We start from the raw sequence: 72,089 nt of genomic DNA, 5'->3' as shown, positions 1-72,089 counted from the left end.
AGGTTGGACTATCATATATCATACTGGACTATCATGAGGTTGGACTATCATATATCATACTGGACTATCAAATATCATACTGGACGGTTATGAGGTTGGACTATCAAATAATGTTTACAGTTTAGAGCAGTGCACTTCTTCAAGAATTTTCTACCTCTCCAGGTGCAAACGCAGGATTTCTAGAGGGGGGTTTCCATATATGTGCTTCCAAAGAAAAGAAAACATTAAACACTATATATTCTTTTATATATAACATCCCCTCTCTTGCTATTGTCGGCCTATTTGTCACTCCTATTGCTATACACTTTGCCCCCACTGATTGCCCTCTCTTATGTTGCTCCAAGCAGACTATGGTGGAATGCCTGTACTTGACTTTGTGGACTTCTAGCGAGCAACAAATCTTTGATATATTCTGGGTCTCTCTTTACTTAATTAGTGCTTGCTATTGCAATATGTACATATCCATCCAGTACTGTATGTTTCTATGGAACCCAGTTCCTCCTATTCCCTTAGATCTTACCACCCTAAATTCAATTCTGTTTTCCCTATTTTCCTCACTGTTCCCAAAATTAAATTACAATTCATCCCCTTTAATATAATCAGTTAATGGGGAACTATGTTCTCAAATGTAGCGCCTGCGGGGAACAGGACAGACGCACACAGATAAACTTACCTTATAAACGATGGTCACCTCTTGTCCGCTTCCGATGTGTCCCAGCCGCTGTCTGATCCCAGCAGATCAGAAACCGACCCTCTGTTACCTCCAACCACTTCCCTCTACGGAAGAAACAGGAATTATGGCTGTGCCTAGTATACCTATATATATAGTATACCTAGTATCTGTATAGTTTGGCTGCAGTTTACTGAGGCAGGATATATTTGTATGGGCAGCACAGTGGCCTAGTGGTTAGCACTTTTGCCTCACAGCACTGGGGTCATGAGTTCGATTCCCAACCATGGCCTTATCTGTGTGGAGTTTGTATGTTCTCCCTGTGTTTGCGTGGGTTTCCTCCGGGTGCTCCGTTTTCTTTCCACACTCCAAAAATATACTGGTAGGTTAATTGGCTGCTATCAAAATTGACCCTAGTCTCTCCCTCGCTGTCTGTCTTCCTCTCCGTCTGTGTGAGTGTGTGTCTATATTAGTGAATTTAGACTGTAAGCTCCAATGGGGCAGGGACTGATGTGAATGAGTTCTCTGTACAGCGCTGCGGAATTAGTGGCGCTATATAAATAAATGTTGATGATGATGCCTACCAGGAAAGGGTTGATCGAGACCATGGCAATGAGCGAAGACACTTTAGTCAAGCTTGCTTGCCGCCACCTCGCATTTTCTCCTGCCAAGGCGCGGGGGACTACGAGCACTTGAGACCAAGATCCGTCCCGCCTCAAGTACCCCACTCACCTCTCGGTGAGGGCCTTACCGAAAGGGGGAATCAAGCGTTATACTCACGGGACACTCCCACTTCCGGTCCTGTTCTCCTGCTGCTCCCCGACACCTGTGGGCGACAGATAACACACAGCCTCCCTCTGCCCTATCAGTGAGGCAAAGATGTACACCCACAAAACTACTTAACTACAACATGCAACCCAACCCTAACAACTCTAACTAGAATAAACAACTGTAACACTAACTGAGTGTGGTGTACTATCGGGAGCTACTCACTGTACTCTACGGGGTAACACCAGCCAGTGTTCACGGTCTATTTCGGAGGGCGGTTCCTAACCTCACCCAGGTCGCACCAAGAAGACTGTCTTCTTGCTATGGGGTCACCCACGGAATCCTAAGGTCCGGCTGCACAGCGCCCGAAAGAGGCTCACTGGAACAGCACACCAACCTGAGAGTCGACTGCCGCACGGAACAGACGATCATCACTGCGATGAACCGCTCGACTGCCTCCACCCAGGTCGGAACATGTGTCCCACCCACGGAACCGCCAGAGAACCTGCATGGAACTCAGGACTGGGACACTCAATTGAGCTGTGCCGCACTGCCAGTGAGATACTCAATCACCCCCTCTGGAAACCAACGTAACCCCAGGGACCTATGGGACGGGAAAACTACGGTGTGTTCTTCCCTAGCTATGTGTAAGCTGGTAACTACACTTATCTCCACAGTACAGGTTAGTACAGGAAAACCACAAGTACCTTTAATGGGGGCCCGACGTCTTCCACCTGGAAATATGCAGCACACCAAAATACGATATACAAAGCAATATTTGCCGCACAGACAGAATAATACACTGTTACAATATATGGCAGGCTAATCACAAGAGTACACAGCTGCTAACTAACCAGCTGGTTACTACAGCACCAACAGGAGCCTTCTGCTCTACTGTTACTTTCCTCCTCTTAGTGTACTCACCTCACACACAGGGCCGCGCCCTACACTACTCAGGGCTCTCACGCCACTGAATACAACCAGGGCCTTATGCTCTACACCATGGGCCTCTCTGCCCAGCTGACTCCAGAGCCTGGTGCTCTGCCTATGGGCCTTAGCCCCCTCTCTACCTTGGGCTCTGAGCCCACTCACTAGGGCCTTGTGCCCTTCTACTTCTGGCCTCTAGGCCACTAACTAGGACCTTGTGCCCTGTCACCTAGGGGCACTAGCCCCTGCCTAACTAGGCCTTGTGGCCTTTCTAACTATGGCCACTAGCCCACTCACTAACTAAACTTCTGGCAAGATGGCGCTGGCCGGCGGTTTATATACTCACTGGTGCAGCGTCATCACTGGGCGCCGCCGCGAGCGCTGATTGGCTCGCCGTGGCGCCAATCTTTCAGAAGGCCAGAGGTGAGCCGCGATTGGCTCACCTATCAGGCCGCTGATTGGCCAATGGAGAAAGATGAGCCCTGAATGTCGGGCGTGACGTCATCGCGCCCCACTTTCAGTGAGGAGCGCCGCAGAGAGGATTCTGGAAGAAGAGAGAAGAGATAAATGAAGAGAATAAAGAAGCCGATAGAAAAGGGAAGTGCGAGAGCATGGCGCAGAGTGAAAGGGGAGCATGGCGAAGAGTGAAGGGGGAGCACAGACAGCATGGTAGAGAGAGAAGGGGGAGCACAGCACAGGCAGCATGGCAGAGAGCGAAAAGGGGCAAAGACAGCATGTTAGAGAGTGAAAGGGGCAAAGGCAGCATGGCAGAGAGTGAAAGGGGCAAAGGCAGCATGGCAGAGAGTGAAGGGGGGCCAAAGCAGCATGGCACACGGTGATAGGGAGCAAAAGCAGCATAAGGAGGCACAGCATGGTGATGAAGAGGCACATTAATGTGTGGGTGATGGCATAGTGGGCTTGAGGCAATGTAATGTGTGTATGGTGGATGGTGGCTAAATAATTGGTGCTATTTTGTTTGTATGGTGAAGTTGGGGAAATTTAATTTTATAGTGGGGACTATTAATTTAAGATGGGATACTTTGGGGGCTATTTATTGAATGTGGGGCTGAGTTTGGGCAGCATGAGGTCTATTTATTAAATGTGAATATGAATTATTTACTGGCAGTGACGGTTGCGGGAAATAGGTATATTTATTATACGTAAATGTGATTAATTTATTGCAGGGGCTGTCTGGGGGCAGGGAAATAGGTTTATCAAATGGGAATACTATTACTTTAATGTTGGGGCTGGAGGAAGGCCTAAGAATTAATTGTGGGTCCTATTGATTTAACGCCAGGGCTGGTTGGAATTTTCTAAATGTGCCCATTATTTTTTCCAAATATGGCCCCCAACATTCCAGGATCCAGACAAGCCGCAACTAAAGAAACCAGCAAACACAGGTGGTAAAAGTGACAAGAACAGGTAGGACAGTCTGTCAAATGTTCTGCAGACTTGGCTAAATGTTCTAGTGCAGACTTGGCTAACCTGTGGCACTCCAGTGGGTCAATGTATCCCCTGGTCAGGTTGTTTAAGCACTGAAGCGGAAATGAGGGCTTCCTTAAGGGACTTGAAGGCAGAAACGGTGTCAGGAGTGCCAAGCTCTACATAAACCTCCCTTTCAGGTCAAAGACATGAGAGGGGCAATGAGAGAAGCAAACCCTTTAATAAAATGGCGGTGGTAGTTGGCAATTCCAATGAATCACTGAGTGGGCTTGAGACCACAGGGTTGCGGGAAATTGAGAATGGACTACAGCTCCATTTGAAGCCCAGTTGCAGAGATGAAGTAACCAAGAAAGGGAACTTGAGGATGCTTAAATAGACATTTCTCTAGCTTGCAGTACAGGTGATGGGTCCAGTGACGAGAAAGAACCTACTTAACATGCTTGCGAGGAGTGAAAAGATCAGAGGAGAAAATAAGAATGTGGTCAATATAGACTACCACGGATTGGTACAGGATATCTCAAAACATTACGTTGACAGATTTTTGAAACACAGCGGGGGCATTGCAGAGACCTGGTATTAGCAGGTACTTGCCATCTTCTCAGTTGTAGAATAAGTAGAGGATAAGAATATAGACCTTAAAGGGCCGATCCAATTCTGCCACGAATAACGCGGCGTTAGCAGCATTACTGTTATTACGGTAAAACTGTGCATAATTACCCTTAATACAGTAATTTCAACGCTGTATTTTTACATCCAGGTTAAAATTACAGTATTAAATGGTATTACTATTAAGGTCGCATTATTCGCAGGAGAATTGAATCGGCCCCTAAGGGTCAAATATGAAGCCACAGGAATGGGGCCTGTAGCCCAAATACTGTTTTGTGACACAATGTATCTATTTTGTTTCAATTGTACCCATCATGTTTGGATTATCATGTCAACAGGTGTGCATGAGTTATTAACGTGGATTGGCATAGCAAAATATGCTTCCACATAAAGAAATTCACTTTTGTGTTGCTGGACAAGATATTTAAATGATCTTTATATTGAAACTCAAAATATACTATGTGGGGATCCAATAGAAATACACACATTATAGAGACAAACACATTTTTGTTTGCACAAATACCAGTGTAATCAAAACATTAAATATACAAATGTGACAAAGATGCATTATTCTCCTCATGTTGTGCACCAGAGAGGTTAGTGTTATTAAGGAGACTATGCTTTCAAGAATGGTTGCTTCTTTGTGCCTTCTATATAGAAAATGTACATGCTACGTTAGTGCACTGATATTATATTAGGGATTGTGGTTTACTTTTTCACAGAAATTGGAAAAAAGAATGCAAATTCTACAGAAAATACATGGCATTATATCTTTCAACGTTACTATGGTTTTTAAATATTAAGGCAACAACAGCACCCTCTACTGGCTATATGAGTAGAATACAATAATTGCTAAACAATAGTCAGAAAATAAGTTTTATTGCAAGAATATTGAAAAGTAGTGTGTGTGTGTTAAAAGATGTTTTAAAGCAACCTGAATTTTAGATTTAGACAAAAATAAGCCAATAATCATTTTTGTTTAAAAGGTTTACTAGTTTCAAGTTTTAACAATATCAAATATAAAACACAGGTTTACTTTTTTAAATTGTACCTGTGACCTAAACACAGTAGAGACATCAATTGTGAGGGCTGAAACAAAATTCACAAACAAATTTTCTAGATTCACCTGCGCTTCCTTCACAGCCAGAAATCTACACCATAGGTTTTTATCCAAATTAAACCAATTTAAACATACAATTTGGTGTAAATGTCACTTATGAAAACTACACCTCTATTATGGATACACAATATAATTATATAACAAATTAATACAACATACATGAACAAGGTGACATTATGTTAAAAGCTAAAATTATGTTCAATGAATAAAACTGCTAAAGTTCTTTAAAAAGCTGTTATCTCTTCTCTTGGTATAAATTTGATTTGTTCCACTTTTTTCCAGTGTGACCAGAAAACACTGGATAAAAGCATTAAAAACAAGACTCAACATCCAATTTCACAAAAGGTTTCCGATCCCTGTACAGATGTACTCTTACCCCGCGAGACGAAACACAGGCATGTAAGCAAAGCATAAGCTCCCGTGACTGTGAGCTTATGCTTACAGTCCCGTGGGTCTCAAGGAATGCTATTTTCTGGGTATTGGATCCTCCACTGCCACCAACGCGTTTCGATTATCAAAATCTTTGTCAAGGTGTGGGGGTAATCTCAACTGTTCCAGGTTTTTAAAAACCTTATGGACCAATCATGGTAGCGATAACTCATATATATGCAGTTAATTAATCAACCTTACAGCATTATGTACATGTCACTCACCGGACTGTGAGTGCTACTTCTAAGGTAGCTAGGAACCGTGTCCGTTCATTATTATGAGGTACTGCGCATGTGCAGTCCCTTTTAACCTTCAGTTCTGTTCCTTTAACTTAATTGGCTGATCAGGCAACACTCCCTATATTAAGCACCTGTGGTCAATACCACGTTGCCTGATCTTGGAGTCTCATTCCTCATGAGTCTCTGAAGGTGTTCCAGTGCCTGCTCGTGTGTTCAGCTGATGCTGATTCCCGTTTGCCGTTTGTGGTTTCCAGACCACTTCTATTCCTCGTGTTCCTAGTGTCTTCAGCAGCTGATTCCTATCCGCTGCCTCCGTATATCTACAGTTACAGATTACTGCAAACTCTCCTGTGTTTCATCGTGACTCCAGCAGCTGATTCCTATCCGCTGCCTCCGTATATCTACAGTTACAGATTACTGCAAACTCTCCTGTGTTTCATCGTGACTCCAGCAGCTGATTCCTATCCGCTGCCTCCGTGTATCTACAGTTACAGATTACTGCAAACTCTCCTGTGTTTCATCGTGACTCCAGCAGCTGACTCCAATCCGCTGTCTCCGTATATCTACAGTTACAGATTACTTCAAACTCTCCTGTTACATCGCTACTGTTCCAGCTGATTCCTGTTAGCTACTTCAGCGTGTCTACAGAGTCCTGCTCGTCTCAGCGCTCTAGTCTGCATTCTACCTGCCGTCAGCTGACCCGCTGCCTTCTGCTTCTACAGTGTGTCCATTTGTGTTAACTTGCCTGTTAGCATCGAGTCTACGCTCCTCGGCTTCCAGCTCTGCTACATCGCTTCAACTCTCCCGTGGTCTCCTGCTGTTCAATTCGATATACTACTGCTTCCTGAGTATTTGTCGTCCTTGCTGGCCTACCTACAGTGCGCTGCACCTACCTGCCGCTTCCATTCTGCAAGGACTTCTCATCTCGTCTGTTCCCTGCCGCTCAGGTATCCCTGCAGCTATCTCTAACAGCCTGCTCATCTGAACCACGGTATGCATACTTCTCATTGACTGTGCTGGTGTATTGCATATCCATCTGGACTAAGTTGTTCTCCTCCGGAGTTTCCATCCTCTGAGACTATTGCTATTATTGACTGTGTTTCCTTTTGCTGGACTATTCTAGTGACTTTGCTTATCTGTGCAGTGCTGTTCATTCATTACTATTATTGTGTGCAGTTCAACGTGGGATCAAGTTCAGTGTACCCGTTTAGACTCTGCATTGCATTTATCTCCTCGTGTCCTTCCTCACATATATATTCAGTGGTACAACTTGCTAGAGGCAAACCACTGATTCCTGTTTCCCTGTGTCACCAGTTGCATATATCCTCTCACATAAGCAGTGGTACAACTTGCTACACGCAAACCACTGACTTCCCCGTTACCTTCACCTGGATTCCATTCCTTCACTACAGACAGCGGTGCAAATTGCTATACGCAGACCGCTGACTTCCACCTCCTTATTACTCCTGGACATTCTTCTCACTATAGCAGTGGTACAACTTGCCGTGCGCAGACCACTGACTACCCTCATGTGTCCTTGTCCATCCAGATCCTCGTGTTCAGTTACCTATTGTTTACCAGTGCTGCTAGTCATAGACTTTCTGAGCATTCTCTAACCATCTGCTGTTTCCAGTTCCATTATCACCCTGCCATCAGAGTATCATATACCAACTCAACTGCTCTGATAAGACCATCAGCGGGTGATACTGGGTAAAGACTCCTAGTGCCCGTGACAGTACATCTAACTGATACATATAACGATTCATTCTTAGATAAACACAACAAACAAGTTCCTTCAGCAAATATACAGAGAACTTCTCTGTTACTAAAACTAATCACATTCAAATTTGACTATATCAATAAACGACTATCTCCAGCCGCTAGTGCATGCCTTTTATTCTGCAATATCGGGAATAATCAACATATCAAATAACATATACAGTGTGTCCAAGGAACGTTTTGACTGAAATATATATTGGGTAACAAATCTTTATTATTAGAAGTGAAAGTCAAGTTTCCAAATAGGGGAGATAAAAATTAAAGTTGATCAAAAATTATCACCACCCCCTATTTTTCTATGCATTCCTGTTCCCAGGATTGAACTGCAGGGGGTAAATGTATCAAGCTGCGATTTTTGCAGCAATATTAAAACGCCGCAAATCACTAAAAATCACCGGTGATTGAGCCACCAAGTCACCATATGTATTAACTAGCGATTTTTAATCTTAAATACCAAAACATTGTTAATCTTGCGCAATTTCCATCAATTTTAGAGACTCAAATCGCCAGTGTTTGGTTGTAAAAACGCCATTTTCAAACCAAAACTCATTTCTGATTGGTTACATACAAACCTCGCATCATTTTGACCTCACTAATATGATAAAAAGCTGCCTACTTCCTTACTTGAGTTGATAGGTGTTTTAAGGGCATTGAGAGAGAGGAGGTGACAGTGGAGGAGATAGTTTAATTTGTGTTAAGAAGTGTATAAAGTGAGATTGGTTTATTTGTTTTTCTTTTATTTGATTTAGCTGCCCTCGTTTGTCTTATTGTCTGTGTGTTTAGTAATATTTTTTTGGACGAGTGTTGTTTTTCGGTGATTTCTTTAGTTACCGTTTTCTTTGTGAGCATATTTGATTTTTGGTTTGTCTTTCCACTGTTTGTTTGTCAGGATGGAAGGAGAGGTGAGCAGGCTAGGGTCAGTGGGGAGGAGGAAAGAGAGCAGGTGAGGAGGAGCAGGAGGAAGAGGCAGGGCCTTCTGTTGGGAAGACAAAGTCCAGCCGCAATGTGCGCTTCAGTTTTGCAGAAAATTGTGCGCTCATTCACAGTTTAGTGCCCGTGTATGAGCGCATTTTGAGGAGCTTAGCTGCAAAGACCATGTTTGCACGTAAGTAGCAGCTGTGGTCACAATTATGTGATGCGGTGGGCCCCATTAAGTGTTCAATTGAGAACTGCCACAAACACATCAGTGACATAAAACGCAGTCAAAGATAAGACGGCAGAGGAGAGAAGAGCAGCTGCAGGGACTGTTGGTGGGCCCGCTCTGGTGATGTCCTACACGTCATATGAGGAAGAGTTAAAGCAGCTCATCCCAATTGAGCTCCTCAAGGGAATTAATGTGTGGGACACCAACCTAAGGCTGGTGAGTAATATATAAATTATTTTATTCCTATATGGTCAAACAATAATCCAGCATTATGTAAATATAAGATTTTCTGCACATTGAAAGTCTTTGTCTGAAATTGGTTATCTAATGTACTAATGATATTTCGTGTTTTTATATAATATATATATATATTATAGAAAACATCCACAAATAATAGAGACATGTCCAATTTTCTAACTCAAAGGGTCCTTTCAAACACAGCCACCAGCATCAGTCGTCAGGACGGAGGATGATGACTCCTTGGAAGGTAAATGCACCTACATTGTCTTTGAATATGGTGTAAGCACAGGTTTTTTTTTCAGGTTTACATAAATCTGGTAAATGCATTTCTTCTGTTAATGATTAGCAATTTATTGTTTTATCACAAGCCCATGAATTAAGTGGCACAATTGGGGACACAGAAGATAGAGGCACCAGACATCCAAGGTGACATTTATATCACACTGGAAACTGTGCCGGACATCACTGAAGTGCCGCAGCATGCGGAGTCTGCACCACAAGCCTCTCCTACAAATCCCCCACCGTGCCATGGACAACAGCCATCTGCCCCTTATTTGGCACAAGCTGTACAGCAATTTAGTGAGGTGTAGGCTAACTTGGTTGTCTTCCATCAGGACTCTCTGATGGGGATCCAAAGGCAGATTACCATAGGGTTTTGCTATTTGCGGAACATTCAGGATACTCAAATGCAATTATGTACCATTATGGAAAGGATTGACAGCTCTTTGGTGCAAGTGAACACTAGAGTCAACAATCTTACTGGGGCAGTCCAAGAGTTGTACTCCAATATAATGGCCATTTGTTGGCAAATAATGGCACAGCTACCGGTGCACCCATCGTCAGGTGGGAAGATGTTTACATGAGTAATTTGGGTAAAGTTATGATATTGTTGTTAACTTTTAATGATGCTTAAATGGTTGTTTAAAAATAAATAAATACACATACCCTTAAAATGAGGTTCTTGGTTTATCAAAAATAGTCCTGTGCTTATGATGTTAATGATGTACAAGACTAGGTAAAAAAATAAATAAATAAATAAAAGGTTACTGGTAAATACAAAACAATTATAATTACTTAAAAACCATGTTCACCTGAGAAATACGTCTGGATGATCCTTTCTATGACCTACCACCCCCCTCTGTATTGGGCACATCAGCTGATGGAATGAGCACACCTGCTTCGTCACTGTCTTCTGCTGATGTTAAGGGTTTTCTTTGGTTTAGGAGCAAAGTATGTAGCAGACAGCACCACACCACTATATCAGCCACCTTATCTGGGGCACACAGAAGCACACCACCACATGTATCAAGGCACCTGAATGTGGACTTCAAAGGCCAAAGGGAAGTTCTATCACCCCTCTATGACAGAGGTGTCATAAACCAGCATTGCCAACCATATCCTGAATCACCTACAATGAAATACAAATACATGTAGGTGATTGCAACATAACATATAAAAAAAAAAAAAAACACGTGGCCTGCGCAGCCTAAGAAGACCCTCAGAGTAATGGGCATTTGGGGACCTGTTTATAGTGCTTATTAGCCTGCATAGACCAATGGCTAAAGTATTTGCTAACCATGCATATAAATGCAGCATGTTGCAGTGCCACATGTATGTACTTTACATGACAACCCCATCTGGAAATATTAAGTGTTGTCACATCATACAAATATAATTATTGCCCCACCGGTGATGAAATAGTAAGCAATTATAATAAAATAAAATACAAAAAAAAACCCTTACATATAATCAATAATTAAATTTGGCCCACTAATTTATTCTTCAAATAAATTGTACCCCGTAAGAAAATTAATAATCATTTCTGTCACTCTACAACCATAAAACATGCTTTATTGAAACTTCCATTGTGTCTCCTGTTATATTAACTTTGCCCTGCAGTGTAACAATGATGTGTTTGCTAATTGAAACTCAGGCAAGTTTGCAAAATCGCAGCTTCATACATTTGGTGATTTGTATAGCTAGTGTGGCAAAAAGTCAGGACTGCAATTTGTAACTATTTTGAAAGATACACTTTACTAGTCGATTTCACATTAACTTGCCATTTAATACATCAATGAGTTTAACCTCTCCTGAGAAAAGTCACTGGAAATGCAAAATCACAGCTTGAAATATTTATTTACCCCCTGGAGTTCAAACACGGGAACAGGAATGCATATAGAACCAGGGGGCATGATACAGTTGATCAAAAATTATCATCTGACTTTCACTTCTAATATTGATAAATATTTGTTACCCAATATACATTTTAGTCAAAACGTTCCTTGGACACACTAGTATATGTTATTTGACATTATGTTGATTATTCCCCATATTGTAAAATAATAAGTAGGCACTAGCGACTTGACATCGTCAATTATTGATATGGTTAAATAAGAATGGGATTAGTTTTAGTAAGAGAAGGTTCTCTATATATTTGCTAAAGGAACTTATTTGTTGTGTTTATCTAAGAATTCATCCTTCTATGTGTCCATGTACATAATGCTGTTAGTAAGGTTGGTTGATTAATTAACTGCATGTATAAGAGTTATCGCTACCATGATTGCTCCATTAGGATTTAAAAACCTGGAACAGTTAAGATTTCCCCCACACCTTGCCAAAGATTTTGACAATCGAAACGCTTTGGTGCCAGTGGTTTCCTGGGGATCAGATACCCAGAAAACCACATTCCGTGAGATTCACAGGACTGAGGATAAGCTTCCGTTGTCCTTCTATTTTACACTGAAGAGAACTGCTTTGCTTACAGGCCTGCGATCCGTCTCATACATCTGTACAGGGATCGAAAACCTTTTGTGAATTCGGATGTTGCGTTTTGTTTTTAATGCTTTTATCCAGTGTTTTCTGGTCACACAAATCAATTTTATACCAAGAGACGGGATAACAGCTCTTTAGCGCTTGTAATCATTGGACATCATTTTAGTTTTTAACATAATGTCACCTTGTTCATGTAGGTTGTATTAATTTGTTACTTCATTATATTGTGTATCCATAATAGAAGTGTAATTTTCATAAGCGCCATTTACACCAATATGTTGTTGAAACCAAATTCAGTCTAGCAACATGCTAGAGACTAGTAACATCACTGAGGCACACTGTGCCTCCTGCCTCAGTGATGTCAATAGTTCTTACTGCATTCTTGTTCATCCCACAAAATACTTCCTCCACTGTTAGAAAAGACAACACATTATATTTGTGCTTCCCTGCAGACTGTCATAATGGAAAAAAAAAATGCAAGACACACAGTTTGCTTTCAATTGTTTAGTAGATGCTGGCTCCAAAACATTCTAATCGGTTTTCATTCTATATCTATTTAGCTATGACCTCTCATATATGATATTCTTGTATTTTACTGCCATCTACTAAGCTAAAGTCATAACAGTTTTATTATTAAATGTACTCATAACGTCGAAAACAAAGAATTATCATTTTAAATCCCACTGATCTCTGGAAAATCCTCAGAGCAAAACTAATCACATGGAGATGTGCAATTCCTTGTTCCTACCCATTGTTTCAAATAAACATTCTTTTTGCCTCTAGTTCTAATCACCTTGTAATCACAGGAATTCTGTTTCATTAGGAAACTGAGCCTACACTGTGACCTACTCCAGTGATGGCTAACCTGTGACACTCCAGGTGTTGCGAAACTACAAATTCCAGCATGCTCTGCCAGCTATCAGCTAGTTATCTACTGGCAAAGCATGCTGGGGTTTGTAGTTTCACAACACCTAGAGTGTCACACGTTAGCCATCACTGACCTAGGCCATTCATATTCACCCAATGATAAACTATTCTAAAACACAGTAGTATTATATCAAGCTTTCATGCAGGGCATATAAAAGTTCATCTCTAGCACACAACTAGTATTAATGTGATCCGGGCTTCCCTGATGTAGCCTGCGTATCGGCCCTTGCAAAATTTAAATTTACATATGGTCCTTTACTTATTTGACATGAGAAATATCCCCCACATACAGTCCAAGGGTGCTTTTTTTTAATCCAAGACCTAATTACTGTAGTAGAACAGTATGAATTATCAGATAACCATTTTGATTGCCACATTTATCCTGTGTTGGGACCATTTTTTAGTGATGGGGCGGGGGGGGGGGGGGGGGGGGTTCTCTCTAGCCCTTAGAGTGTCTTTATTCATGCCAACCTCTCTGGTTGGTGAGAACTTCTCGACATGTCCATTATAATGGACAAGCCTAGCTATATTATTTTAACTTCATAGATTTCTGCAACTATAAAGAAAGTGCTGCCTCAGAATGGACTGTTCTATATGAGGCTGTGGACCAGTTACACCAAAAACATATGGAGTTCCTTAAGTTAAATGTAAATGCAAAATAAAAAAAGTTTGCTTTTGTCCTGGTGATCCACCGAGTGCTCCCACATATGCCAGGCAGGCTGTCATTATTTCTGCCGTGACTGCAGCAAATCTTGCTACTTAAATCTATTAGAGTTCAAATAAGAATTAGGCTTTTGGTGAGAGGAGCCCAAAAACCCTAAAATAAAAAATTAAAAAAAAACAACCCACATCTTAAAAACGATTTTCTATGATGGTTACCCAGTACTAGATCTACAAAATTACCAACTGGAATTATTTTTTTAGCATTATCATCAAAATCCAATTCTTTATACTAAACGTATTGAGCAAAATAAATCTATCCCACAGAATAAGTTTCTTGGCATGTTATCGTTAATAAATATGACAGACTACAGGCTAAAAAGTTTCACAGAATTGAAAAATAAATACTTTATTACTTCGACCTGAAACTTGTTTGCAATCCTATATGGTCTCTAAAACAGAAGCCACTAGGAATTAACCCTTTAGTTTTTACAAAAACTGCATTGAACTGTCCTTGTTCGAATTGAAAGGAACTGAATTGGACCACTTATAAACAATGAAGATGAGAGAAGAGTGGTACTGTTAGAATGTACAGCTCTCCGTAGACTAGTGGCTGAAAACTTCAGCTTCAAGTTTCACCAACATTCAACACGCTGCAGTACATTTAGCGAGTTCAGCTACTCCACGAATTCCGCTCTCTGCTGTATGATCTCCGGTGATGCTTCTCTTTATGACTGTGCCTATTCTTTAGTTCTCTACTTTTACGTTTGTTACTTCCTGAGCTAATGCTACTTCTATGTGGGCTGCGATCTCTAGAGGAATGTTTCTTATGTGACTTCTTTACTTTTTTGTGGTCATCCCCCTCTTTACTCAAGTCCCGTTTGTGTTTTGGCTTAAGTTTGGGTTCTTTGTCCTGAGTGCGAGAGTGCTTACTAATAATCGGCTGCCCAAGAGTACCGTCAAGTTCAGCTTTGCTTTGGAGAGTTTCAACTTCCTTCAGTCGTACATTTGGATCATTACCGGTTGTATTGTGATGCAGCATGGTATTGCCAAGAATGCTGGTTAGTGAGTACAGAGGTCTTCCTGGGTTAATGCTATTAATTTGCTTTAAATTCTGGAACTGGGATTCTTCCAAACAGGCACCATTTAGCACATGAAGAGTTGAATTTGCATAGTGAATGTGAGGCCTGAGTGTCTCATACTCTAATGTTGTCTGCATTGAGGTAGAGGTGACATAGTTCAGTGAAGAGTCACAAGGGAGGTTTTCGCTGTGCATGAGAGGGTAATACGGCTGTGGGTTAGGATCCTCTATGATTTGAGGGGTGGAGCACACGTTCCTGTTGAGAAGACTGTTCAACAACTTTTCTCTCAACTCTCTCTCTTTACGGTGTAGGCTCAATGTACGCTGCTTCTCTTCCTCAACTCGTCTAAGTTCAGCCTCCTGCTGTTTTCTTCTCTCTTCTAATTGGAGGAGGCGAATTCTATCCGCTTCCTTCTCTTCCTGTTCCCTAATCTTCACAGCCTGCAAAACAAAGCCACAGCAAGTCTAGTCAGTCAATCTGAGGTGCTCCGATAGTAAATATAGCAACTGAGGTTAGTAAAGAAAAGTTCACCATGATCTATCACCACATTTATTATTAAAAGACCACTAAACCTAAAGTCAGCCTCTTCTCGGCCTGGAATGGCTGATAACTGAAAATACAACGTGAAATAGTCTCAAATTTTGTAATGTTACTAGCGGCATCTTTAGGGAGGAAGTGTGGCATGTAAGTTTAATTGTACTTTAAAAGTCATTTGTAGAGGACTTTATAAATGGCCGCTTATAATTATTATGAAAGTTGACAAGAATCAACAAAATTACATTTATTTATTTATGAGCCAGCTAACATGGCAGTGAGCCAATGAACATGTGTATCCATGGAGGAATTCACCCCCAAAAAATAAATGCGATTACATTTTGACTATAAATCCTGTGTCAGAAATAAATCACAATCCATCTCTTGAGCCTGGGACAGAGCAGACATCAAATGGCAGGGCTAAAGTTACAGAGGGCTGTTTTCAAGTGAGTGTAGATGTCCCACCAAGCTCCTACCCCCCTCCCCTGTGATTTATCAAAAATGGTGGACGGGGGGGGATGTTAGAAGTTGCAATTCAGCAACTTCTCAAGTACCATAGGTTGTGTAAATCTGACATTTGACACTTTTGGCTTCTAAAAAGTAATATTTTTGTAAATTCTTACAAGTATGAAGACTTTGAGGAATATAACACTCGCACACAAAATTCTTCACAGCCTGGTCTACTACTTCTCTATCCACAAGAAAGGCCTCACTACATTGTTTTAAACACACCTTATGTAAGCTTTGAATAAACTGGCAGGAAGAGAACCAGAATCAGTCTAACTAATGAGCCTCGCTTTCTGACCCACGGTTCTAAGAGATTAGGTTTACAACATTTGACAGTTTCCAGACTTTACTGCTCACCCTGTGAACAATAAGGTTATTAGAGGTCACAGAAATATAAAAGTGCAAGGCTTGGAAAAAGTGGTTACTATTATACTTATATTTGACAATAGCAGGTGCATTATTTCTTAGGACACATGGGGAGTATATTTACTAAACTGCAGGCTTGAAAAAGTGGAGATGTTGCCTATCGCAACCAGATTCTAGCTATCATTTATTTAGCACATTCTACAAAATGACAGCTAGAATCTGATTGGTTGCTATAGGCAACATCGCCACTTCTTCAAACACACAGTTTAGTAAATATACCCCTGGAGTCAGTAGTTTTAGGACAAAAATATTATGCTATTTTATTGTTGCATTATATCTTTGTAAAGTTTATTTTCACTTACTTATGTTATATTCTGCGACATATTATTGCTCGGGAGAGTGGTCGACGCAAAGTCTATGGTGATCAGCGTTTGGTAGCAGTAAATTTGGTGGAAGGAGAAGAAAGAAGCAGACAAGCTGCGGGTTCTTATCAAACAGAGTATGAAAAAGTGTGAATTAAATTAACTGTGTCACATGCGATAACATAGATAGAGGTCTCTTTGCAGGGAAAGACATTTGATGCATGATGTGAATATTTAGCTCTAGACATGTATTATAATATACTGCACTGATAAGGCACATAATGCTATTATTGAAAATTGTAGCTGGAGAACCACTTGGGTCATGTTTCTGCACCTGTGAATACAAGTAAAGACCCTTGTGTGAAAGTGTTCTGCAATGTAATGCACAAGTCAGTCTAGGCACAACCCACCTACATATGAGGATCAATTTACATAAGCAACCAGGACAAAGGGCCCATCTGTTGCTGATCACATTTGATTAAGATTGAGGTATAATCACCAGCTTTGTACATGGCACATTGCAGATTCACAGAATTGTTCTGAAAGCATCAATCAAAATTAACTGTATCTGTGAACCTATTATGTAGAACAAACTATTATCTCACCTTCACTCTGCTTAGAAGCTCCACAATTAATCGGATGGACTGCAAATTCCTCTGAACCAGTAAAAGCTTTCTCTCTTCAAATCGGATTTTCTCCTGTAATCTCTTCTGTTCCTCGGCCTGCAGTTTTTGCAGTTTCTTCTTGTTCTTGCGAGCTTCCCGTTCTCTCTGCTTATCCTCCTTCCGTTTGATCTTTTCTTTGCGCTTTTTCTCTTTCTCAATATCTTCCAGCTCCTTTTGTTTGCTTTAAAAACATATTCCAGGTTACTTAAACATAACTGCTTAATCACATAAAGCATCAGAACTATAATGACTGTTGCTGATGTTGCAAAATGTCACTACATGGCAAGTTCAATGGGGAAACAAACTATTCCTGGAAAGACCTGTAAGGCTACAGTGAAATCTAGCAGGAAATATATAAATGGTGGCCTGTTGGGAAGTGGTTAAAAACAGTAGTACTATTGCTACTTTTTATGGTGCAAATAAGCACACATATAATACGCCAGGAAAATGAAGAAGAACTTTAACACAAGTGAATTAAGTTTATAGGAGACGTCCAACACCTTTACGTTTGCAGGCACAAAAGTACATTTCTAACACCCCTTGGCAGATTTTATTTTAAAATGTTTATTTTTCTATTACTGCATAAAAAGCTAAAAAAACCACAACGATCTAGGAAGACTTTAGCGTCATTAAACCTTGCACCGGTTTCGATTATATCAAGAAAACAAACATGTTTTGAATCCTTAACTTCCCTCTAGCATTATATTTCATGTTTTAAAATGTGTCAGATGAAATAATCTGCTGAAAATCTACCAGCTAATCCGGCTTCAGTAATCTGCCACTAATTTGTCTTTTGCAGTTACATATTTTGCAGCAAATTCTATTCAGTTCAACTCCTTTTCCTAAACCGAGTATACACTTATGCAATCTTACTTCAGATACAATTTCTGTAACGCTTTTACCAACCACTGAAAGTCCCGATGATCATGCAGATTCTTGTGTTCACACCGACACAATTTACCTTTAGATTAGAGATCTTCATCTCTCAATCATCTGCTGAAAAGGTTGCGAGACTGTACACACTACAGACATCTGCCTACGCTGCAGGTCGTGAGTCGTACACACTTCCACATGTGCCCGACATAGTTCCTTCGTTGATCGTGATTTTTAGGAGGTTCAAAAAACCAAATCAACAGATGCAATGTGCTTTGGTACGATAAAACATGATCGTTGGAGCATACACACTCTCGTTTATCGTGTGATTGCATAAGTGTGTACCCAGCTTTATATTCCAGTGTTATGTGCAAGGACCTGAATGTCTATTGACATCACTGCACTAAAAATGTGCAAATTCCTAAAAGGAGTAAACAAAAAACTATTATCTCTTTATTATTGTTTAGTGGAATGCCAGATCACATGAGGACACACTACAATTTTCCCTCACTGGTGAACAAAACTCCAGTGTGCCATTAACAGGCCTAGCTGATCTGTGCTAAACCAAATCAAAATGTGATATTAATCTGAGATAATGTTACCGTTCCTCCTCTTTTTGCTTCTCCTCAGCTTCCTTCTCTTTTCTCTTCTGCTCCTCGCGTCGCTGCTCCAGTTCTTGCAGTTTCTGACGTTCAAGCTGACGCTTCTTAATAGACACCTCACTCAAATGCTTGGTGGTATCAAAAGAGACCTTTAAAATACAAGAATCAAGGCCACAAGTTACTATTTTATCTTTTAGTTATGAACTTTTGCTTGGACTTTTAATGATACTCTAAGTAAGTAAACACCTAGTGATTTAGTGTCTGCGTAAACCTGTGAAGGTTAAATCATTTTTAATTAAATATCCACTAAAAAGGCTTCATATGCGACTGAGGAATCTTTTTGTGAGTAGGCTGCAATGAATAATAGTAATAATTTATTACATTTTAGGGGAACATAGAATAATGCAATCATCTATGGGTCTGCGTGTGGTTGAGCCCAGGCTGGTTTAGTATGTTTTATTACGAACAGGTTGTATCTAATATGATCATTTGGGCTGTATACTATATAATATTTTACCTGCCAACATGCCTAACTCCATCCAAAACAGGTTTTTAAACTCTAGCACAATTGTACTTTTTGGATAACCCCACCTTCCCTAAACAAATATTATATTGTTGGAGTGATATGATAATGTGATGTCAGCATAAAAAAAAGGATGCAAAAAACTAAAAAAAACCATCTATTTTCATGACATTTAAATACTTAAGCTAATGAGGGGATTTGCAGCTAAGGAAAAAATAAAAAAATAAAAAAAGGCAGCATTAAGTGAACCCTAAAAGTTTCTGGAGCAGATATTAAAAAGGATAAATAAACTCAAAACAGAGTTCCATGAGTTAGACATGAATCCAGTATACTACTTTTTCAAGGTCAAGGGTTCCACCTGAAACCCAGGTGCCTGCTGTAATACCGTGATACAAGCCAAGAGGACAGTACACACAGGACCAAGTGGTACACCGGGCCACCCTAGTAGGTAATATACTAGATCGAGGTTTAAACTTTGGGATTCCATCCTGTACTGAAATTTCAGATTTGTGCAAAATTGGTGTTAATGCACATTCTGCACAAAGAAGTACTTCAATGGCATTAACATTCACTCCAATGAGTGAGTTTTTCCCTCAAAACTGACTCCCAGAATTAGGGAATGATGCATGAATTAAGGTTTTTTTTATTTTCTTCCTTGTAGTATTCTATTTAACATGTGCACTTAAATAATTTGTAACTGTATTGTAGCATGTTGGCTAAGCGTCCAGGCAAGTCAATCACTCCAGGATTTAAGGTTGCCCAGTGTAGGTAGTTATTTGAACTGGAAACCATGCTATGTCAGCATTGGGGGAAGGGTAAACATTCAGCAGGGCAACACTTTTGTTAACATCTTCTAATATAATTTGTCCGTTATACTAAACAGCATCAGTGTCAACAGAAAACCATTGCCAAGATACAAGTATTTAACATATACCTATCATGCAAAATTCAATATAATTGCATTATGCAAGTTAATTTATTGGAAATAAATGATGTCCTTCTTGTGGTGCCTTTTGAATAATCTGCTTTATAACGTAAAGGTTACTGTTAATAGAATAGTTTAAGGAGAGGTTTGTGACTAAAAGCTCCTCACATTTAGCAACTTATGAGAGGGATATAAAATTTTATCTAAACTATGTACATTTGTATAATGGACAAAATTGTGTAATGTGCTAAAATTTTACAATTTAAATATAAAAAGATGTTTTAGTGACATAACTCCTTTCAATCTTTTAGGAGAAATTAGCTATTTGGGAGTATTATATTCCAAATACTGTGTTTTTTTCTAAATAAGTACTGCCCATTTAAAACAGTTAAATTACAGCTAAAATACAATATAATTATTAAACCTTTTTACAGCTCCAGAAAGTGATACTGTTATTTATAGATCAGAAATCAGCTCTGCAAATTGCACCCTTAGGGACCCTTGCTTATAAAATCTGATTCATAATCCTATGGGAAATATAATGAAAGAAAATAGTGTAATGGTGTAAACAAGCCAACAGCTTTATGCAACATCTAAAAAAAAAACCTCACCTTTATGTTACAGGCCACAGCTTTTCCATCTTCACCTTTGTGCATTAGCTTCATGCCACGTAGTGCAGTCATGGCCTTCACAAAACCAACATATTCCTTGTATTGCACATAAGCTTCAAAGTTCAAGTGGCCACCAAAACTGAATGTATGGAAGTTCCTACCAGTCATTTCTTCTCTGTATGGATCAAGCATGGGGATGTCCACATTCCTAATCTCCCCATATATACTAAAGACCTTTACAAGGACTTCTTCACTTGGCTTTTCAGAGCCAGAGTCTTTCAAAGCAAACCACTTGCAAGGAAGGCCTTCCAGATGTATTGTGTCTGGTCTCTCTCCAGGGAGATTTTCATTCATATCTTCTGCATCACGGAAAAAACAGTCCCAATCATGTCTAGTGGGAAAATCTATTTTATACTCAGCTGCTCTGACTTTTAAAATATCGGAAAAGCCACTTAGCTTTATACTCTTACCATCCAAAGAAACTATAAAAGCCTTAACCAAACTCTTGTTCTCCACTTCCCCTTCAAAGCGAATGAAGTCCATGGTGCTTTTGGAGATCCGTAAAGTGGAAAACTGATGGTTATTCACCATCCCTTTAAGACGCTCCATTACTTCCCAATTAGAGATGGATTTTCCAGGTTGCTTCAGTTGAGGAAGCGCCACACTGATAATCATCTTTAAGATGGGCTTTAGATATAGTCCATAAAATGGACATAGTTCAACAGCTTCAGATATATCATGCACTATGGTAGCGGCTGCCATAGTATTAAAGGTCCTATTTAAAAATAAAACATAACATGAACTTCAAGAACAGAATTGAATCTGCTACAAGTCATCTTTTCTGTAAAGCCATATGAACCCCATCACAGTCATTAAATACCCACTTAATGTTACACACATATAATTCAATACATTCATGCTTATACATATAACAGCATATTTATAAATTGTGAAGATTATAAGGGGCTGATTCAATTCAGCTACGTTAGTCTAGGAAAAACGCTGCGCTAATAGTATTACCGTTAATAGTAATTTTAATCCAGACTTTTGTTAACATGTTCTAATTTAGTTTGTCGGCTATACTAAATCAGCGTTAAAATTACTGTACTACTGGTAATACTGCGCACTACGACCGTAGTAACAGTAATAGTGAGCAGGCCAAGTTATTCCTGAATTAACACAGTCAAATTGAATTGGACCCTAAGTATTATCAAAGGCATTTCTGAATAACCAACATTATACATTATGGGGTTCATGTTAAGCTAAACGCAAATTGCGTTTCTGGTATATAATACGCTGTTTTACATCTGCGCAAGCACTACTTCTAAAGCAAATGGTCTGTGCTCATGCTCAGATGTCATAAAGAATATTATACATAAGAAACGCAATTCATGTTTAACTTAACATGATTCCCTCTATGAACTAATATGCTAGTGCTCAGAATTATGTTAACCCTACAAATTTCAGACAAAATTAATGTTTAAAATTAACCACTAGTTCCAATTTTGTCTTTTTATACAAACAGCTTAAAACTTGTGTTTGTATAAAGACAAAGTACTTGAAATGATATTGTCTTACTGCCTCGACAGCTTTGTACAGCAAAAATATCTTCACTCTAAAAATACAGCATGTCCTCCAAGAAATCCAGATTTTAACCACATCTTGACCTTACCTTTTAAGGTCTACAATAATAAAGTGCAATCATTTATACAAAATATGAAATCAAAATGTATAAGCCTGACTGCATTATTTAAGGCTGCTTTAGATTACCATTAGTGACAAATTATTGCATGTATATATATATATATTGAACAAATAGGTTTAATCCACAGTACCAATCGCTGTCATCTATCCACCATGATGTTACAACCGTGACATTAGATGCACGGGCTCTCAGAGTCAGAGATAAGGTATTAGGGTAATCCGAATAGGATTTATTATGATAGATGGTGTATCCCTCCCCCCATCTGTGTGTATGAATGAGTAGACCAGATGCCCAGAATACTGTATAGAGAGCCGGTTAAACACCCGGTCCAACCGGACACTGGATCAGAAGAGCTCCTGAGACTCCTCTCTCCTCCCCTCCCGTACATACTGCCGTCACTCACCTCCACAATCAATGTGCTAACGGAGCCACTACCGACACATCCAGCCCGGAAGAGCACCGAGCCGCTAAGCAGTATGGGACGCAGGTGGAGCTATAGCGCCGGGGAATCATTTCCGGTTCAGAAGGCTGCTACCGTCGTCTAGTTGTAGTTTCCATGGTGACAAAAAGAGAGTTGACGTAGAACGTAAAATAAGACTACCATGTTGTTTGAGGGCAAAGCCCAAAGGTGTGATGGTTAAGGTAGTTTTAGTAATAATTATGCAAATTCTTTATAGAGCTAACAAGTGGCCGATCTCCTCCTGTATATTTATAGTACAAATAGACGAGCTATAACCATGACTCATTTTCAACGATGTGGTTGGTATTTGAAAACTCAATTCATGATTTACATTACATAATATCAATGTAATATGAACAGTAAATAAAGAAACATAATTTGTACAAAAATGGGATGTGCAGAAATGGTTGTGGCTTGTTTCATACTTCTCAACTGTCTTGATTTAGCCGTGACAGTCCTGATTGGAGGGCTCTGGCCCACTGCCCTGATTGGGCCGCTTGGTTGTGTCCCACTACCCTAATTGGGCTGCATCTCAGCCGACACTGCGCATGCATTGATCCAGAGTCCCATTGCCTGGCAACGGGACGCTTCTCTCTTCTATATGTCGGCGATCAGGTGCATCTGACTGTCGGACACATATCCTCCAATCAGGGGCTACCTACCCCCATATAAAGCTTCCTCCTCCCCCCATTCTGGTGCCAGAGTATTGGTTCACCAGCTATCCTTTATCCAGGTTCCTGTTCCCGCTATAGTTGTATTGGTTCTGACTCCCGGCTTGCTTCTGACTATTCTCTTATCCTGTGATTTGATTCTACTTGCTCATTTGGATTCTGACCCCAGTCTCGTCTCTGCTACTCCTCTGAACCTTCCTTGTGTACCGCACTATCGTTTGGTATCCGACCCAAACTGCACGACCATTCCTGTTCTTAACCCACTGCACTGGTGACTAACTTGGAGAACTTGCGCACCTCAGGCAGCCAAGTCCATACCTCCTTGCGGGGTTCCTGGTGAATTCCGGGGTGTGTTACACTCTGCGCCTCCCTGTTTAGTTGTGTCAATACCAGTCAGTGGCACCTATTGAGTCATTAATGTGATATTCACCTAGGACCCCCGCAAGGGAAAATGGACTTGGCCGCAAGGGATGCGCAGGTTGCTGTTCTCCAAGACAGTCACAGGCGAGATAGGGGAGAACAACGGGAAGTCAGACAGGCCAGGGTCGTAACCAGCGAGGCAAAAAGTACCGAATCAGGAACCAAAAGAGTAGTCCGGGAAGCAGAAGTAATACCAGAGAAGAGATACAATGCCAAAATCAGAGTCCAAAGGGTGGTCCAGGAACAAGCAGAATGAAATCACGTACACAGGAAGCAGCATGCAGGGACATTTATGCTGGAGTTCTGGTGTGAGCCTAATACTTTGGCACCCTAATGGTGGCAGAGGCTGGTTTATATGGAGGCAGGGAACACCTGATTGGAGTTGAGGGAAGAAAGCAGCTCCTGATAGGGAGATTCTGGTAGTCCGTGACAGCACTGACCGTCAATATTATTGAAAAGCGTCCCTGCTGCTAAGCATCGGACACAACTGCACAAGTGCGCAGAAGCGGCCGGGAACAGGAAGGCTATGTTTCGTTGCTGGGCAACCGGAAGCTTGCAGCCGAAAGAAGTTGGACGGCCGTCCCTGGCAGCAGTGGAACTGCGGTGACAGAACCTAACAGTAAGGCATCCCAGGAGCCTGCCCAGCAGGGGTAGAAAGAATTAAAAGTAATGAAAATAGACACCCCAGTCGCCCCTTGGGGACTATCCTGTAGCTTCAAGACATCTGGTACCCACCCAGGGTGTATCAATGTGGTAATTTAGGTTAATTTAATATAAGAAACTGGTTGGATCTCAGTTGCTCTATGCTGGAGATTGGTGAAAGCGTTTCAACTTCTGCCAGCTTTATTGGAAGGATCATCAGAATACCTTATTGATGCAAGTCATGTACGAACCTCTGATCCTTTGGTACTATCTCCATCGGGAGAAACCCGTGGTTCTGATATCCTGGGGTGCCTACTGGTGTAGGGTGACTGGGTGTCAGTTCTCTACCAAGCTGTTAGAGGGTGACATGTCCAAGAGGCTGGAATCTGCAAGTGGACTTCTCTACCCATGAAGAAGTGTCTGGAATTGACATCACTTGGGAGGTTTGTGCAATGCCTGGACTCTTAATTCATACATCATTCATGAGGATTGTACTGCTATCATTAGTGAAGCTGCATCATTCAGAGAATGTGTACGTAAGAGTACTACTTTAGGGATTTGTGACTCACCTTTCTATTAAGTATGTTTGCATATAGTGTTGTTACTGCTTTGCATTATATAGTTATATTGTTGCAATAAAATTTTCTGTTGTATTTTTCGTATCTACCTTACCTGTGTGATATGTGAACCCAGGTAGTGGGGTATAGTGTTACCTACTGTTCTATTATCCCATACAATGACAGTCATACCTTCCTATTTTGAGTTTCTCCCATGACACACAGTCCCGCACACACAAATTGATTCTCATCTAAGACCATATTTGACTTCCTCTTTATATTGATTCTCCTTCCAGATTGATCATCCAGGTTGATCATCCCCAAGATCATGACCATGGGGATTGTTGAAAGAAAGGAGGTCTAAAGTTTTTACTCATTGCTTGGCTTTTCAGAAGCTCAGTAGTACATATCCCTTTTCCAAACAGGACCTTGACATTCCAGGACCCAAACTAGCAACAACAGAGCTTAAGACACCAGTATCAGTAGGTAGTCGAAGCTGCAGAAAGGTTGTAGAGAGCAATACTGTATGACAACTGACGTAATTGAAGTTGTCATTTTAGGGGCCTGTCCCACTCTGTCCAGACATTGTCCACCTTCATGCTGCTCTCATGAAGAGGAAGCCACATGCAGCTAACAGTGGTTAATCAATGAAAGCTGCCTGCTTTAAATAACAATATAAAATTATTTCCACTCTCTTTCACCACACAACTAGTATGCTCAGTTTCGTCACAGACAGCGACACAGAAATACCAAGGAAAGAACACACCTGCATATCATCAAAAATACCTGTCAACTTTCTGACTCTCCACTCTCGGAGATCCTGCAGAGGAGATGAAGTGGCAAGCACAACGGGCGTAGGCCCCACAAATCATGTCTCAGTCATTGCATCGCAAGGACAGACCGGCCATCCATGGGCTGCAATTTTTTTTATGCTGAATAATCTATTGCGGCTCTCGTTCTGACTGGTATTCTCATTACACTCGATGCACCAGTAGAGGGGCCACTGCTGAGACAGCAGCATTCATTTTGTAAGTTCTCCTCAAAAAAGGTTTTACTATGATTCCACTTCTAAGTTATCTTCATTTTTCTTTGTCTGTCTCTCCCCCTGATCTTGTTTGTGCCAGTCTCTCACCCGTTTACCCTCTATGTCATTTTCAATCCCCTTACCCTCTTCCCCACTCCTCTTTGTGCTCTTTTTTCATCTGTGCCAGTCTCTCTACTCTTCTCCTGTCTATGCTAGCCTCTGTCTCTCTGTGAGTGTCTCTGTTCACAACCCCTGCCTCTCTGTGTATTTGCATATCTCTCCTCTTTGTGTGTGTTGGTTCCTTTTTTTCCCTACTTTGTGTCCAACTCTAATTTTGCCCCCTCCGCTTTGTGTGTCTTTGTCTCTGCATTTGTGGGTGCCTGTCATTTTTTTCTCTATCATTTTCTTTCTTTGTATGTCTCCCTGTCTCCCATTATCCCTTTTATCATATCTATTACCCCACTGTCTTCTACCATTTGCCCCACCACCACCCATTTTTCCCCTGTTCCCCTCACAAAATATTTTTTCTCTTGCCCTCTCCTGCCTCCTTCTCCTACTACTATTCTCCTCTGCACCTCTTATCCTCCTCCTCCTCCTCCCCTGCTGAAGTTTACAGAGAAGTCCCTTTGTGTTAAGGATATTCTGATGTCACAGTGCTAGCCCACACTTAACATAGGAGCAGCAATTCCACTTATTGTTTCATATTAACTGTTAATCACAGTCAGGGGCTGGTGGACAAGGGAGTATCTGTCCCCTGGGCTGGTCCCATAGTGGGCTACCTTGGGCTGGGACACTGGGCTATCTGCATTTTTTTCCCTTTGAAATGTTCCTAATAGGCTGCTGAGCTGGGTCTCGTGCTCCGGGCTAAAATTTGCCAGCCAGCCCCTTATCAAGTGGTATCAGTGCCCTAGGGGGGTTCACAGGGAAATCCTAATGGCTTCTCAAAACAGCTTGAGATTCCACACTTAAATACTTTGCAGAGCCTGAGAAGAGGAGCAGCTGCTGAAAACGAGAGAGCCATAAAGTGTGTGTGTGTGTGTATGTGTGAGAAATTTGGTGAGTGGGACTGAGAGAACTATGGAAGGGGTGGGAGTGAGAGAACCATGAAGATTGTGTGTGAGAGAACTGTAAAGGGGGGAAGTGAGAGAACTGTGGGGTGGGTGAAGTTAAAGAACTGTGGACAAGGTATGGGGAGAACACAAGGAAGAATCAGCAGTGCCTGTACAGTACGTAGTGAAAATGATGGTGATGATAATGAAGGGGTAGGTAAAGCTGGGTACACACTACAGAAATTTCCACCAACTTTTTATGCCGAGCTATTTTACATGCGATCGATGGTCCGATCGCTCGGTCCATGGACTGCATACACACCAGCCTTGTTTAGGACGATAAAGGGAAGAGCAGACGTCCCTTTAGCGACTTTTTACAGCCATATTGTCGTGAGCAATGATTTTAATTTCGTACACACTGCAGCGACATTTGCGGGAAATGTAACGAGATACCAAATACATTAGCATAAAGGGGCAGAGCTTTCGCTATAGTTAACACCCAAAGCTGCATAAAAAGAGAAGGCAACACTGTCTCTTCATTCATTCATATAAAATAGAAGTTTAGCAACATACATAAAATTTAGAAAAACATTAAACTGCTAAAGTGCAATGCAATAATTATTCCCTAATAATAAAACCCCTTCGTATGTAATGGAATGCTCCATTATCGGCGTGCATCACCGCTGATTGGTCCACAGCAGAAACGAACGCCCATGTCTGAGTGTATAAAATGACATAGGAACCTGTTTGGCGCCGAGGAGCGTGAGAAGATGGTGAGTGAGAAAGTGTCAGTGGGTGTTAAGGTTGAGGAGAAGATGTCAGTGGGGGCTGCAGCTATGGAGACGGAGACAGAGTCAGAGATGGTGCTGGAAGGGCAAAAAAATGTTGGAAAAGTTAAGGTGGGGGATGGAGATACTCCAGAAGAGCAAAGAGCAAATCCAATGAGCCCAAGAGAGGTGGAGATGATGGTCAAAGTACTGGACCAGGACGACAACGACATTAAAAAAGGTCAGTAGCACATGTAGTGTACCTGCTAGGAGGACTTTACTTCATTCTAGTGTCACATAAAGCAATGTAAACGCCTAATTTGTAACCTAATTTTTTTATGTCAGAACGAAGAATTAACAGTGAGAAGGCCTGTTTAGATACCACTGATACCACTAATGTTACACCTGTTATCAAACAAGAAAAAATTGAAAAAGAAAAATATACTAAAGAAGTTCTACACGAAGGTATTTCAGTGAACATGTATAGACAACTAAATGCTTTGGGCACATACCTGTGTTATAATAACCAAAATGGCGCCTGCTCTCCAGAATATATGGAGGTTAAGCCCGCTATTATTGCGATTTCGCCACAGGGACCAAAATATAAACTGATCTCGAGCAGCGTGCAAGGTGAGAAAATGAGAGTATTTATGTAAATTACAGATATAGAAGTTAAATGGTAAGCATTTTTTATTTCCTTGTATCGTAGATAAAATAATCAAAGGGAATAGAAACCCAATCGACATCAAGACCTGTTCTGTCACAAACCAGTAGCACCTTTAAAAATACTAAATACTAAAAAAAACACTCTGCAGTACTCTGCGCTCTGATTGGTATGAGCGCGCTCACTTCTCATGCAGATCTTTCAGACAGCTGTGTGTGTAAAATTTTTTGTACCTTTTTCCTGCAATAAAAATGTTGCATGAACACTGTGTGGTTTATTCTGGGTACTTCACAATTATAAGTTAATAAAGGTTAATAAAACTTTAATAGGTTATAAAGGTTAAAGTTTATAAAGAGTAAATATGAATACATTGCCAACATAGACGCAAAGGGTAATAACACACGTGCTTTATACAAGTGTAATGGTCTGCAGCCAGACAGGTGCAATATACATCTATACAAAACACAAGTCAGTGATGTGCGGATTCCGCACCACGTGGGACTGGTACAGACATCACAAATTTACATACACACGCACCCCAGGTCGAGGAAGTATCGGAGGATTGTCGTGGATCGGATGAAAGTTTATACACACTGCACAACGGAAACGAGATTGGAACAAAAATATTAAACGGTACAACCAACCAAATGAGGCGGCAATCGTCCATTTGGGCAGACTTTCGACCATCGTGTCACTGCACACACTGACCCGACTTTTGAATGAGCGGTTGTATGTCGGCTGATTGAGCCAATTATTGGACGAAAACCGTGTAGTGTGTACCCAGCTTTAGCAATAACGATGAAGGAGACAAGTAACTAATTATATGCAGATCATCATCATCATTATTTATTTATATAGCACCAACATATTCCGTGGCACTTTACAATTGGGGATTAGCGCTTTACAATTGGGGAGATGAGGATGATAAGCGGCTTGAGAAGGAGTTTGAGTGGGCAATGATAAATCTGAAGAGGGAGTTAATAGGTTTTTTGTACGGTGAGGGATCACATCAAATGGGCTTGGAAGTGGAGATAGCAGGGGATAGAGAATGGCTATGATGCGATAAAAGGAGTGTAATGTCTTTAATAAGCATGACCGGTAAATAAACGGGGTGTGGACTGTGTTTATAGTTTGATAATAATTATCAGATACCATATAAAAAACATGTAACTTGCTTGGTTCCTACATTTTTTAATCTAGCTTCTGTATTCAATGTATTTGTTGAGTTCTGCTTTATGACACATGAGGGGTAAATGGTGAGAATTTACTAACTTCTATTTAAAGGTCAGTTTAGAATAAAAGTACAATTTTATCCAAGAGAACGATTATGTCACTATGTGTTGATTTCAGCCACAACTCGCAACTCTTGTCTGCTGTCTTGTAAGCTTTGACCATGATAGTAACAGGCTTTTTACCTTCAGGATTCATCATTGAATCGGTGCATGCACTGTTAGTGCTACACACACACTACTGTTTATTGTAGCTTAGAAGAACACTGCATTACAGGTGAGCATTGTTCTTGATGATGACCACTGGTTGCTGTTGCCTGTTGCTATGGAATGCCCTATATATTTATTTAAATGTATTTAAGGTAAGATTTTTGGTTTAAAACATTCCTGAGTAGCCACACTCCTTATGACAGTAGCTCTGCCCTTCAAGTGGTATAGGGGGGGCACACAGTGGATATTATACAGGGCTGTGTATTTGTAAACAGACTCTGCCAACTTACAATATAGAAATGATTCTGGTGACCAAGATACAACACAGAGAGCCTTCTAGTGACAACTATTCAAAACAAAATGCATGCTATTGACCAATGCATATTATATACAGTGCAGAACACATGTCTGTCATGGTTATATGTTGCACACATTAGATAAAGAGTTAAACGTACATTGTTTTGTTAGCGTAAATTGAATAATATTGCTCTGTGGCTGGCCACAAAAAAATCCACAAGTACCTATGCATGGATTAGCATTTGTGGATGCAAAGGCAGAAAGGGAGAGTGGGGCATACTACCGTGGGCCAAGTACAATAGAGGCATGTTTGTTGAATTGTGAGCTGATGCAGACCTTAATGCAGACACAGCTAAGCCTTTTACGGACGTATTATTTGTACAAGCCCAAGGCTTGTGCAAATACACGCTGATAATGATGATGACGATCACAAGCACTAGCTCTGAAGCTGCTGGGTGCTTTCTTTATTAATAGTGCATATATTATAGGATTTTGTGTACACAACAATATTTTTGTTACAGTCATGCTTACACTAGAAGGAAAGTTGTATTTGCTTTATTATATGAAGCCTAATAGCAAATGTCTACTATGTTTTATTGCGCTTACAAGCTGTATTGGTGTATATGTATGTGGGTGTATATGTATTGGAGTGTATATTTATTTGAGTATTTCAGAGGTTCATAGAGTCCTAGGGAAATCCAAATTAAGAAGCTCCCCCCCCCCCCCCGCTCTTTCTTAAAAAAATAAAAAAAAAATAAATATACATTTAAAATGTATTTTACATTGATTTTAATGCTTAACTTAATTAAAATGTACAAATAAAATACTTTATACATATACTAATGTACTAGATTATTGGATATTTCAAATTAGAGGTGCTTTTCTAGCTTTTTTTGCAGCAATCAGTTTGAAAAATCCAACTTTTGTGCCACGTCCCAGATAATAAAGAACATGGCCAGCCCATTTGCTCTTGCCCCATAGTTCAGCGATGATTGTTTTTTATGTTCTTCAGCACACTGAACGTTCGTTCACCAGAAGCAACAGATGCTGGAAAACTGTGAAAAATGTGCTGATATTTTAGTGATATTTTAAAATGTTTTAATGAAAGGTGAAAGGTGAATAGTCAGCACTAGTAACCAAAGTGCTATCATCTGTCGAGTGGACAATTTCCTGACACCACCACCACTTTACTGCAGATAGTAAAGCAGTGGTATGGAATAGCCTCAGTGGTGGGTGGGAGAACCCAGTCTCAATAAAGTTTGGAGACAATGGAGTATATTTACTAAACTGCGGGTTTGAAAAAGTGGAGATGTTGCCTATAGCCAGGTACTGCCCCCCGGGCCGCTCAGTCTTACTGCTGACAGGGCCGGGCGGTAGGCTGGCTGGCCGCCCCCCAGATAAATTATCTCCTGTTTTTACTGGCGGCCGCATCCCGTGACACGGGATGCGGCCGCGTCGTCAATGACGCGGCCGCATTGTGTGTCACTTGATGCGGCCGCCTGTGCGCCCCCCGGGCTGACATCTGCCAGCCCGTGCCTGCCTATAGCAACCAATCAGATTCTAGCTGTCATTTTGTAGAATGTACTAAATAAATGTTAACTAGAAACTGATTGGTTGCTATAGGTAACATCTCTACTTTTTCCAACCCGCAGTTTAGTAAATATACCCCAAGACACTGACATATTAATATTCACAAACTTCAAATACAAACTCAAATCGTTAGTGTGCTGTTTGTCTGCTCTATTCTGTATCTATCTGTATCTATTCTAGCAGGATTTGCTAAAATAAATAAATATAAATAATAATGCTTAAAACAAAGTAATCTTTTGGTTGAAGTTTCAAACACACATTATGAATATAGCTAAAAGAATAAACTAACTAAAAGAATAAGACACTGATGTATGCAAAATAGGTCAAATGACAAAGTAAGTATCTGAGCCTTTAAGCCATCTAGTGATACACACCTCTAGATAGAAAGCAGCTTATAAGGGCTGATTTAGCAATTGCATTTTACACCAATATGAGCTCCACAGAAGATATTGACTATCCACAGCAACTCCTTGAGTATAAAGATGGATTTTTAGTGTCAAAGGTAAGAATGTAATGGTATATTTGCACACAGAGGCCAACTTTAACTCATTTCTACATCTTTTAAGTATTTTTCCCTGGAAAATATAATCCTTGGCTATGTTTTTAGTTCCTGTATATTGAGAGATACATGCTTGTGTTTCTCAACACGCAAACAAATTACTTCTTTCATAACATATCCTGTTCTGGACAGATGAAATTATGGTATATATATATAATATATATATATATATATATATATATATATATATATATATATATATGTGTGTGTGTACATATTTCTATGATGATTACAATTAATTCTTCTTGAATATCTTTATCAAGATTTTTTTCCAGAAAATTACACTGTTTATGTACATTTTTCATTTTGCTATTATTTTATTTCACTTTTATTTTGCAAATATATAAACTTCAGGGACCGGGCTGCCATTTCAATCAAGGCTGTGTGTATAATGTTTATTTTGTCAGTATACTATATAATAATACATGAGAGAAGTTAGGACACATTATAACATACCAGTATAAAGAGAAGTTGGTAGATATGACAAGTGACTATAATATCTAGTTTTAAAGGCGTTCAAACTCAAACATGTTTTTAGTTCTTTTTTGTGTTGTGTGCAGGAAAGTAACTGTAAAATTAATGTTTCTTTTCATGTTCTATCTTTGGATAAAGTTGTTTCTGTGGGAAGTGCATTTGTTTACACACTGCTGACAGCCATCTCCAAAAAGTAGTGTAAAACATAACAAATTAAGTCTGTAGGGAGATTGAATCCAATGAAATTTATAGAATAGAAATCACTTCTTGTTAAAGCTGTACTACCACCAACTGAAATTTTTTGTTGACTTGTCCTGGGCCCTAACCAGAGCCCCAGAGATTGCTCCACACAACTCTTTTTCCTGGGGCTTTGGCAAGAGGGCTGACATTTTTTGTACAGTAGCTAGTAGCAGGGGCAAATCCAAGGGGTGTGATTGACCTCTATAGTAAGGGTGGACTGGGCAGCATTCTCTGCCTGCTTCTCACCGCCAGGTACCACAGGACGGGTAAGTAATTTAATTTGGATCGCCCTCCCAGATCTTGGGTCTGTATTTTACATCAGTAGAGATTAGGAGGAGGAGGTTAGTGTCACAAATCTGTGTCCCAGAAATGAAGCGTAGAAGGAAGATGTTACAATAAAACCAGATAAAAGTATTTTTTTTTTATCCTTGTCATGAACATAGAGAGCTTGCAGTTATTTATAAGAGATAAATCCTAACTACAGTGTAAATAGGTTATTTCAAATGAATCCAAGGTTAAATTGAGCTGTTAAAGTGTAAAGTTTAGAGACATTGAGTCTGATGCAAATGTACTTAATGGCTTTGCACATCCCAGTTTGAGGAGATAACCATGTCACTTGTCTTGGCTTCAAAGAGTTTTGGGACATTTGTGTAGACGGTGTGGGGCCGGTCACAGCTGGAGATCCTGGTAGGCAGCATGTGAAAGCCTATACAAGTATATAGAAATATGACCTTCAAAGGAAAATGTTGTCATAGTTCATATTTTGGGAGATCTGGAAGTCACTCCAAACTGAGGAGCAGAAATAACATCAGGGATGTGAATGACAGGTTTGGGGGGTATCAGGGAACAGCTAAAATCACATATCTTTGGAAAAGGTATCTCACATTGTCATAATTCCATTATGTTTGGTATTTGAATGTGTGGGAGATTATGACCGATTTATTGAGGGGGGGTGTTATTTCTCTGAGATATATCTGTGAAGAATTACCAACAGGTCAAGACTCTGGGAATATTTGTGAGCAAAGTATAGTGACACCCAGGGGACAACCCTACCCCCTATTTGCATTAAACACTGCCCCTGTGAAGACCATCCCTTTTCATTTGGCTTAAAAACCTGTGTGTTGAAAGGAAAAATTGTCAGCTTTTTGGGGATCAATCTAATTGAAGGACTGTCCATCTTCTCTGCCTGCCCCAGGCATACAGATTATAAGTAAGTTATGCTCTGTACGTTTATCTCTTTTATTTTATACTGTTTGCTTGTTATGTCAATATATTAATTGTTTATTCATTATTTTTCTTTATATCCGAATGCCCTGTATTTTTGTATATTAAATCTATAATTTAATAAGTTGCGTCCTTGATACTCTAATGGATCCATTAGCTTGTTTAGAAGAGAGCTCGACCAAGTTAACCCTTGGAATGCCAGTGTGTGATTTGTTGATACATTTAATTAACAAGCTGTGTGTGCTTGCATTTACATTGGTGTAAAAGTCTGGAGGTGTGAAGAGTTAACCCTGTGTGTGCTGGTGTGGGTCTTGCTAGTTTGTGGAACTAGAAGCCTGTGTGCCAGTGTGGGACAATATATTGGGGTCCTATTGCCCATACCCTATAGGTGGTGGCAGAACATGAAGTGTCTGGGGGTGGGAGAGCGCTGTGTTGGGGCAATTCCGTAGGTCTATAACCTGTGGGATAGGTAGAGAGACTGCCGGATGAAATTGTGTGTGACCTCATACAGTGAACACCCCAAAGTCACGGCAGCTGTGAGCGTGTTCGTGACAATCTTAATTGTGGGGCAGACATTAATCAGGTATGCAGTGTAAACAGTCACAGCTACAGATATAATGGTAAAGAGTTAAGAAAATGAACCTCACCTCAGCTCAGACTACCATTTATCTACTAAATTCTAGAAAATGATACCTAGCATCTCGTTGGTTGCAATGGGCAACATCACTTTTACATTTTTAGTGGTTTGATAAATCTTCCCCTTAGTATCATATGTGACAACCAAATCATTGGATTCAGTAAAGACGTCCTTTGTGCAGCTTCATTAGAAGCTGCAGCTGCTCTAAGATAATGTCCTTTAACTAGAGAAGTTGTTAATTGCCTGAGATATGTCAACTAAGTGGATCCTAGTGGATTGTAGACAAACTTTAAGTGCTATTACTAAGCGCAAGGAAGACTCCTTGATGTCTTTAATAATATCTAGGCCTACTACACTGGAATTAGCTAAAGTAATCCTAGTTCGGCCTCTGATTTATATATATATATATATATATATATATATATATATATATATACATATATATATAAAAAATAAGGGGGAAATAGGGATAATAGACTTTTATTGGTTTAACTGGTTTGACTATATAAACCATGGTTTAAAACCATGGGTCATGGTTTATATGATCAAACCAGTTAAACCAGGAAAAGAAGTTTATTATGCCTATTTCCCCCTTTTCATATATATATATATATATATATATATATATATATATATATAAAAAAAAAAATATATATATATATATATATATATATATATATATCATGTAGTTATTGGCCTCCACAAACGGAAGTCTAGATGAGAAAAGACTTGACCAGACACACTCACTTTCTGTGTGCTTTTGGTTGCTGGACCGATATTGAACAGATGTTTTTTCCCAAAAGCCCCATATGAGTCATTGCGGAAGAATGGGCGGTCAGCTTAGATTCCCATTTCACATATTTGAAATGTAAAATCGGAATCATACTGTACTCCAAGTATTGTTTGAGATTTAATTTTGTTTTATTGGGTCGTGGCTTGGAAGCCTTCCAGACTGGTCACATCATGGAGAAGCTCCGTACCTAGCTGGCACTATTAATAGCTTTCCTGAACGAGCCAGCATCCTTCAGTGTACCCAACTATTCCACCATCGCAGACGATTTCCACTGACCGCCATCACGCGGCACTTCCCTCCCGCCTAACGCTAGACCCTCAAGACGGCTTCATACGCCTCGACTGGCCGGTCGCAGTGAGTAAAGGAGTGTAGTTTAGGGGATACAGACTTCCTGCTCCCTAGCTCCTGAGTGACTCTCTGGATAGGGCCAAACAAAAAAAGAACAAAAGAGGCACTCCAGTCCTTAAGGATTATATCTTATTAGAGAAGTCATCCCATGTGACATAACAGATAAAACATAACATAATGATGTGTGTTGTGTATTAAAATAATATACCCAGACATACGGCAAAAAGAAGGTCTTATATAGTTATGATATATGAGATAATGAGATAGACCATTTAATATGTGAAACATATATAGGTCGCCATAGCAAAGATTATTAAAATTTAATATATATAAGTAATATATATAAGTATTAATATTTAATATATATAAGTTTCACATTTTGTGATATAGAGGTATAGGAACCAATCTCTCATTAAATGGTCTATCTCATTATCTCATATATCATGACTATATAATACCTTCTTTTTGCCGTCTGTCTGGGTATATTATTTTAATACACAACACACATCAACATTTTTTATATTTCGCTGCTTTTTATTAAATTTATTAAAAGTTATGTTTTATCTGTTATGTCACATGGGATGACTTCTCTAATAAGATTTAATCCTTAAGGACTGGAGTGCCTCTTTTGTTCTTTTTTTGTTTGGCCTTACCTATTTAACATATAAGAGTGCACCCTACCTATTTGGTTAGAATGATATTAAATCATCAGCAATAGAGTACTAGTCCTGCGGCTGTGTGCGACCACTTTCCTTTCTGTTCTTGTATGACTCTCTGGATTACCTACTTACCGTCCGCTTGTAGCCACACATTGATCCGCAGTCGCTGCTCTCTGTCATATCCTCTTGTGGGAAAGCTGCGACCCCCGGGATGTGGAGTAGTGTATGTCGCTGATCACCTGGTCCATTGGGCACCCACAGTGCTCCCTGGCCGTCACACGCAGGAAGTGACTTGGCAGCCATTCATCCTTCTTTTCCGGCTGTTTTTGCCGCTAAAACTCCCGACCTGAGACCCAGCTGTTCATTTCCTGGACATCTCCAAAATCTATTGCTGCACTTCAGATAGATTTCCACCTAGCCTGCAACGTACATGTACCCTGCTATTACCTGACACGCAGCCTTATTCGAACTGAGACAAGTTAAAGTGTATTCCTTTTCTATCTGTATCAGTGGCTGAAGTCTTGAGCTAACAGCACCACCTACTGGTGACAGAAGGAACCATCAATTTATAGTAAGACTCTATCTGAACCAACAGCTCCACTCGGTGGTTAAAAGTTTTTTGTAACAGCCTCATTTAATATAAATACAGCCGTCCTGCAGCTGCACTGCACACATCGTCACAGCACCGCTGATCGCTCATGTAATTGACAAGATGAGTCTCTTCTTAGGTCCCATGGCTCCCTAGGCTTCTATGCGGGTTATGCGATTACAGGTGACTCTGGATTTCACTTCATTCATGTAATTCAAGGTTGTTTTTTCCAGTTTGTCTACGGTACTACACGCTCTACATGGGTAAGGATAAGAAGGGCCCAAAATCTAATTCTGGGAAACCTGCTGAGACTCCACAACACTCTGATCTCTGACAATTCCTGAAGACCTCGACACCTTTAATTGACTCGGCTACTTCTCCAGCGGCCTCCTCCCCATGTTCACCAGCATCAAATATATCTTCAACGGCTGATATGGCGACAGCTGAATCAGACTTTCAGATCGGTCAAGATCTAGCCGCCATTCTGCAAGTAATAAAATAGCTTCCCACAAAGAAGGAACTTCTGACGAAAAAAGATTTTCAAGTGTTGGAGCATAGACTTCATGAGACAATCCGCAAGGAGGTAGCCCACCTCCAATCCGACTTTACCCAACTGACCTCCAGACTGTCTATACTGGAAAGCCACAGAGAGGAGTCGAAAGCATGCCAGGATAGATTTCAGGACGCCTTAGAAGGACAAGCTCAGGAATTCCAACTCCTCAACATCAGAATAGACGACCTTGACATCAGAGGTCGTAGGAATAACCTGAGGATCCGTGGTATCCCAGAAGACGTCTCCCTCCCAGACCTAGTCCTGCCCCTTACAAAAATCTTTAACGCGATTCTAGGTCAAGACCCCACAGGAACACATCCACTTTGATAGAACTTATAGGTCTCTAAAACCACAGGGTGCCCTGTCGAACCGCCCAAGGGACGTTATATGTCATCTTCACTATTACACACAAAAGAAGGCGATTATTTAAAAAGTAAAGAGCCTTGATGGGATCGACTATGATGGCCAAAAAAGAGAAATCTTCCAAGACCTCTCCTAGTATACCCTTCAACTCTGTCGTATGCTCAAGCCATTGACAGATGCCAGATGCTCTTCATAACCAGTGCATTAAATACAGGTGGAGCTTTCCATTTGGCCTCCAGGTCACACTCAACGAGCGGACAGAATCCATGCATTCCCCATCAGACCTGTCTCCCTTCTGCTCTGCCCTAGACATTCAAAATGTTCAACTCCCAGAGTGGCTAGATTACAATGCGAGACTCCATCCTGCGACAACTGAGTCTTGGCAGAAGCCTGGAAATCCAAGGAAACCAGCAAAGCGAGGACAGACTCCTCAGGGTGACCCGTGACCTTATATAATTGACTGCGATTCTCAGAAGTCTTATCTCACGAATATCCGATTATTCTTGTGTACCCTGCTCCTCTGTCAAACATTTTTTTGGATGTTGTTTAGCTTTGTCATTTTAGCAGGTTTCGTCCTATTTCTTAAATTGCAGGTTTACTGATGAGGATCACTTAGTTTGTTGATCTTTATAGTTTGAGATTTCTGTTTTTGCTGGTTCTGTTCAATTTTGTTAGGATATATTTAATACAGTGCATCCCTTTCACTCAAAGTTATCCCAGATTTCCACACCTCCTCTACCCCACTGTGTAGCCATCTTTAGCTGAATCTAAGCCACACCGGAATCATCAGCAACTTACATTTCATCAGATCTCTGCTTCCCGGGTGCCCACAGTTGTTCTCAGTACCGTTTCCCATCTATATACATATATTTCTATATGTTTATGTTACCATATTTTGTAAAACTTTATACAGTCCTCTAAAGTTCCGAAGCCAGTCTACCCTAGTTCTTTTACCGAATTTTTAAATACTAGTAGTTAACCTTTGTCGCTATCCCCCATTGACCCCCACCACAGTGTAGTTTTTCCAGAAGATGGAAGCGGTCCTCCCCTCCTTATCTTACTGGAGCGGTATCCTTAATATTCTTTGGTTATAACTTGTAAGTTCTACACTCTACGCTTTCTGTTCTTTTTTTAATTTTTATCTCTCTCTATTCTCCCCCCCCCCCAACCCCCATCCTCGGTTTCCTGGAGATGCTTCTCATTTGATTCAGGTTGGCAGTCTTCAATAATGCGTTTCTTAAATCTAGCTTTCCCCAATGACCGATGTCCTTAAGATAATCTCGGTCAACGCCAAAGACCTAATTGTAACAGAGAAGCGTTCATGCACTTTGCGTGAGTTTCATAATAAAAGCGCTGATGTTGTTTTTGTGCAGGTTTTCTGGGACCGTCATTACCCTAATCCGTACTTCAGCAACAACAGCGCTGGCAAAACTCTTGGCGTGGCCATTCCGTTTTCTAAAAGACATTCATTTACGATCCTACAGAAAATTAGACTTCTAGAAGGGAGAGCCCTCATGGTAAAATGTAAACTCCAAGACAGTACTTATACCTTTGTCAATTTAAATATCCCGTACCAGGGTCAACTAGAGTTTCTGGAAATGGTTTTGGAAAAGGTAGCAGAGTTGGCAGAAGGTGTTCTGGAGGTGGAAGGTGATCTCAACTGGCCCCTGCAACCTGATCTCGACACATCCAATAGAACGCCCAGGTATCATGGATCCCTGCATTGGAAGCTAAGGCGTACTTTACATGGTTCTCAGCTGGTCGAAACATGGAGGCTGCAGCACTCTTCGGTCAGAGTCTATACCATCTCCCACCCACATGGAGTCTACTCCCGCATTGACTTGCTTCTCTCACATAGACATCTCCCTCTCGTACATTCAACATCTATAAGCCAGGCAACTTGGTCAGACCACGCTTCTATTTCTCTGTCCCTACACTTAGCTCAACCTAGGGTTAAGGTTTGCTCGTGGAGACTTAACGAGCTCCTTTTGCAAGACTCTTACCCTAAGGCTCAAATCGAACAGGCCCTCAACGACTACATTGAATTCAATAACACCTCGGAGGTCTCAGAAGTGTCAATTTGAGAGGCTCATAAGTGCGTTCTTCGTGGCAAAATGATCCAACTAGGCTCATTTATGAAAAATCAAAAAGAAGCTTTGAAGGACCAGCTTCTCCAAAAAAATTATCAAAAAGTTGCTTTGTCCCCTGAGGTGCTTGCAGAGTTGACTGAAGATAGGAATGCCTTAAACAAACTCCTATACGATAGAATAAAACTAGATTTCCGAAAAATTACGCAATTGGTACTTTCAATGGGGTAGCAAACCCGGCTCAATGTTAGCAAGGGCCTTACGGGCCCAGAGAGCCAAAACATTCATAGCTATGGTTAAGAACAACAAAGGCAAAGAGTGACAACTTACATCAAACAGAGCAGCTGCCTTCCACTCCTACTATTCCCAACTCTACAACATATCAGGCAAGACTCCCTGGGCAGACTTACCTAATAGTTGCACCTTGATACTTTCTTATTTACAGGAAGTTGCTTTTCCCACTCTCTCAGACGTTGACATAGTCTTGCTGGAGCAGCCCATCACCCATGACAAATTAGGTGATGCAATTAAATTTACCCCCTCAGGTAAAATCCCAGGACCCGATGGTTTCTCAATATCTTAATACAAGTCTTTCAAACATAAGTTACTACCCTTGGTGGTGCCAGCCTTCAAAGCTGTTTCAGAGGACACTCCCTTCTCCACACACTCCCTAGAAGCCCACATCGCAGTAATACTTAAAGATGGCAAGGATCCGTCTCAGTGCCCAAGTTACCGGCCGCTATCCCTACTTAATGTGGATATTAAACTATATGCAAAACTTATAGCTAACCGATTGAAACTCATCCTACTGGGAATAATCCACTCTGACCAAGTTGGATTTGTCCCAGGCCGTGAGGCGAGGGATATCACAACTAAGGTTATCAACCTGGTTTACGCGGCACTGAGCTCGAATACCCCCTCCATGTTGTTATCATGGATGCTGAAAAGGCCTTCGACCAAATTGACTGGTCATTCCTGTGTTGCATGCTATCCCATATGGGTCTAGGACCACTTGCCTTTCATCAGATTTTAGACCTCTACCATACCCTACAGCTCATATAAAAATTAACGGGACACTCTCATCTCCAGTCTCGATAGGAAACGGCACCAGACAAGGGTGCCAACACTCCCCCTTAATCTTTGAAGCTGCTACAGGTGACACTGCTATCCTCTAATATTGGGATGTGCAGAGCCACCAAATACACACACAACAGACTCTCCGGCTTCACATTTTACACTTTAGTAGCTCAAGTTATCAATGGATTAATTTGATATACCATATAAGTTCTCTATGTTCAGGACACCCGTCAAAAGCAATGGTTGGATATTTTCTTAAAATGTACAATTGCTATATAGAATTATATGTAGTTCACAAATCCTATTTATTGTACTTGTTTATCTTTTTACAATAAATTTTTCCCGAGACACTGGTTTTGTGTATATTAAAGGGCATAAAAGAAAATATAGCTTTTTATGCAATTTTGCCTAATTTCAAAACAGCACAGTGACTGTTTCAAGTTCAGCAACATTTTGCCCACCCCTTCAGTTTTGCTATTTTGATACAAAAAAGACTTCAATTATAATGCATAATTTGCTCATTTATTAGAATTTAATTACACAAATTCAATTTTGTGGAAATCACTTATGTAATAATACACATAATTGACCATGTTTTACATATACAATTTCTCATTTCCTTCTGTGGATATTCCATGTAAGGGTGTTCGTTTCATAGGCATATTTTCAAGGTAGATTGTTCAATGAGAGATTGGCAATGGATTGGTGGAGGAAGAGTTAATAAATAAAATGACCCTTCTCAAACTGTGTCTCGCATAATGTTCACGGTTGAGCTATGGGGAAAAGGCTTTCAGGATAAGAGAGTATGCTTTCACTGTGATAACATGAATGTGGTCATATCCATTAACAAATTATCTTTCATTAGCCGTTGTGGATTCCTGTCCTGCTGTGTTTAAAGGGGGACATTTTTTGGTAAGCATGTACCAAGAGAACAGAGTAGCTGATGCTTTATATCAATTCCAGATGGGCAAATTCCATTTACTGGTGCCAGAGGCAGATGAACCTGGCTGTAAGTGTCCTGTGTTACTTTGAGTGATGGCTTGCGAAAGTCAGCAGTGGGATACTTACTGGCGGGCAGCGCTGGGGCAGGATATGGTGCTGTACGGTGTGAGTGTCAGAGCTGGGTGGCACAGTGGTGTGTATACTATAATGACCAGGGGCCTGATTCATTAAGGATCTTACCTTAAGAAACCTCTTATTTAAGTCTCCTGGACAAAACCATGGAACAATGCAAGGGGTGCAAATTAGTATTCTGTTTTGCACATAAGTTAAATACTGACTGTTTTTTCATGTAGCACACAAATATCAACTTTAAATTTCAGTGTACAAATAAGCTATGAAGTATTTGTGTGCTACATGAAAAAAACATTGCATTGTAACATGATTTGGTCCAGGAGACTTAAATAAGAAGTTTCTTAATTTAAGATCTTTAATGAATCAGGCCCCAGGAGCATATAACAACACCATACTTGTTCACCAGGAGGACTGATCTTGCCTCTATGAACCAGCACTTGTCTTGGTAAGCTTCCAGAAATAAAAGACCTGAAAAAAGCATATGCATTGAGCCAGGCCATGAACAGGCCATGAACAGCTATAGAAGAGGTCAATGGTGCTAAATGTTGGAAATCACAAATCTACATATTACCCTGGTCAAAAAATCTAAAAGCTCATGTTTTACAGTCTTTTGTTATCAACATTCAGAAAGCAAAGATTCAAGTTTTAAAATGTGCTTTTCTCTTGTAGACCATGTTTACAGCATGTGAGCTGGGAGTCTTTGATTTACTACATGAAAAATGCGAGCCTCTGTCAACTACAGCTATTGCTTCTCACTTGTGTACCAGTGAAGATGGAACAGATAGGTTGCTCAGTGCCTGTGTTGGACTGAAACTCCTAAAAGTTGAATTTAAAAATGATGAAGGTAACATGTTCTGTCACCATTTCTATAACTGCACTTTTATGCTGCTTATTAGTAAAATCACAAAATAGAGCGGGGGATGGCAACCTTTTTCTATCTGTGTGCCAAAAAAATTAGCCCAGGTGTGTCAGATATATATGTATATATATACACACAATTACACACACAGTGGTCAAAGTGGGCTGGTATACAGTGGTATTCTATACGCCACTTCTTCTACTGCTTTGACATTTTGCTCTTCTACATTTTCCATACCGCCATTTCTAAATTTCCACTTCGATCAATGTGTGTGTGTGTGTGTGTGTGATATGCGTGTATATTATATATATATATATATATATATATATATATATGTGTGTCTATGTATATATATATATATATATATATATATATATATATATATATATTAGAAATCACCAAATAAGAGACTCCTCAGTCCAGGCTTCTTAAGCAGCAGCTGTTTTATTTCAGCATAAAACAGCATACACAGCATAAGATAAACATAAAGAATCCATGGCTTCATAACAGCTATATCCACAGCCCCTCACTATCGTCCGGCTGCTCGTCAGCTTCAGAAGCCCCGCCCACCAGTTCCCACAATCCCACAATCCTTTTATACACACGCACACACGCACACACACACACACACACAGCAATCACACCCAGCAATCACACCCATGTCATGCACCTTTGTATGTGCTCCTTTCCCCAGGTAGCAGCATATATATATATATATATATATATATATATATATATATATATATATATATATATATATACATATACATATACACACATATACAGAGTGCAAACAGTAGACCATACAGGATACAACAGTACAGAACAAAGACGAGTAATACCAAGACTCCAATAGCTCAAAACCTAGCTAGTACTATCAAGTTGAAGGGGAAGAAATGATATAAAGACAGAAGGGAAGAGAGCCCTGCTCATGAGAACTTACATACTAAAGGGAAGTTAAGCAGTCAGCAGACACAAGAGGTGTAAAGTGTGTAAAGAGAGGGGTTAAAGCACTAGAGGAGTGCAAGCAGGAGGATTATACCACATAGTTGTGCTCCCAGTTCATGTTATGCCACCTAGTTGTGCCCCCAGTTCATATTATGCCACCTAGTTGTGAACCCAGTCATATTATGCAACCTAGTTGTGAACCCAGTTCATATTAAGCCACCTAGCTGTGCCTCCAGTTCACATTATGCAACATATATGTGCCCTCAGTTAATATTAAGCCTCAGACTTACCCTCTGGAGACTCAGCACGAACATCATTCGTTCCTGAAGGGAACCTTGGAGCTGTTTCACTAAACCAGCCGAAGATTACTGTTTTAGTAAGGCAGCTGCAGAGCTCCGGTGTGTCAGTCAGAAGTGGTCCATGTGCCATGTCTGGCACATGTGCCAGGGTTTGCCGACCCTGAAATAGAGTGTAACATAACATTGACATACGGGATGTAGTTTGTTTTGAGGATATTGTTTTTTTCCAACATCGATCTATCTTTAGCAATACTATATTTTAGATCAAACAATGAAGATTATTCAACAGTACAAAAAGGTGCACATCTGCTCTGAAACCAAGTCAACCAATCAGCAGTCAGCTTTCACCTGTCTCTGTTAGATGATGAATGCAAACTACTGTTTGTCTGATTTGGATTCAACTCAGTTATGAACTCTTGAGAAATGGTAGTAAATTACCAACTATATTATACAACATTTATTTACACCAATAGAGATCAGGTGCTAAATGTATGAAGCTCCGATTTCTGCAAGTTATCGGAAATCGGTGACTTTGCAGGGGAAATTTAAAGCGGCGATGGCTTGTAAAGGCAAACTTGCCTTTACAAACCATCGCCACTTTAAATTCCCCCTGCAAAGTCACCGATTTGCAGCGACTTGTAGAAATCGGAGCTTCATACATTTACCCCCAGGGTTAATTATAAATATTTTTTATTGGCCAAATTTGAAGGGATTTTGCTAATAAAAAAATGTGCTAAAAGTTATGTATTATCTGATTTGAAGATCTGGGGGGTAAATGTATCAAATGTACCGAATCCTTTCGGTGCACCTAATTTTGGACCCTGCATTTCTAGGTATAATTAAACCTACATATCATTCAAACACACAAAAGTGACATATGAAATAAGACCAGGGGGTAAATGTATCAAGCTAAGAGGTTTCTGGCGGGTTTGAAAAGTGGAGATGTTGCCTATAGCAACCAATCAGATTCTAGCTATCATTTTGTTGAATGTACTAAATAAATGATAGCTAGAATCTGATTGGTTTTTCAAACCCGCTGGAAAACTCTCAGCTTGATACATTTACCCCCTGGACAGATTTAGGCTATCCTAGCTAGATGCATGTTGGACACACATTAATACATCTTGAAATGCGTCCATGTGCAAAAACAAGATTTTCGTTTATGGAAAGAGATATTTAAATAAATATTTGAGTGCTGGAGAGAGACCATTTACTGGGGTGATCCCTGTTTAGTGAGTATTGTTTTTATTTATTTTTTCAAGTGCACAGGAAACGTCAATAATCAGGAGTCATACTTTTTTATTATTATTATTATTAATAATATTATTATTATTATAGAACATTCAATGATATGGGGTATATTTACTAAACTGCGGGTTTGAAAAAGTTAAAATGTTGCCTATAACAACCAATCATATTCTAGTTATCATTTTTTTAGTACATTGTACAAAATGACAGCTAGAATCTGATTGGTTGCTATAGGTAACATCTCCACTTTTTGAAACCCGCAGTTTAGTAAATATACCCCATGGTCTTTTTACCTTACAGGCACATGTATAAGCTCACAAATACTCATTTCATAAAAATATTCAAATACACAAAAGTGATTCAAATAATAAAGACCCTTACTCCCACAATTAAGACATAAATGAGGCTGGAACAAGCTGTATTGTATAAGAACTTTGTTATTGAATCAACTTTTAATTTACATTTATAAGGGGTTCTTAATTGGTAGCAATCAGGACATTGGTCTTCACTCTTCCCAAAGGCGGACTCTAGGTGTGCATCTATGGATGAGCAAGGCTGATAAATGAGCGCATTTGCACATAATGAAATGTATTGAATGTGCATATTTCTGCCCTTTCGAAAATGACTTTCATTTTCTTTTATTCATGAAAGCGCCAAAGAAATGTGCACAGTGCTGTAGGAAAATGGAAATTGTGCTACTAACAAAAATACATAATGAAGCATAAAGGTTCACGCTTTTTGAAGCTCCAGGCATTGCACAAAAGTAATTTAGGCTAAACTTCCCAAATAATATGCTCTTTTCCCATGCAGTTTCCTATTATGTACCTATACAAGAATATTGTACCTTGATTATGTTCTTATTGCGGAAAATGTTGGTATTTCAAATAAAGAACATTTAGAATACAGCAATCATTTGGATATGAAAGTATAGCTTTTGCTTTCTTTGAGAGGTAGTAGGGGGTCCTTTTCCCTCTTACTGTTAAACTATATCCAGCTTCATATCCAATTCTGTATTCATAGTTGACCTTCAACGTTTACAGCAGGAGATGCAGGAAATGGAAATGAGGGGTATAATTGTATTTTACCATTTGATTGACCTAAAGAAAGCCATTGTGGTAAAAAGTAGATCATTTTTTACAAGTGTATTTATTTTCATTCCACCCACAATTAAAAAATATGAATCCCACAATTTATACTAGGGGGTATACTTACTAAAATGCGGGTTTGAAAAAGTGGAGATGTTGCCTATAGCATCCAATCTGATACTAGCTGTCCTTTTGTAGAATGTATTAAATAAATGGTAACTAGAATCTAATTGGTTGCTATAGGCAACATCTCAACTTTTTCAAACCCGCAGTTTAGTAAATATACCCCCAGGACTGTTCTCAAAATATATCATCCTCTGCTGTAATAAATCATCTAGAGATTATTTTGTTTGTCTTATTACTTCTAAAATAAATGAATCAGCTCAAGTGACGCAATGTAGGTGCCCATACAGCGCCGGTGCTAGGGTTCACAGCGCCCTAGGCAAAATTTCGCCGCACCCGCCCCTCCCCCCCGCGAACACGCAAAAAAAATTTTTTTAGAAAATCTAGTCAGCGGCGCCCTGCAGGTCCCGGCGCCCTAGGCAACTGCCTTAGGTTGCCTAATGGGAGCGCCAGGCCTGTGCCCATATGCTACAAGATTGTAACAGTGGTACTGCAAAACACAAAAATGTGATGGTTTACTATTTTAGCAAGCTGATGTTTAATTAAAAAACAAAGAGTTCAACTAACATTTTTATATCTGGAAACTTCAACGATTAGCAGATTATCCGTACACCACATCTGCTTCCTGGACTATAGCAGTGATGCGTATTTACTCTTTTTTGCAGGTCACATCTCATAGAATCATCCATGGTTTTAATGGGAAGATAAATTAGAAAGGGTAGTTCTATGAGCAGAGTACAAAGTAACCAGCTTCTGTATCTCCACTGGAAGGCTTACTTGGAAATTTGACGAGTACCAAATGATTATTATATGTAAATTAACTATTAGTAAAAGTCTATAATTGGGTAGTTACCAATTTACTGTTGAATTGGACAATTCATTCCTAAATTAATTTAACATTGTGACTCTGCCCATATACTGGCAGATGTAGCTGACTGTCCCAATCACTGTGCAACCAGATCTATAACTAAATAGACCAGTCACTTGTCCAAATAAATGTGATAAATCTGTTTTTTGGAGCATGAGCCCAGTGACTGAATGGTACATGGCCCAAGCAGAATACTAACACTATTGAATTCATCCTAATCAAATATTGCTGGTGATTTGACATCCATATCTACTATATAAATGCCTAGTGGCGTGTGTGATAAAAAAAACCCAAGCTGCAGCGCCACCTGCTGGGCAGAGTTATACACTGACCTATATATTTCTTGAAGGAGAAGTGACAGTTGGGAGTGGTTGGTGGTTGCCGGGGGTGACAGTGGGGAGTTTTTAATTCCTTAAGTAGCTTGATGAAGGATGTGGCGATGAAGATGAAGGATGAGGTGATGGAGAAAAATGATGAGGTGGTGACATGTGGACAAAACCACGTTAAAAAAGGGCGCTTGCATCGGGAAGTAACGCTCTTCCCCTGAGGAGGCCTGGGCTAGGCCCAAATGCATGACAAGAACCTTTTTAACACCTTAAGTAGCTTGGTTTGACTAGAATGCATGAGTATCATGCACGGGTTAACTTGTATATATATATATATATATATATATATATATATCTATATCGGTGGTAGTCGGTATCATAGATATATTGTATATTGTATGTTCAATTTCCCATTTCATGCAAGACTAAGATTTATCAAATTAGATATAGGTCTTGAATTAGTTGGATGTAAGTCAAAAAAGCCACAAAAATCTGCTTTGTTACACTGTGCATGACGGTAGACAAAGATATATGCTGATGGTGATCATCATCTGTACTGTTGTAATAAAAATAAATAAATAGCAAATAAATAACACCCCCACCTTAAAATAATTAACCAGCACCAGTGCTATAGCCTGGTCTGGTTACCACTAATGCAGGGGGACAAAAACCTTGATATCACCCGACAAAAGTTATGCTAGTCTGGGCTGGTCACAGTATAGTTGTACCACTGTTATGATATGATGCCAGCCCCAGCCTGGTCAGCATAGGACAGAATTCCTTGTGGAATTGGGTTTGCAAAAAAAGAAAGTGACTTCCTCAAGTCAATCCAGCTCCAAGGGTGAAGAGTGCCAGGGTAATAAATTAAATTGTTTTTAAAACATTAAGTACATTTGTGGAACTACAATTTCCATCAAGCCTGGCAGCCATTAACTGGGCATACTGTTACTTGCTACCAACAGACTGTTAAACCAAATTGTGGCCTACACTAAATTAGTCCCTTAGTCGCGATACTGGGAGGATTGATGAGAATGTAAGCATAGGATTTATGGGTGTATTCCTGTCCTGCACTTACATCTGGATTTAATTTCTTCTTCTTCTTTGTTTTTTTAAGCTTATTATTCCAACACAGATCTTTCAACCACATACCTGGTCAAGTCAAGTCCAAAGTCACTGTACCACATTATGATGTACCAATCTAACACCATGTATATGTGCTGGCACTTCTTACCCCAAGCTGTAAGGTACAGTCTGTAAAAATATAATGTAGGAGACAATTCATGTTTTTTTACTGTGTCTGTAATGTTCAGGCTGCACTGGTTCTCATAGATTCAACGAGAATGAATGTATCAAACTATGTATATATACAGATTCTATTTCATACTGATATCTTGCAGGCATAGCCAGATCATCCATTATGCAACCTAGGCTTATTTTTTATGTTGGATTTTTTTTTTAAATAGAGGAATGAAGTGGGCCCATACCAGTATGTTGCTTAGGGCCCAAAGCAGTATGTTGCTTAGGGCCCATGGGATCTTAATCCAGATGTGCAACCAAACCTATAACTAAATAGGCCAACCACTTGTCTATTTAAATTGATAACGGGAAACTTCCCTTTACAATGCAGCGCCGCTTTAAATTTAAGCGCTGAAGAGGCTGAACACGCCGGAGATGAAGAATCCGGAGATTCATACATTAACCCCCTGGTCTTGGTTTGATATAGTTTACTTTCTTTTCACATCTATTCTTGTAAAGTTTATTAATATCCTTTTCTTTTTGACACATTGGGGGTTACTCTATAGATGATTTTAGAGAACACAACAATCAAAAGAGTGTAAATATATTTTGGAATAAAATTGTGCAAAAAAATTGATTTTTCTTTAAGTTATTGTAGGCCATTTGACATATAAGAAAATCTCTGTTTTTAATGTAAACTTTTATGGCAAGATGCAGCTATACATTTTTCCATTTGTACAACATTTAAGTTTTGGCTTAGTGTATTCATGAGCAGCTTTCACCTCACATAATCAATACCCACTCTCCAAACAAACCTTCTACAAACAAGCAGTTATTTGAGCAGCAAGTCAATGGTCAGTATGTTCAAATCATCCCAGCCTGGATCCATCAACATGGCACCTCTCTCCCTCAGCTACGTCAAGTAAAATAAGCAAACTTTTCAGGAAGGTAAAATCTGTTGTCTAAGCTGATTTACAAGATTCAATATTGACCTTATCCCAACCAGTACAAACATCAGGGAAGCAGACTGTCTCACTTGAAAGATGCTTATTTGCTTTGATGTCACACATAATAATCTGATGAAAAGGAAAATGTACAAGTTACAGAGCATCATTTCACAACACTCATTGAAGTTGTTTAATATGGGGAGCCCAGTGCAATAATCTGTGCATCAGGAATATTCTTGAGATAATTGAAGGCAGGGCTGGACTGGGACTAAAAATCAGCCCTGGCATTTAAAGCACACAGGCCCACCTCTGTTGATTAGCAGGAAAAAAATGTGTGCCGCAGTGCAGTGGCGGTGTCGCCAAAGGCGTAGCTACATTATGTTGGGGGGAGTGGTCAAAATGGTGCATTGATACATATATTATAAGAAAACATTATATTTATCAGACCCTCCCCATCCACATTACGCCACCCCCCAGACACATTATGACACCCCCAGCCCACTGTACTTATCTATGCTTCTGATGCTGCTGACATTCCTGTAGAGTGAGCAGGGAAGCTCTTAGTCTCATGAGATTAATAAATCTTGTGAGACTTAGAGCTCCTCGGCTTGGTCTGCAGGCTGTGCCCTGTCCGGGAAGGAGCACAGATCCTCCTGCTGACCAACTGGATTAAGGCTCGGGGGGCCCGGGCACTTAAGTCAGGGGGCTCCTATAATGTAATTTGGCTATTAGACAAATTTTTGACAAATACAAAGGCAATACAGTGTGCACTACTGTTAGGTGCAAGCAGTTCTGCCTTAACAAGCAGTACAGTGTGAAGCAGGACATATCTCCCAACTGTACTTGTAGTCAGACCAAATCCTGACTAAGTGGGACAGTCACCCACCAAATTCAGAACAGTTGGCAGACTGTCCTGGTCTCTCCAACCTGTCTTGTCATGGTCACCACTTGTGGCTGCTGGTGTCTTTAGATCAGTTGCTGCTTGTCTGGATCCTGGAATGTTGGATGCCCTATTTGGAGAAAAAAATGAGCAGATGAAATTTAGCCCTGGTGTTAAATCAATATAGCATCCATGTTTTAAAATTAGGCATCACTGCAGCCACAACATTAAAATACTAGTATTCACATTTGATAAATACATCTATTTCCCTCCAACTAGCCATGACATTAAATAGTATTCCCATTTAATAAATAAAACTATTTCCCTCTCTCCAAAGCACCCCAGCCTTTAATTAAAAATCCAATCACCCCATCTGAAATTGATAGGCCCCACTATTAAATTGCCCCCACCATCACCCCACAAATAGAATAGCACCCAATAATTAGCCCCCACCTGCAATTCCCTATTAGATTAACAGCGTACCTCCCACATTATATTAAGAGCTACCCATACACACATTATTGTCATACACCGGCCCTGTCACACAAATAAATAGATCCCCTGTCACACAAATAAATAGATCCCCTGTCACACAAATAAATAGATCCCCTGTCACACAAATAAATAGATTCCCTGTCATACAAATAAATAGATACCCTGTCACACAAATAAATAGATCCCCTGTCACACAAATAAATAGATCCCCTGTCACACAAATAAATAGATCCCCTGTCACACAAATAAATAGATCCCCTGTCACACAAATAAATAGATTCCCTGTCATACAAATAAATAGATACCCTGTCACACAAATAAATAGATCCCCTGTCACACAAATAAATAGATCCCCTGTCACACAAATAAATAGATCCCCTGTCACACAAACTACCCCCCCCCTCTTTCCTTGTGCGCTCCGCAGCGCTGTGTACAGTCTCTCCTAACACATGGGACGGCACCTATCACATGGTGCACGTCCCATGTGACATCTCCAGAGCCATTCATAGGAGCTGAGGGGAGGAGGAGGGGACGCGCGGCCACCAGGAAGTAAGTGTGGTGCCGACCCCACCGCTCAGCGCACAGACTGTCATGCCGAATTCTGGCATGACAGTCTGTGTGCTGAGCGATGGGGCCAGCCAGCTAGCAACCGGCCCATCTTGCCATCTGCCCTTCTGGCATTTTCCAGAAGTGCCAGATGGCCAGTCCGGCCCTGATTGAAGGTTTACACAAATATTTTCTGCATCTATTTAAAAAGCTATTGCCAGAAATTGAAGAAGCACAGCTGGTAATGGACTGTGCTCAGAAGTCTCTGGTCTAAGCCAGGTCCAAGACATGGTGCTTTTACATGACAAAGAGCTGATTTTACAAGCACTGAGAGAATTGGATGGGTGGCATTTCTATGTTTCCATCAGAGCCACAAGCATCAAATATCACTAGGACTTCCCTTTCTAGCTGATTCTAATAAATAATTGCACTTGCTTGATATCACAACCTAAGATGGTCCTCTGCTGCTCCGCAAATTGGACATCTTATATTCAGAGGAGAGAGATCAACCAGATATCGCCAAAGAATTTGTGGAGCCCCCCAGTCTAGATTCAGAAGCTAGAAGACTCTGGGGTGAGAGTCCAGGCTCCCCAAAGAATCTTCAAAGGCAAAGTCTCCCTGCATAGGCAAACCGAGGAAGGGGGGGTTCCTAGTGCCTGGAAACTCCCCTCCAAGCCTGGGGCACTGTATAATTGAGGTGACTGGACCCTGCCCCAGCTTCACATGGTTCTGCTTGAAAAGGGAGAGCTGTGTGCACCTAACAGTACTCCACACAGCATTGCCCATACATATTATGGGGATAGGAAGAGTTGGAGAGCAGCCAAGCACTGTCTAAAATTATAGCCACACCCCCATGCATACTGGTCACGCCCACTGGCAGCATGGTGTGGAAACCCCCCTCTACAAATCCTGCGTTTGCCCCTGCCCTGATCCAATCCTATTAACAGATAATGCTTACTGCTGGTTGTTTTCACGCCTTGCCCCCAATTCATTTGCCATGGAGCCCAGTGATGGAATGTTAGGTCCCTGCTCAAGAGATTTTCTTTAATTTGCCTTAGAGTGTTGTTGCAATTAAGAAAAATACAGGTTTAACTGTTTGAGGTTTACATTACTATTACAAAGACAACAAAAATCACTTTCATTATATCGTATCATTTTGGCATAGTTTTTAATTATTTTTACATTCAACTTAAACTCTTTGTCAGCTCTAAAAATGATTTATTTTTTGGTATTAATCTAAGCAAAGTCTGATATGACTTACAAAATACTTTAATATGCTGTACATTTTTATAGAATATAACTTACAACTAAAGAACATTTTCATTTTCAAGTCTCCTTTTTCGTTTGGGTCGCTTTATAGAATAATCCCCACTGTGATAATCTCACATGTAAAGCTAACTTTTCCCCTTTTTATGCCTTATCTGAGACTAACACAAGCCTTAAAGTCCATGCTCACAGATCATACACCTTTACTTGAGCCTCGAAAGTTTCAGCTGAATTCTGTTCCATTCAAGGGCAGGTGAACAGATTGAAGATTAAGTGGAAGGGTAACCTGAGTTGAATGCCTATGTGAACTCACCTTTATATTGGTGGTTATTTCTACAAAAGAATGTTAAAAGGTTGATTAGATAGGAGTGAAGAATACAAACAGTTTTATTTTTAAATTATCTTCTTTCCAATTATTTTAAATGAGGCACGAAATAAAAAATTTTTTTGCTCTTAGTATTTTACACCCAGATGTTACTTGACAATTGAATGCCTAACTTTCATAGACATAACATAGCTTTTGCTTGTATTGGAAAAATAAAAAGCGTTTTGAAATGACTAGATATGCAAGATAATTTCACATAGAAAAATGAGTAACTATAAACTTATAATGAATGTTTTATCATCCATAACTATAACAAAATAATGTTGCCTATTGTGTTTCAGAGAAGGAAAAAGCCAGTATGAAAGAGCTTTTGGGATATCTTCAAAAGACATATTTGAAGCCATATACAGGTAACGTTTCTCTGCTTCACATAAACATTCACAAAGTAAATTCTCATATAAAATGTAATATTACAGCTATTGTATTTGCTTCCAATTTTTTTCTGTTGCATAAACACTGCCAAACTCTGAGAACATGGTTTTATTATGTAAATGATGTAGAATAGCATTTTAAAAATGTAAATGTCTACGTTTTGCTTCTCCCCCCCCCCCCCCAGGAAAATATGTTTTAATAAAAAGTTAGCATAATATATATTTTTGAATTTTTAAAATGTCAATTACATCACTGAAACTATTTTTATGCAAGCGGCATTGAAAGAATTAATTAAAACCCTTAGATGAGAATGTAAGAGACATAGGGCCTGATTTATTAAGGATCTTAAATGAAGAGGATCCTTATTTCAGTGTCCTGGACAAAACCATGTTACAATGGAAAGGGTGCAATTGAGTGTTCTGTTTTGCACATAAGTTAAATACTGACTGTTTTTTCATGTAACATACAAAGATCAACTTTAAATTTCAGTGTACAAATAAGCCATCAAGTATTTGTGTGTTACATGAAAAAACAGTCAGTATTTAACTTATGTGCAAAACAGAACACTCAATTGCACCCTTTCCATTGTAACATGGTTTTGTCCAGGACACTGAAATAAGGATCCTCTTCATTTAAGATCCTTAATGAATCAGGCCCATAGTCTAAATTAGAAATTAGTAATATACATTAGAATTGATCAATCCTACCCCCAAGTATCCCCCAGCAGTAAATGTTCTTGTTTTCTGCTATGTGGAAACATGAGGGATAATAGATGAAACCAATCAGTTAGATTAGATCATGTGTATAATGGAATACAGGTTGAGATATAAAACTCATGGATTTAGTGTTTCAGGACTTTGGAGCAGGTCTGTCATTGCTATTCCATACACATCTTAATTCAAGTTGCAAGAGTACACATGCACTGGACACACTATTTAAAATATGATTCATAATTAATTTATCAGTTATTCACATACTATAGGTTTTCAATGAAATGATCTTATAAAGCTACCTTGGTTTATTTTGGGTTCTGATCCATAGGTTATCAATCTAGTTTTAGAACATATAGTTTTGCTTATAGAACAACTTCAACATATAACTATGTGGATGTATTATTTTTGTAGGTCAGAAGAGGACATGGTTAAGTTTATGTATCACATGGACTCCATATGGAATATATGTGGAAAACCTGTGATACAAGCTTTTGATCTCTCTACGTTCCATACAGTCTATGACCTTGGAGGTAAAAAAGCACATTAATATATTTTAAATTGTTGAACATGGCTGCTTGCTGAGAGAAAATCATCATTATCATCATTTATTTGTAAAGCACTACAATACTCTGCATCGCTAGACAGTCAGAGTTATAAAAAGGTACATATGAATTTGGCAAAGGAGGTGCAGACATGAGACAGGGAAGAAAAGAGAGAACCCTGCTTGTGAGAGCTTACAGTCTAGAAGCAGAGGGTGGTGCTGAGACAATAGGAGCTAATGGTGCTTGGATTGGACATAACACTTTGCCTAATAGAAGATACAAAGTTACTAGTATCAGATGGGAGAAGGCTATAGTGAAGAGGTGGGTTTTGAGTCAATGAAAGATTGACGGTTGGGGCAGAGTCTGGTCAGGAGTTCCAGATAGTAGGAGGTTGCAGTAGTCAAGACAGGAGATTATGAGAGAATGGAGGCTGAAGCAGCATAATCATACATCAAGATAAGAGGTGTGTTTAAGGAGAAAAGCAGAGAGAATCAGTAGGGAATTAGTAGCAAATATATATATATATATATATATATATATATATATATATATATATATATATTTATTTGCTGCTCTTCTCTTGATGTACTATATATATATATATATATATATATATATATATATATGTGGCAAAGAGGCATATTTGTCACAGTTCCCCTTTAATAAAATAAGTAAAAACAGCTACTCTGCAGCAGCAGGCTGCAGACAGGGTTAGAATTTCCCTGGGATCCTCTTTCAGCACATACACCCACAGGTTTTCCACATAGGTGTAATTGGGTTGATTTGCTGTGATTTGTTTGTAGTGCTTGGGAGGAGGATAAAGACACTGTATTTGTGGGCGGGACCACCGATGCCAGTAAGTGGTCGGTTAGTAGTCAGAGAACTACTGATTAGCCAGATGTAGGTGGTGGGAGATTTTGTGATACCTTTGCTGGATATGATTGTTGTACCATCGAAGAAACTGTTTAGCCATCCTGACAACTGCTAGTAAACAGTGAAATGGTTCAGCAAACCTATGTGAGATTCCAGTGAATGCAGTACTTTATCTCTCTCTCTCTTTCTCTCTCTCTCTCTCTCTCTCTCTCTATATATATATATATATATATATATATATATATAGATAGATAGATATATGAAATACAAAAGATAGGGGGCGCCACACATAGTGTATTACAAATGATTAACAGTGTAAAAAAACTCTCCACAGATAAGTAATTCCCATACCAGATATTCAATTCATCTAAGCCAAAATGATGGAAATCGCTCTGAAAACACCATATAGGAGTACTGGGAACTCACAACGAGCCTGGATAATGAATGCTTCTTACAAATATGATCAGGATAGCTGGCAGGAATCTGCAGACTCAAATATAGCCACAATAGTGTGATACCATAAAGGATGAATACCAGATGTATCTCAAAACAAGCACAATTTTAATAGCAGCATATTAACTCTGCATCACAGTAAAATAAATGCCCGTACATAAAAACAATTAAAAACAGGTTTAACTGTTCTCTAGCACATTCGCAGATGACTAGGGTTCCAGCCGGCGACACCCCAAACATCCAACAGTGGTCACAGGTTACAGATATAGACAAACTCTTTTTCCTTGAAAAAGTCTTATCTATAAGACGAAATGCGTCAGGGAGTTTGTCTATATCTGTATCCTGTGACCACTGTTGGATGTTTGGGGTGTCGCCAGCTGGAACCCTAGTCATCTGCGAGTGTGCTAGAGAACAGATAAGCCTGTTTTTAATTGTTTTTATGTACGGGCATTTATTTTACTGTGATGCAGAGTTAATATGCTGCTATTAAAATTGTGCTTGTTTTAAGATACATCTGGTATCCATCCTTTATGGTATCACACTATTGTGGCTATATTTGAGTCTGCAGATTCCTGCCAGCTATCCTGATCATATTTGGAAGAATCATTCGTTATCCAGGCTCGTTGTGAGTTCCCAGTACTCCTATATGGTGTTTTCAGAGCGGTTTCCATAATTTTGGCTTAGATGAATTGAATATCTGGTATGGGAATTACTGATCTGTGAAGAGTTTTTTTACACTGTTAATCATTTGTAATACACTATGTGTGGCGCCTGCTGTCTTTTGTATTTCATCTACTAGGTATGACACCTGCAGACAGGTGTTGAACGATTGGGGAACTACCTATTACATATAAGTATTTGTATATCTATTTACATTTTTGATTGTCACTCTTATTCACTGCACTTTAATAAGCGCTTTGTAGCTTAAAGATTTCTTGGGTGTCATATATATATATATATATATATATATATATATATATATATATCTAACTATATATATATATATATATATGTATATATATATATATATATATATATATATATATATATATATATAGGTAAAACCCTTACTGGTTGCTTTGCATCGCCATTCTCTTGGGGTGCACGGAGAAGGATTTGGGCAGAGCTAGGATGTGCCCTTCAATCTGCGGTGCGGCAAAATCCTTTACCACCACTGTGTCTTTTTGCACTGGGCTGCATTAAATATATTAACCAAATATCACATATATATGTTAGCACATAGAGTTATATTTTTCTTTATTCTTGTAAAACTCTTAATGTAATTGAACTTTGCATTTGATTTAAATTGGCAAAAATACTTTACTTTGGTTATATTTTGTTATTATTTCCTGATTTTATGCTGTAGTAGGCAGTATCTTATTTCTTAAAGAATGCATTTTTTTTGTGACATTGGGGTTATTAATGTTACAAAGCCAAGATCACTCTCTAGGCAACCATAACAACAGTGATGCCCACAGCTTTTTGGCAGTTGGCATATTCTAGCTAATTAAATGTTCATTGATCTGCCACTAACGGTTTAATGTTGAATATCCCATAATGAAAGTATCCTCCTTTTAATAATCGGAAAGTCTGTATTGCAATATTTGCTCACTCTCTCTACCAGTTAGATTACTTTATATCCCTTTTCATTTATGTCAATAGCTGTAGATTTGACATTGTGAAACATTTTGCATTACAGCTATTTGCTGATCATACCCACTAAAATATGTTCTGTATTTATGACATAACTGATGCTCTCCCTTTAAAGGCTAAAATACCAAAGACATTTCAGCCAAAGTTAACAGAAAAGTGTTTTCGGTTTCTTTTTTTGGTTGACAAGTAAAAAATGTATGGTAACATTCTTGGTAATTTTACTGCATTTTACAGAAAAATCAATCTCTATTATAGGATGTTCTGGAGCTCTTGCAAAGCAATATGTATCTACATATAATGGATGTACAGTCACTATTATGGACCTGCCAAAAGTGATACAAACAGCTAAAAAGTATTTTGTAACAGATAAGGATCAACATATATCTTTCCTTGAAGGTACATAATATTTTATTGGTTATAAGAGGTAAAAAAACAATAGCACAAACCCTGGTTTACTAAAACATCTGCAGTTTTCACATAGTACATTCATTTTAAATGACTGAATGATCTGTGTGTTTTTCATTTGTAAACTCTTTATTTATATGAATGTTGTAGTTAACATTTTTTTTTTAAGTTAAAGTAGCATGATTGATAATATCAACAGAAATATTTTAACTGGACTTCAGTTTCACAAAACAAAAGGAAAACGATATCAAGGTTTTAATTTTGGAAACTGAATATAGTCATCATTGTTTAGTTTATTATTTAATATGTCATTTACTGTCCCAAGCCGCAACACTAGTCATGACGGCTCCTCTGTCTTTGTTTCCGACCGCATCCTGGGTGTCGCCAGGGCAACTTGGACGCTATCAATTTCTGCTTTTATAATGGATAAAACATTGGCATCATATACCTTCTCCAAGAACCTTTTAGTTAAAAAGAAGCCTCCTTCCTTCTTGATATACACTATTGAGAGCACATTTCTTTTTAGCTTGTTAAAGACAACTCTTTGGAATAAAACTTAGCTGTGATGTTTTGTGCCTGCTTTTTGCATTTAAATAAGTGTTAGAGTCAACTACCTTAAAGTGGGTACTAAAATTCAATTGAGAGGAAGCAATTTTGACTGAAAGGTCCAAAAATGCAGCTGAGTGTGATTAAAGACGAGATTGAATTGAATTTAGACAATGGATAAAATAACTTCTGGACCAGATAAACATTAGATCATCTGTGTAGTGCTTTCATTTATGTATAGAGCTATGAAAGGGGTTGCTGGTCCAAATTTAAAAATATTCCCAAACTCCCATTAGCAAGTTAGTTAAACTAGGAGCCACTGAGGTTCCTATAGCGACTTCTAACACTAACAGTAGACGGATATTAGACTCACTGAGTGAAGTGACAGCTGATTGGATCGCTACATTCATCCAATCAGGAGCCAAGTGTCACTGCAGTTAGTGCATTAGATCCCTGCTCTCTTGTAGCTGAATAGCAGTAGTGCTTAATACAAGTAAAGGAGACAGCTGCATCAGATGGCTGGGGCCCCTAGAGAACATGGTTTAAACCTCCCTCCAATGATTTTAAAGAATTAGTACCTTCACTTGTTACAGTCTCAAAGTGGCAATGAAACAAATTCTAAGTAGTCCTGTCACTGGAATATATTGTACTATGACTTTTTAAAGTATGACCTGTTCGGTAGTAATCCATTTGTTATGTTTAGTCATTATTTCATTTTGACATACATTATTAAATGATTTCTGTTTTTCTGCTTGTTTGAAATAATAATTCCCTTTGCTTTTCTTTCAACAAAGGTGATTTTTTTAATGACCCAATTCCTGAAGCAGACCTATTTATTATGGCCAGGATTATTCATGACTGGACAGAAGATAAGTGTATTCAACTGCTGAATAAAATTTACCAATCCTGTAGACCTGGTGAGTTCATATTCTCTAGAAAAGTGACAATTCATGAAGCCTTCTTTAACTATTTCATTAAATAGAGCAATGATGAATGATTCCAGCTGTAATATATCATACAGTACATGCTGCATTACTTGTCAAGACCACATAGCTATGATATAACAAAAAGGACTGTTTTTGGAGCATAGCAAATATTCCCTTATTTTGCTTATGTCCATTTCCCCTTTTATACAGGTTTAAGCTGGTCTATACCATACTTGCCAACTCTCCCGGAATGTCCGGGAGACTCCCACATTTTGGGGGAGTCTCCTGGACTCCTGGAGGAGTATGGCAAAATCCCGCATTTACAGAAATAGGGCCACAATACCGCGATTCAGAATCGCGGCATTTGGCCCTGCCCCCAACTGTAAAATGATGCGTTTGTGTCATTGCGTCACGGGGGGCGGGTCCAAAATGACGCGATTTCGGAGCCCCGCCCCCCGCACGCCCACCTCCTCCACTGAATCTCCCGGAAAGCAATGGGAGAAAGTCGGCAAGTATGGTCTATACTGAGAAGACCTTGTGATTGCAGCTCTATTCGCTCCCTTGTTCCATCTTATCGAGCCTCTGGGACAAGCAGATGTCTGTTAGACTCAGGCCACCGCTCTTACAGTGCCCCTAGTTTAGAGCATGTGAAAGGCATTATTATTATTTATTTATTCATAAGGCCTCACAGGTTCCATAGCATTGGATACAGAAGCAAGTAAAAAATAGATGAGGTAATACACATAAGTAGCACAGATGAGTGTGAGTACAATAGGTAGATAGGACGCTGCCCGTGATAGCTTGCATAAGGGCATAGCTAGAACTTTCTGGGTTCAGGTTTATGAGGCCCATAATAGTCAAACCCACGACTATGATATCTGCTCAATCCCCAGTCAGAACCCAAATGGGCAGAGTACTAGCTGCATTAGTATTATTATTATCTTTTATTTATAAAACGCTGACATATTATGCTGCACTATTGAGGGGATCATGACATAAACAAGTTGCATTCCATGACTTCATACAGAAGGTAAAGATGGTCCTGCCCAAGATATATAGGAATGACTTTATAAATATGGTAGCGGAATAAAATTTTTAACTGTTGCTATTATAAGGCAGTAGTATTATCCTCCAAAACTAATAAAGCGTTATTGGTGACTGGCATTTCAGTGCAGTTAACGGTGGTGGGGTAGAATTAGAACAATCAGCTGCTGGCAGCCGTAACTGTCCTTCACCATCTATCTTAGCGGAATCTCCTTCTTCTGGGTCCGGACTAAGCTTTTGCTTTTGTGCTGCACTTGTGGTTATCCGTAAGCTGGGGTGTCTGTATGCCTGGTGTTCTCTAGTGTGACACTTGCTGCTACAAATAGAGCCAGGACAGTAGCATTTTCAGTAGCAGCTGCTGCTGCCACCAAGCAGGTAGTGGTGATCACCAAAGGAGCAACGGAGATGGCAACAGCAATAACAGTTGATTTCACTGAGCCCAAATGTAGTAGCAATCCAGCACATTATCTACACATTCATTTTTTCCTCTTTATTTTCCAAGCAGGATAACTGTTTGGAAACATTTTTTTATGTATCCATATCACATATCTTTCTCTGGGACAGTGTCCCCTGTGTTATCGGGCATCATAGTATGGCTATAGTTACACATTGGTATTCCTGTAAACATTTTGAAGATTGAGTGAAACGGGGTATATGTCATGGTTTAAAATAATTTTATGAAACTAGAAAAGGGAAACATCATCATTTATTTATATAGGGCCACTGATTCCGCAGCGCTGTACAGAGAACTCATTCACATCAGTCCCTGCCCCATTAGAGCTTACAGTATAAATTCCCTAACAGACATACACAGACAGAGAAAGACTAGGTCAATTTTGATAGCAGCCAATTAGTATGTTTTTGGAGTCTGGGAGGAAACCAGAGCACCCGGAGGAAACCCACACAAACAAGGGAGAACATACAAACTCTACACAGATAAGGCCATGGTCGGGAATTGAACTCATGACCCCAGCACTGTGAGGCAGAAGTGGCAACCACTTAGCTACCGTGCTGCCCCTAACATCTTGAAAGTATATTTTTGCAGTTTTCATCTGTTTTACAGTAGATAACACCCATGCAAAAAACATATTTTCTCAATAATGGTATTAAAGGATACCTATCTGTCTTGAAAATACAGTATACAATTTTGCTTGGGTACAGTAAAATAAATAGTTATTCCAGGTAAAACTGATGTAGTGTGGAAATCGGTGGAGTCAGCTGACAAATTTAGCACAAATAACACCTATACCACCTCACTCACTATTATGTTTATTAGATGGATTCACAACCATCTTTTCCCTTTGGTTATTCTTCAATTAATTATTTCTATACTATCAGTGTGTCACCAGGAGTAACATATGTCATAAATCAACAAGAGAGGTTTTGTACCCTATGAACACTTCCCTTGAAAAAAGAAAAACTAAATCCCACTTCTTCAAAAACAATTGATTTTGTGTGAAGGGACTGTGGATTTCAGCACCGAGAATGGAAGATAATCTCTGATTAGCATTTGTATTTATATATACAGGGGATAATTAATTTAAATGGTCTTTCAATTTCTGTAATGCATCTAATATAAGTATATTTTCAGTTATCATGTTTCCAATACTTCTCACCTGTCTGTTTCCTCTGTGATATGTGAAGGAGGTGGAGTGCTACTGGTTGAAGCTCTTTTAAATGAAGACCGAAGTGGCCCTCTGACTTCCCAGCTGTACTCGCTGAACATGTTAGTCCAGACAGAAGGCAAAGAACGGACGCCATCTGAATACACCAAGCTCCTAACAGACTCTGGCTTCAGGGACATTCAAGTGAATGCAACTGGAAAGATATATGATGCAATACTTGGAAGAAAATAAGTGGATGAATATAGTTTGTTACTAATGAGATATTTATTGCATGAATACTGCATGCATATTAGTGCTAATAAAATTTTATTCCATGTTTTATTTTTGGACTAAGACATATTTGACATGGTGTGTTACTGTTATGATAATAAGATAGACTGCAGTACAAACTGTCTTTGTGGTGTATGAAGACATTAGTTCCAGACGTCTAAAACAATCATCCACTAGATGTCGCCAGAGTTTTGTTTTATACCGTACATAGTAATTCAGACAGAAATAGATAGATATCATTATAAAAGGAATAATAAAACATTATAAACATTACATTATAAAATGTATAATACTCTCACTATGAAGTAGAGTGCTAGTTATTATTTGTTTTCATTCATTTCAGACTCAGAAATGTAATATTTTGCAGATATGCAATAAGTTCCAGTTATCAGTAATGCTGTCAAAAATAATGAGTAATATTAACATACAATATATAACCTACAATATGCCCTTATATAACTTGCATACTGCTGCTGTCAGTATACTGCTGTTTCTTATTCCTGTGCAGTTTAGTCAAATCTGTGTTCCAATCAAATTTATAAGGAATTTCGGGAATATTTTGGAAAAACATGAATTTTAAAGTGTTGTGTGGTCAGCATATCTACATGAAAAAAGTTTAATATTCATACACTCATAATACAAGTGAACGGACTCATGACCAATTCCCAATCTATTGGTCACAAAATCTAGAGTACAATTTCCCATCATTCTTTATATGAGCTGAAAATGTTCCGCTTTAAGATCCTCCTCTTATTCCTTTCATGAAGATGGTTACACCGGTGCTAAAAAGGGATGTATCTGATTTCTGATTATCTTCAGATGTCTCATAACATTCAGGCGTTATCTACTCATAACCCTGTGTGTGCCATGAAATCACACCCTACACTTTTACGCTACCAACAGCCCAAGACATATTATTATTATTATTATTATTGGTCATTACCAGTGGTCAAAGTCAGGAGCAAACGCAGGATTTGTAGAGGGGGGTTTCCACACCACGCCGCCAGTGGGCGTGACCAGCATACATGGGGGTTTGGCTATAATTTTAGACAGTGCTTGGCTGCTCTTCAACTTTTCCTATCCCCATAATATACATGGGCAATGCTGCGTGCACTACTGTTAGGTGCACGCAGCTCACCCTTTTGAAGCAGAGCTGTGTGAAGCGGGGGCAGGGTCCAGCCACCTCAGTTATACAGTGCCCCTGGCTTGGAGGGGGGTTTCCAGGCACTAGGAACCCCCCCCCTAGGTTTGCCTATGAAAGTGGGGGTGTATACGGTGGTGTGCCATACCAGCACTTCTCCTTCTGCCTTCATTGCAAAACTATAAAATTCCATTCACTTACATTGCCATTTCATGTTTTAGAACGCCACTTCTAAACTTCCATACCAATACTTCTAAATTTCCTGTTTGACCATTGATTACTATACTTTATTTATAAAACATCAACATAGTACACATTGAGGGGGTTATAATAGTAAAATGCTGTACAATGACATGAAGCAAATGAGCTTAGAATCTAAATGTTGTAGGGAAGTGTGGATCTATATATACAAATAGACGTGTTGGAGCCAGGCAAGAGCTGGACTCATGCATATTTTGACATGTCTTGGCCATCCCATAAGTACAACCCATGAAGCCACACCCCACTCTTCTAGTCCTCTAATAGTGAACTTGGATTCCTTAGCACACCTTCATATTTTTAGTGGACTCAGGTGGGTTTTATACACCATCTGTAGCATGACACAATGAGTTGTGCATTCTGATATGCCTCTTCCAGCAGGGCTATCACACTCATCCATTAGTTGACTGAATATTACTCTAAAAAAGTCATCTGGCACCTATTCAACATTCAGAGTTGTTTAAATCTATTGTTTTGCCTATTCTCCATCTGAATTAAAGACACTTGACCACACTAGTACCTGTTTGAGTGCTTTAAATAGCAGGAGCTGCACATATGAAATTGTTATTAGTTGAACAGTTACCTACATGGTAAACACATGAGGAAACGCCAACATATTACTACTTAACTTGCCACTCAGTATATGTACTGTATATATAATCAATACGTTTGCCACGTGAAGGATTAATTCTGGCAATACAGTTGCAGGCTGAATGCATAAACAGAGAGCTAAAGGAAATGGGAAATACAGACAGAATAGAGTATGGTTTCAGCAGTTAATAAGATAAAGATATGTTTGCATACTTGCAATTGGGAACATCTGTTTGGTGAGCCTGAAAAAAATTGAGACAGGAGAGAGGGGGACAGGGTTTAAATGGCTAAAACCAATGGTAGAATTGGGTTGGTATACGGTGGTATGCTATACCACCACTTCTCCTACTGCTTTCATTGTAAAACTTAAATTCCTTTCACTTACATTACCATTACATTTTTTATACTGCCACTATATTTCCACTTTGACTACTGTATACAACCACAGTTCCCATTCATAAAATGATATCTCAACAACAATTTTTACAGGATCTAAAAACTCAAAGATTTTAGGGTTTATTTTGCCTTTAAGGCTTATTTAATAATGTGGTGCAAATAGCACAAATGTGTTGTAACACAGAACAATTAATCACATACTAGCATTGCTCTGTCTAGTACAAATTACACTTGTGAAATCGATTGCCACCTTGTAAAAGCTTTTATGTCATGCTTGTTACATTGTCTTCAAAAATTGTAGTAATTACTGAAATGGTGTTTTTTAAAACTTAAACTTAGGCGATTATAATACTTTTAATCATAATGTGTAATGTTTATGCTTTTGTTATCATGTTATGTTTAAAGTGATTTTGTTTAACAAATTATACCATCATCTCAAATGACACTGGAAATGTAATTCCAAATTGAAAAGTTTCTTTATCTCAAAGAAATATGACAGTAATGGCATTAAAGACTTATGACTCATTGCGTTATATGACAAGTCCTATTATTGTTATAAAACATGTCATTAGTTGATGCACATTTATTGTGCTATGAAAAGGTCAAAATATGAGTTTTTTTCTACTACTTATTATTAACAATCTTTCTGCCCGTTTCATGGTTGGAAAATCTGATTAGCTAAGAAACACAATTACCATGGATCATGTACTTTGTAACATAAGATACAATGCTCACCATGCTACCATTACATACAGCAAATAATCACCCCAAATTTTCAAAACCTCTGATATTTAAATATCAGCTAACATGCTGGGAAATTTTCTCTTAGGCTGTGTCCACACAGCTTATTTGAAGCTCATCTTCATTAAATACACTATTTCTAAAAATCCATTTATAAAACTGCCAGATTCCAGAAGGAAAAATTCTGCCAGCACCATATCTGCACTTACTGGCTACAGGAACAAAATGCAAGTATATTATTTCTAAAAGGAAAAAACATATGGATATAACCCAAGGGTCTTTCAGAAGAGCGCGTTCAGAGCATTTTCTCATAACGCACGAGACATGATAAAGTGCTCATAAAATTCTGCATTCACAAGGATCACGTGGATAGCAGTAGGGAACTTGAGTTAGACCTAAGTGCTGAAAACAGTGCTTGCCCAGTTCTCCAACATTTTGGCTTCAGCTCAGTTTTACACTGATAATTGTGTGAACACCAGGGTCATTAAGGAGCGTAAATGCCAATATGTGTCATATTTTGTGCAAAATCCCACTGCACATGCCCAGAATCGGAGCATAAGCCATTGAATGCAGCAAAGTTCAATTCATCTTCGAGCGCAAAGAACACTTACTACAGCCTATGATTTGAGGGGCGGAATGGGGAAGGGAGGGGGCGTATACACGTAGCCGAAGTACAGTTCAAGTGCTCCCGCTAAAGGTCAAGTGTACGTGATGGATAATACAGGTGGGCGCTATCATGTCATCTAAACAGCCTGCTTACTGAAAAGAGGTAGGTGAAACTTTTACATTAGCATCTCAGTAGGAACAAAGCACGGCATATGTGTTATACATAAATATATGTCACATATATGTTAATTTATGCAAATGCCCTTTGTCCTTATTGTTCACTGTGGCACAAATAGAAATACACCTAATGAATTCTCATCTTGCATTATTTCAAATGTTTAGACATAGAAGTATTCATTGTACAGTGCAGGTATGTGTTTTACATTGATTGAAGAGCTGCCTTATGTTATGCATATTGCATATAGTTATTTTTTGTATTTTTTTGCAAATGCAAAAAAGTGAAAAGTTAGTATATTTCTATGGGCAAAGCTTTGTTAGCTGGAAGTATGTATTCTCTATAAAATTTAGACCCCAAATTCTATGCATGAAGCAATTTTTCCCCATTATTGCCATCCAGGAGTGCAAGGGGCTGAAGTTGCTGGCAGAAGGACGATGACATTGATCCTGGTCCTCCAGATTCGCACAATTCTTTGTCATTCAAGGCATATGTGATTTCAAGTTACTTTTTAAAAATGTAAGGATTACAATAAATGTATAAAGAAACAAGAAAGTAAGTTTTGGTTTCAAAATATTTAGTCCTCAAAATAGGATACTTTGTGACACCAAAAAACCCAAAACATAACATTCAATTAGTCTTTCGCCCTTGCTTGCCCCCTGACCCAATATTCTCTGTGCTACTTGATCTTAACTGCCTACAGTCAATTGAGCAGCGGGTGGCACAGGTGCAGTAGGCATAACAGGGGCAGAAGGGGCAACAGGTTCTACAGTGGCATGAGGGTCAGTAGGGGCAACAAAGGCAGTAGGGGCAATAGAGGCAGGAGGGGCAACAGAGCTCACAGTGGCAGGAGAGGCAGGAGGAGCAATAGAGACCGGAGGGGCAGATGATGGCAGTGGGGCAGAAGGGTAAACTGGTGGCTGGTAATATTGAGGGTAAACAGGTTGAGGATGATAATGAGGGTAAACAGGTTGGGGATGGTAAGGTAGGTCGAGTGGTTGCATATGGGCAGAAGGGAATAATGTGGCATAGGGGATGTAGTTATAAGGTTGCATATGAGCATAATGGGGACAAGATGACACGATGGAAGGATAGGCATAAGGTGGCATTGGGGAAGGATGGGTTTATAGTGGTGAAGGAGGGGGAAAAATGGTACAGGGGCAAGAGGGGAAGAAAGTGATTATTTTTAAAATGCTCTATTGATAAAAGGCATTGGTCTTGATTTTTCCAATACCTTGCACAACATTTCTGTGTTTGACAATATGGAAAAGTGACCATTTAAAAATGTAGAAGGTGCAATTTTACAAATGTAGTAGGAGGCTAGGTTAGAAATGTATGCAGAGCACGATTGTCACGGAGGAGGTTGCAACACCTGCAAGTATTGGCACAACTACACAAGTAGGCGCGAGTCTAACACGCTGCCGGTATTCACCAGGGACCCCCGCAAGGAAGTTTGGACTTCGCGGCGAACGACGTGCAGGTCGCGGCCCTCCCAGGTAGCTACTTGCGAGATGGAGGGCTATTCGTGGTCGTAGAGGCTGAGTCAGGATCCAGGCGGGCAGATAAGGTACCGAATCAGAAGGCAAAAGAGGAGTCAGCAGGCCGAGGTCAAACCGGAGTATTCGGTGCAGGTCAGAAGGGAGATCCAAGAGCGAGGTCAGAGGAAGCCGGGTCGGTAACAGGAGTCAAAGAGTAATGGAGGTATATATGGAGATATATATGGATATATATATACAATACAGGAACGCTGAAGGCTAGATAACTAGTTGCTCTGGCACCCTAATGGTGTCAGAGCCAGATATATATAGGAAGTGGCTGCTCCTCATTGGTGGGCAGTGATTTGGCGGTCAGTGGTGCTGAGCACCGACAGGAAGCTCCAGAGCGCGTCCTGTTGCTATGGCGATGGGCGCGCATGCGCACCCCATCGCCGGGAGAAGCGTCCCCGTTGCTTAGCAACGGGGCACCCGGCCGGAAGTAGACGCTCGTCCCTGCGTGATGAGGAGGCGCAGGGACGGCGTCTTTTAGTACCCCCCTCCTCACAATCGGGAAGAACATTGGGTCCAGGGTGTCGCTTAAGGAAGGCGGCCAATAGTTTTGGGGCATTCAGATCTTCCTTAAAAACCCAAGATCTCTCCTCCGGGCCGAAGCCCTTCCAGTGTACCAGGTACTGATAGCGTCCACGGACCTTACGTTCAGCAAGGACTTGACTAACCTCATATTCATCGCCCAAAGTCGTGGGAATGGCTTGAGGAGCAGAAGTGATATGATGAAATTTGTTGAGTACCAACGGTTTGAGGAGGGAGATATGGAAGGTGTTGTGAATCTTCAGTGCTGGAGGGAGTTGGAGTCTGACAGTAACTGGATTAATCACTTGAATCACTGAAAAAGGTCCAATAAAGCGAGGTGCAAGTTTCATGGAGTGAACCCGTAGTTTCAGGTTCTGAGTGGACAACCACACTTTATACCCAACCTGGAGAACCGGCACCAGTCTTCTATGGTGGTCAGTAGAAGACTTGTACTGACGTCCGGATCTTAGAAGATTTTGTTTCGTGGCAGTCCATAGTTTAGCCATATCTTGAGTCATGGCATGGGCGGCAGGAACCGCAGAGGGAGGGGAGGAAAACGTGGGAAGAATAGGGTGGGTCCCATACACAGTGAAGAAAGGAGAATATGGTCGTTGTGTGCAAATTCGGCCCAAGGCAGCAGAAGACTCCAATTGAACTGGTTGTGTGAGGAAAAGCAACGTAGAAATAATTCTAAGTCTTGGTTTACTCGCTCCGTCTGGCCGTTGGTCTGTGGGTGATAGCCAGAGGAGAATTTAAGACCAATACCTAGATCCTTGCAAAAGGCTCTCCAGAAGTGAGAAACAATTTGGACGCCACGGTCAGAGATTATCTCCTGAGGACAACCGTGGAGGCAAAAGATCTCTTTAATAAAGATTTGTGCTAGCTTAGATGCGGTTGGAAGACCCTTTAGTGGAACGAAATGGGCCATCTTGGAGAATCTGTCCACAGTGACCCAAATAGTGTTGTAGCCATTGCTGGTTGGCAAATCAGTGATGAAATCCATCGATATGCCATGGAAGATCAGGAATGGGGAGAGGTTGTAACAGTCCAGCTGGAAGTTGTCTAGGTACTTTATTCTGAATACAAGTAGTGCATGAGGCTACGAACTCCCGAACATCTGTACGGACAGTGGGCCACCAATAATGTCGAGAAAGCAGTGAGAGAGTCTTCTCTGTACCGGCATGACCAGCGAAATTTGAGGCATGTGCCCAACGGAGTGCCCTCAAGCGTAGGTGTGGCTCCAGAAAGAAACAACTGGCTGGAGGTATACGAGTGATAGCCACAAAACATGAAGGTTCTAAGACTGGTGGAGGTTCTACTGAGGGTGGAGTGTCAGAGGTGTCAAAAGAACAAGAAAGAGCATCGGCCTTGGAATTCAGGGACCCAGCACGGTAGGTGAGTTTTAGATTAAACCGGGCAAAAAATGAGGACCATCTGGCTTGACGAGGGTTTAGACACCGGGTATCCCGAAGGTAGATGAGGTTCTTGTGATCGGTAAGACCCATAACCGGGTAGAGAGCACCCTCCAGATGATGACTTTCACTCTTCCATTTGTAATGAAAACCTCAGTTTTATTACTTTAGCTTATCTTTATGATGTATTCCTCCTCCCCCTGTACAAATTGCTTGATGTAATATCTCTTAAATGTTGTGCCCTTTTCACAGTCATTCATTTGTAAACATGCCTGGTGAAGGGGCCTCTGTGCTCTGAAAGCTAGCAAATATAAAAATGTGTTTTGGTTAGCCAATAAAGGTATCACTCCTATAATACTTTTGTCTTTTTTGACTTAAAAGTATTCAACATCACATAGATTTTTCTGGCTGACACGGTTCTGCAATAAAAAGTATTTTTTTTAATTTGCAACACATTCTAATAAAAACAGTCAAATGTGTGGTAGGGACATGTTACAAAGACAGTCTCTATGTCTCCTCACTGTCGTGATTAGTTTTAGACATGAATGAGAGTAGTAACTATTGTAATAATAGATTGCAGATAAAATTTATTCTATACTGACTATAGAGACCTAAAAAATAAATGATCACCGAAGGTCCCTATACATTAAAAGCATTAATTCTTTAAAGGAAAAAAAAGGAATGAACCTTGTGTACTATAAATACAATGGATCAGCTGTGACATTACAGTCTGTCACCTGTCAAATAAGCTTACTTCCAGTTACCCGATTACAGCACACATTGCCTTTGATTGAAAGAGACAGATAAAAACACAAAATGAGACAGATAAAACATTGATAAATATTTACTACTTGATTCTGTTTTATACAAAAAGTGTAATGAAAATTAGTTTTCCACTAAGTGTGGACTGTGTTTCTTAGAGATGAGACAGAAAAGGGCAAATAAAAATAGTGCTCATTGATATTATAAATCTGTGCTTTTCAACCTCTCAGAGAAGGTGGGCTATACATAGTGTAGGGCTTGATACCTCGGCT

The 72,089-nt window shown here is 39.7% G+C and overlaps 2 protein-coding genes across 2 annotated transcripts; one reads left to right on the top strand and one right to left on the bottom strand.

Moving 5' to 3' along the window:
* Positions 1-14,107: 14,107 nt before the first annotated feature.
* Positions 14,108-22,988, bottom strand: AKAP17A (A-kinase anchoring protein 17A). The gene is made up of 5 exons (XM_075196493.1): positions 22,883-22,988; positions 20,775-21,549; positions 18,716-18,864; positions 17,181-17,421; positions 14,108-15,246 (listed from the first exon to the last, which is right to left on the bottom strand). Exons 2-5 carry the CDS (start codon positions 21,534-21,536, stop codon positions 14,398-14,400), a joined length of 2,001 nt encoding a protein of 666 aa, XP_075052594.1. The 5' UTR covers positions 21,537-21,549; positions 22,883-22,988; the 3' UTR covers positions 14,108-14,397.
* Positions 22,989-32,470: 9,482 nt separating this feature from the next.
* Positions 32,471-63,714, top strand: ASMT (acetylserotonin O-methyltransferase). Its single transcript, XM_075196492.1, has 8 exons — positions 32,471-32,561; positions 43,406-43,580; positions 49,607-49,736; positions 54,529-54,597; positions 55,744-55,862; positions 59,109-59,249; positions 60,599-60,721; positions 63,419-63,714. Exons 1-8 carry the CDS (start codon positions 32,490-32,492, stop codon positions 63,628-63,630), a joined length of 1,041 nt encoding a protein of 346 aa, XP_075052593.1. The 5' UTR covers positions 32,471-32,489; the 3' UTR covers positions 63,631-63,714.
* Positions 63,715-72,089: the final 8,375 nt, after the last annotated feature.

This window comes from Mixophyes fleayi, chromosome 2 (assembly GCF_038048845.1).
Source record: "Mixophyes fleayi isolate aMixFle1 chromosome 2, aMixFle1.hap1, whole genome shotgun sequence".
Lineage (NCBI taxonomy): Eukaryota > Metazoa > Chordata > Amphibia > Anura > Limnodynastidae > Mixophyes > Mixophyes fleayi.
This window is presented reverse-complemented; position numbering and strand designations above follow the sequence as displayed.

Bases quoted from the DNA above. Each gene is read 5' to 3' on its own strand.
- AKAP17A (XM_075196493.1), bottom strand. From the start codon at position 21,536: ATGGCAGCCGCTACCATAGTGCATGATATATCTGAAGCTGTTGAACTA. The intron at 18,865-20,774 runs GTGAGGTTTTTT...TGTATTTTAAAG, and splicing joins CTGTGGCCTGTAACATAAAG to GTCTCTTTTGATACCACCAA. The intron at 17,422-18,715 runs GTAACATTATCT...ATGTTTTTAAAG, and splicing joins AAGCAAAAAGAGGAGGAACG to CAAACAAAAGGAGCTGGAAG.
- ASMT (XM_075196492.1), top strand. From the start codon at position 32,490: ATGAGCTCCACAGAAGATATTGACTATCCACAGCAACTCCTTGAGTAT. The intron at 32,562-43,405 runs GTAAGAATGTAA...TTTCTCTTGTAG, and splicing joins ATGGATTTTTAGTGTCAAAG to ACCATGTTTACAGCATGTGA. The intron at 43,581-49,606 runs GTAACATGTTCT...TGTTTTTTTAAG, and splicing joins TGAATTTAAAAATGATGAAG to CTTATTATTCCAACACAGAT.